Source organism: Arachis ipaensis, chromosome B9 (genome assembly GCF_059453495.1).
Source record: "Arachis ipaensis isolate K30076 ecotype BB chromosome B9, ASM5945349v1, whole genome shotgun sequence".
NCBI lineage: Eukaryota > Viridiplantae > Streptophyta > Magnoliopsida > Fabales > Fabaceae > Arachis > Arachis ipaensis.
Window position 1 is genome coordinate 41511520 of NC_142444.1, and position 72089 is coordinate 41583608.

The 72089-nt window shown below is 37.8% G+C and overlaps 2 protein-coding genes, 1 long non-coding RNA gene and 2 other non-coding genes across 5 annotated transcripts; all 5 read right to left on the reverse strand.

Moving 5' to 3' along the window:
- Positions 1 to 32502: 32502 nt before the first annotated feature.
- LOC148544424 (small nucleolar RNA R71) lies at positions 32503 to 32610 on the reverse strand. Its single transcript, XR_015901653.1, has one exon. It is a non-coding gene; the product is annotated as a small nucleolar RNA R71 (small nucleolar RNA).
- A 5141-nt stretch (positions 32611 to 37751) lies between these two features.
- LOC110266632 (uncharacterized) lies at positions 37752 to 51432 on the reverse strand. The gene is made up of 6 exons (XR_015900054.1): positions 50997 to 51432; positions 49527 to 49585; positions 49151 to 49241; positions 48419 to 48499; positions 46834 to 46994; positions 37752 to 38022 (listed from the first exon to the last, which is right to left on the reverse strand). It is a non-coding gene; the product is annotated as an uncharacterized LOC110266632 (long non-coding RNA).
- On the reverse strand, positions 38467 to 42169 carry LOC148544425 (uncharacterized). Its single transcript, XM_088497945.1, has 6 exons — positions 41650 to 42169; positions 40665 to 40912; positions 40383 to 40586; positions 39182 to 39274; positions 38993 to 39100; positions 38467 to 38907 (listed from the first exon to the last, which is right to left on the reverse strand). The coding sequence occupies exons 1-6, from the start codon at positions 42152 to 42154 to the stop codon at positions 38467 to 38469; spliced, it is 1599 nt and encodes a 532-aa protein (XP_088354071.1). The 5' UTR covers positions 42155 to 42169.
- LOC148544426 (uncharacterized) lies at positions 42672 to 46081 on the reverse strand. The gene is made up of 2 exons (XM_088497948.1): positions 43533 to 46081; positions 42672 to 43479 (listed from the first exon to the last, which is right to left on the reverse strand). The coding sequence occupies exons 1-2, from the start codon at positions 46073 to 46075 to the stop codon at positions 42672 to 42674; spliced, it is 3351 nt and encodes a 1116-aa protein (XP_088354074.1). The 5' UTR covers positions 46076 to 46081.
- A 14283-nt stretch (positions 51433 to 65715) lies between the features above and the next one.
- LOC148544427 (small nucleolar RNA R71) lies at positions 65716 to 65823 on the reverse strand. The gene has a single exon (XR_015900484.1). It is a non-coding gene; the product is annotated as a small nucleolar RNA R71 (small nucleolar RNA).
- Positions 65824 to 72089: the final 6266 nt, after the last annotated feature.

Genomic DNA, 72089 nt, shown 5'->3' on the forward strand with positions numbered 1-72089 from the left:
ACAAAATTGGACTCCTTCTGGATGTCCTCCCTCACCAGTTCTTCAGCTACTCCTTCATCTTTAAGCCGATCCTTTCTTTCTTGTTTCGTGTCAATAGCATTATTGGGAACATGTCGCTCTCGGATTGATGCATCCATACAGGATATAAGGGCTTGGAGAGTAGAGGTGAGACCAGTGAAAGTAGAGGCAAGTGTGGTTTGAAGCTCTAATTGCCTTTGGCGGATGACATTAAGGATGTTGCTATCCAGTAGAGGTTGAGGTGGATAGGAGGATTCATTATTTTGGAAAAATGGTTCATAATAGGAAGGTGGTTCTTCTTGGTAAGGGTATGGAGATGGTGAATATTGGGGTGGTGGTTCTTGGGAGTAATTGTGTTGGAATGGGGGTGGGTCTATGTATGGTTCATATGATGGCTGGAATGGTGGATAAGGGTTAGGGTCATATGGAGGTGAATGGTTGTAGGTGGCTTGTGAGTATGGTGGTTCAAAGTTATGTTGAGGAGGGGGTTCATAAGTATATTGTGGTGGGTGTTGATTGTCACGAGGAGGTCCACCATAACTATTGTCTTGGTAAGCATTATAGAATGGTTGTTGATAATACCTTGGAGGTGGTTGTTGCCAAAAGGGTTGATCAAATCCTTGTGGCTCCTCCCATCTTTGATTGTTCCATTCTTGATCCAAGCTTTCATTGTAATTTCCTCTTCATGCAATATGATTGTAACCAAACTCATAGCCAAAGGGGTGAGAACTCATAGTAGCAAATAAAAATAAAAACTAATAAAAATAAGTAGCTAAGTCCTAAAACTAGCAAAGACTAACAAACAAGCAAAAAGCAAATATTTACAATAACCAACAATAAGGCACACGTTTGTGATTCCCCGGCAACGGCACCATTTTGACGAACGGGTTTCTGCTGGTAAAGAATTTCACAAATAAGTTCTCGTTGCCAGTATAGTTTCTAAACTAACAAAGAATCCTTTCGTACAAAAATTTGTTTGTGACTAAAGCAAACCCAATAAAAAAAATAACCGAAGTATTTAAACCTCGGGTCATCTCTCAAGGAATTATAGGGAACTATGATTTATTATTGGTTATGGAAAAGTTATTGATGGGTGTAAATTAAGAATTCACACACCAAAACTCATCGGCAAGTGTACCGGGTCGCATTAAGTAGTAAAACTCACTTAGAGTGAGGTCAATCCCACAAGGATTGATGGATCAAGTAATTTTAGTGACTGATTAGTCTAGTCAAGCTAACATTGAAGAATTGGGTGAAAAGTGACCAATAGAATGTAAATTGCAGAAAAAAGAAAGTGCAGAAAGTAAATAAGCAGTGAAGCTTAAATGACAAGGAAAGTAAATTGCAGAGAATGTGAAGAGCAGAATGTAGATTTGAACAGAAGCTTAAATTGGCAGAAGTTTAAAGAACAAGGAATGTAAATTGCAATAAATGTAAATCAGCAAAATGTAGATTGGACAGAATCTTAAATGGCAAGAAAGGTAAATTGCATCAAATGTAAAGGGGGCTGGGTGCTGGAAAGTAAAGGAGGCAATAGATCAATCAATCAGAACAATTGCATAAAATGTAAATGTGCAGGAAAGTAAATCAAGCTCAATGGAAACAAAATTTTGAAAGTGAAGAAGAACAGAATTGCAGGTAAGGAGATTGCATAAAGCTGAATTGATTTCAATTGTAACAGAAATATAAAATTGCAAAAAAGGAAAAGAAAGCTAAGCTCTCTACCAGAGCCTTCTACCCTACTCCTAATGCTCTCTAGCAGAGCTAGCCTTTTTTAATGAAATGGAATTGATGCCTTTATATAGGCTTTACAAAATTAAAATGAAATTGAAATTAAAATAAATTACAATTAAATGAAATTCCTATTCTAACTATCTCTGGTGCCTTTGAGTGATGGTAATGGGCTTTGCTTGCTTTGGATTTGAAGAAGAGTGGATCCGGATGGCTTGGTTTAAGTGGCATGGGTCTGGTTGGCTTTGGTTCAAGTTGGTTGGAGGCATGGGTCAAGGTTGCTTTTTGGTTTGAATTGGGTTGGAGCCATGCTCCAGTGGAGCGCTCAGTTAAGTTAGTGAACTGAGCGTTCACTCCCTTGTCCTAGGCTCGTGCCAAGCTTCACTCATAGCGCTCAGTTAAGTTAGTGAACTGAGCCATACATATGCCTTGTGTGCACTTCTCTTTTCTTCATTTGTTGGCCACAAAAAAGTGAAAACATTTAACGTATCACTCCTTAGATTTGAGCGCTGGCCTTGTAGTTGAGTGCATCCACATAGCGCTCAGTTGGAGCATTTAACGTAGCGCTATACTTGGAGTGAGGTTCCCTCTTCGAACCACGGTGAGTTCATTTTGGAGCCAACAATTTGTGAAGCATTGTGCTTAGTAAACTAAGTTCACGTAGTGCCCTTTCTTTCATTCCTCTTGTTCCCCATTTCGAGCCTTGGGTGCCCCAATTTGAGTGCTTTGCGTTGCTTTTCTTGGTGACCCCCTCTTCGAACCATGGTGAGTTCATATTTGGTTAGTTTTTGGGCTTTAAAACTGCCTATCACTTGTGCTTCAATTTCATGCCAAATATAGATTGCTATATATTGTTGGAAATCTCTGAACGTCAGCTTTCCAACGCAACTAGAAGCACATCAATTGGACATCTGTAGCTCAAGTTATGGCCCTTTGAAGGAGGCATGGTCATGCTGTCACAAGGATAGAAAAAAACCCGAAAAAGTTAACTATTTTAACTTAGCACTCTCTTCAAATTGGGCGCTGGTGCCCTGTTTGAGCGCTACTTGGTCATGGGCACGCTTTTAAAAGCGTGGCCTAAGGCCTCAAAGTGTTCTCTAACTTCAAAGAGTGCCCCAAAACTCTTTTTTTCTCCTTTTTACCTTATTTTGTGCTTTTTTGCTTCTTTTTCTTCTTATTTCCTACAAAGTTTATCAAATCAAAAGATCAAAGAAATATACCATTTAAACACAAAAGAATGCAATATTTGAGCACTAATTATCAATTTCTTGTATGAAAAAGCATAGAAAAATATGACATGATGACATGTCATCACAACACCAAACTTAAACCTTGCTTGTCCCCAAGTAAGAAAAGAATCATGGAATAAAGATTGACAGTCCAAGGTAAGAAGAATAGCAACTCAATGTTCATGGTTAGCTAGTATTCTATGCATGCTACAATCACAAAAGAAATGTAAATGATTGATGCTTCTATCTAGCTCAATTTATGAAATCTTTTCCTAATACTTCTTCCTTGAAGCAAGCTTTTGATTCTCTTATTAGCTTCTCCTTTTAGGTGCTTTGCCCTATGAGTTGATAACAAAACTACGACTTCTAAATGCTTTGTTTTCAAGTATTACCACTTGATACATAAGCACCACAAGCATTTAATTAGAGAACTTCTTTAAGCTCATTTGTTTCTTTTCTTAACTCTCTAATCATTGATGCTCAGAGCCTTGAGCTTTGAGGGAGTGCATTTGCACTTGAGCCTAGCCTTGACTTCTAAGTGTTTTGTTTTCAAGCTTTTTGCTTGATACATAAACACCACAAGTACTTAACAAAGGAATTGTCATTGGTACTCAGAGCCTTCAGCTTTCTCATTCTTTCCCTTTTGCTTTTCTTGCTGTAACTGTATTTGCTTTTTCAAGGTTTTCATGATTTCAAAAGATTTCACAAAATGTCTTAGATGAAAACTTCAATTAAATAAAATCCAATGTAATTGAGCAGCAATTAACCATACTAGCCTTCCAATACTTGTATGCACATGCTAAATTCTTCTTTAATTCCTTGTTTGTTTAAGATCATGATGCTTTATTGCTTTTGAATTCACAAAGCTCAAGTTGGTAGTCATAATGTCACAGCAACATGTTGCAGGTCAAAATTCAGGCTATGCTTATTCATACACACATGTAAACAGAGAAGATAAAGACAATAATGCAATTTAAAGTGCTGGAAACAAATGAGAGGAAAAGGAACTTTACAACCTTGTAATTCATCTTCTCTATTGTTGTTATTTTTCTCTTATTCCCCCCTTTCCCTTGCCAAACTCAGAATGCTTGCTCATCCTCAAGCAACAATGAGAATAATGGCTATGGGGCTAAGATGGATCATGAATGTCTTACACAATGAAATGTTAGCAGTACATGTGTTGCAAGCAAGCAAAATTTAAAGATAACAATCAAGGTACAAGGGATAGAGACATTGTGATTGCAAAATTAAGAAGGTGTGCATGATACATTGCATAAAGAATGAGTGGCACACCAAACTTAGTGTGACACTTTCACTTGGAGTTAATGCAAGTATCCAGTAAAGATTGGAAGAAAATTTTATTGCATAGCAACACCAAATTTAGAATGCAATCATATGTCAATTTATTTGAATTAAAACTAAGCAAATGAAACTGTTATTTGTTAAATACAATCACCAAGCCAAGAATCTGTCATGAATAAGGATCTCTTGGTGATGTATTAACAAAAACAGTTAATAAACGGAAGCATTAAAAATAAGTACATGACTAAAACAAAGAAAAAACTAAAATTGTCCAACTAAGAAGAAAAATAACACTGCAAAGGGCCTTATGATTATGCAGACAAGTGGTGTTGCTGAATGAATTGCATAGAAAAATAAATGGCACACCAAACTTAGAATCTTAGTGTGACACTTCCATGTAGAATCGATGTAATCATTCAAAGAGATTGTGATGCCAGGGCATTTTGGCCAGTTTCACTGACCTTTTCTTTACTATTTTTAAGGTAGTTTCATGCATTTTCTTAGGAAATAAGCTAGTTTTGGGTAGATATTCATTTACATCTTGATTCAAGCATACATTGTGCACTTTACATGATTTCATGAGAATTTTGCATGAATTATATGATAAATTGGATGATGCATGATCCCATGATTAAGAGCAAGACTTTGATGCACTTTGTTTAATTGATTTCAGGCCAAAAGAAGAAGAGAAGAGCCACGTTAGTAGCTACGTTAGTTACACTAACGTGGGCACTAACGTGGAAGGAAGGAAAGCCACAACGTTAGTGAGAAAAGTTAGTGGCATTAACTTTGAAGAAAGGAAATGGAGCCAACGTTAGTGACACTTAACATTATCAATAACGTTGGACCAAGCTCATAAGTGGGCACGTTAGTTGCCACGTTAACTTAGTTAACGTGGCCTCTAATGTTAAGAAGAAAGGGGGAAAGCCAACGTTAGTGACATTCAACATTGTCACTAACGTTGGCCCAAGTTACAACAAAGCCACGTTAACTCCCACGTTAACTTAGTTAACGTGGAAGCTAATGTGGAGAAAGGTGGTGATCGACAACGTTAGTGACACCAAACATTCTCACTAACGTTGGAGTGAACTCACAAGCCCCAAATAAGCCACGTTAACTCCCACGTTAACTTAGTTAACGTGGTAGTTAACGTGGGCAAAAGTCCCACCTGGCAGCCTGACCATGCCTTCTTCAAACAAGAATAACTTGAGCCACAAAACTTCAAATGAGGTGATTCTAGTGGCATTGGAAAGTAGGATTCCAGAGCTTTCCAAGAATATATGGCACTACATGGTTGACACTAAATTTGAGAGAGAAAACCTACCCCGAAAGTGCAATGATGAACATGGTATCAACCTGTATTAAGGCCAACTGACCTCTTCACCTTCCAAGAAGTATAACTCGAGTTGTAGAGCTCCAAATGATGCACTTCCAAAGGCATTGGAAAGTAGACATCCAAAGCATTCCAAGGATATATAATAGTATAGGGTGGACACTAAGTTTGAGCTTCAGAAACGGGAAATCGCTAGCATTATTGGCAATCAACATTTCCAGTAACGTTGGCATATATGCCAGCGACCATGTCCACTTCAAAGGAGCATAACTTGAGCTACAGAGGTCCAATTGAGGTGATTCCAGTTGCGTTAGAAAGCTGACATTCAGAGCTTTCCAACGATATATAATACTTTATAGTGGGCATGAAATTTGAGCACAAACAAGAGGTATATTTTAAGCCCTAAAAATACCAACTGGGCAGCAAGTACAACGTTAGCCACAATAACTTTAGCACTAACGCCACACTTGCAGCGTTAGTGTGGCTAACTTTAGCACTAACTTTAGCACCTGGACCTCAACTTAACTCACATCTCTCTCAAGCCCACTTCAAAGCTCAAGCAAGCAAGCCCACAATTGTCAACCAATCAAGGCAACAAGAAGCATCTAGAATAGGAATTTTCATTTAATTGTAATCTGCTTTTAATTTTATTTTGTAATTTAGGAGAGCCTATATAAAGGCCTTAGTTTTTACATTGAATTCATCTGAAGCTGGATACTGGGGAAGTCTGGAAATTGGGGAATTGAGGGATGGAAGAGGGGTCTTCGAACTCCCTTCCCTCACACACTTTTCCTTTTCTTTCTTTGTACTTCTCATTTATGAATTTTGAAGTTTTATTTTCAGTTTCAATCTTCATCTCTACTTTTCTGCACTTTCTTTCTTTTCTATTTTTGTAGAGCAATGATCAACTAACTCTTTACATTGGGTTAGAGAGCTCTATTGTGATTCAATGGATTGAGTGTAGTTCTTATTCTTCTTCTTCTTTCTTTTCTCTTGATTTTACTTGAAAGCTTTCGATCTTCATCCAATTGGATAGTTATCTTGGAAAAGGAGCTATTCAGACTTGGATATCTTTTGAACCTTGAAAGAGGAATGAAGAGATCAAGCTAGAAATGCTTTCTCATGCTGGACCAAATTGGGTTTGGATGGATATGTGACTATAATCCTCTCAATACCTGGTTTGGGAAATGCATGTGGTATAATCAGTGACCACACTTCATCTCTTCTCATGAGCAATTGACCAAGGAATTGGCTATTGATCAAGATTTGAGAGATTGAATTGCAAGAAATTATAATTCAATCAATTAAGATTGCCAAGGAGATCAATGAGTGCATTGATTGAGGAAGAGATGAAAATGAACTTGATCCGGAGGATTGCAATATCTCTTGATCCCAATGTTCATTTTATTTTTAGTTCTTACATTTACTTTTCTTGCCATTTTACTTTTCTGCACTTTATTGCTTTCTTTACTTTTCTGTCAATTTACATTTCCTTGTTGCTCATCATCCAAATCTGAATCGTCTAACTAGGATAATCAATTAACCATTGATTGCTTAATCCGTTAATCTCTGTGGGATTCGACCTCACTCTATTGTGAGTTTTACTTGACGACAATTCGGTACACTTGCCGAAGGGAAATTTGTTGAGAGACAAGTTTTCCGTGCATCAAGTTTATGGCGCCGTTGCCGGGGATTAATTGTGATTAACAAACTACCGGTTGATTGATTTACTAGATTAGACACTTTTCTTTTGTCTTTGTTTTCTTTTATTTCTTTATTTTCTTTTGCTAACTAACTGTTTGAGATATTGCCTCACTGGAAATTTCCTCATCTGTGACAATGGAGATTCCAATTTTTTTGGTGATTATTGTTTGAGACAGAGCTTTCTGCAGGAAAGAAAGAAGCATCCATCATATTCTAGTCAATCAAATTTCATGGGAAACTCTCCACCACCACATAATGATTCACTTTACTATGCTCATGGTGGGTGGAAGTATCAAGAACATGAAATGGGGTGCTTCCCAGGGTCACAAAATGGTCCATATTTTGATGACTTTGATCACTACTCAAGTTGTGGCTGGGAAGATCAAAGTCAAAGAGATTTCACTCATTCATACCCCATTCATCAAGAGCCATCACCTTTCAATTATACAACCTCACCTCCAAGTTTCACATGCCTAAATCCTTCATCATTTGAGTATGCCTCAACACAAAAGTCTATCCAAAATCCATACAATTCATTTCACCATCCACAAAACTCAATCCACTACCCACAAGAGTCATACCACTTTCAGAACACACAACCACAAAACAACCAATTCCATTCACAAACTAACCCCGCCCAACCATTACAACCTACCCAACCACCTTTAGATAGACTTGCTAGGATGGAACTCTTCATGGAAGAGCTCAAAAGAAGTAGAGAAGAAGAGAGACTCGTTAGGATAGACCTCCTCCTTGAAGAAATAATAAAGACAAATGAAGAGAAGAAAATAGCAAGAAGGGACCATGAAGAAAAATTGAGACAGAATGCACAACTCTATTCTGAAGAACAATTCATTGAAGAGCTGAGAGCACAAAGAGAGACCACTTCACTCTCTCCAGAAACAGAGGAGTTCATTCAAAGGTCAAGAAAAAGGGAGGAAGTCAATCAAGGGAGCCCACACTCCAATGAAACAGAGAGTTGCATAGAGGGTGAGTTCATTGAACCACCAATTCAAGAAGTTCTTGATGAAGAGGATGCTCTGACCATCATACAATACCAAAGTCCTGAAATCAAGGTGGTAAAGGCAATCAACATGAACACTAACAAAAGGATGGTGACCAAGAAAAGAAGGACAATATTCATGAAGAAGAAAAGGTCAACCAAAAGCCATCCCACCCCTACCCCAACAAGCAAGTTTACTCAAGCTAACAACAGAAGAAGGCTTGCTAGGGAGAGGCACTCAAAACAAGGGGCATTAACTGGCTCCTCTTTCCTCTTGAGGACATTCCTCTTAACAAACTGGAAGAAGAGGAAGAAAGTCGTGAACAACTTGTCAAGCTAATAACATTAAAAGAGCGCTTGTTGGGAGGCAACCCAACCGTAGGTAACATTTTCTTGCTTTGCTTAGTTTACTTTCAATAATTTGGCATATAATTGCACTCTAAGTTTGGTGTTGCCATGCAACAATCTTATTTCCAATCTTCACTGGGTACTTGCAACAGTCTAAATTGACAGTGGCACACTAAGTTTGGTGTTGCCACTTAACTTTCAAGCAAAGTACCATGCCAACACCACTTATTAATGCAATCACATTGTCTCTGTTCTACTTCTTGTGCTTTTGTTGTGATCCATAATTTTGCTTGCTAAAACACATGCATACTCACACTTTATTTTAAGACATTCATGATCCATCATAAACCCCATCACCACTGTTTCGCTTGTTGCTTGAGGATAAGCAATCATTCTAAGTTTGGTGTGGGAAGGGGAAGAATAGGAGGAAAAGGACAACAATGATGAAGATAAACTACAAGGTGGTAAAGTTCCTTTCTCCTCTTACTTATTTCCAGCACTTTAATTTGCACGATTGTCTTCTATGCTCTTTGTATGTATGTGTGCTTTCTCCTTGTGAATAAGCATGTCAATGCTGTATTTTTAAACTTTTTATTGATTAAGGCTGTGTTTTCTAGTCTGAATGTCATTACTGCATCCTTACTTTGCTTACTAGTATGCTTGTCCCTTGAATCAAATGAAAAGAGAATGAGTGTTTTTAAAGACCAGAGTAGAGTTCATACTATAGAGTAAGTTCATGAGTTTATGGTGTGGTCATAAGTTAGCTAAGTTGGTTCAACCAGAAGGTGGGAGGACAACTATCTATCATGAATACTGTGCTTGAGAAACACCCCATGAAACTAGCTAAATAAGAAGATCCTAATAAGAAAAAGGGAAAGAACAATAAAGGTTGAAAAATAAAAGAAAAAGAGTAAGCAATAAGGCTAGGCACCAATGGTTTTAATCTTGAGGCATGTGTCTGTGGTGCTCCTGTGTGAGGGATCTACTTGGATGAATAAGCTCTTAGGGGTGCCTTATCACTTGGTAACTTGGGTTAACTAACTCGGGATTATCAGCTGAAAGTCCACTATCAAGAGTAACCCTCAATATAGAGCATTTAATAACCCAAAGAGGTGCTGGACACCAAGGTCTCAAGAAAAAAAATAAATAAACTATGTGCCTGTGGTGTGTATGTATGGGGGAGAGACTTGAGCAAGTAAGTCCTTAGGGGTGCTTCAACACCTAGCACCTTGAACCAACTGGTTCGGGAGTGTTGGCTGAAAGCTTATTTTAAAAAGTTGCCCCCTTACAGAGCACTTAGCTTAAGAACAAAAATAAGCCCTAAAATGACAACAAAAGGATCAATGAATAAAAGTCTCATGGGATGCAATCAAAGTGAGTGTTTTATGACATGATAAAGGTCTGAAAGCCAGGAATGAACCTAAGTTGCTATGCATGAAACCACCATAAAACTAGGGACATGACTTCCACAAGAATGACTCATTTCTCTTGGCATTCCATTCATCATTCTCTTGTTCCAGTACTTGCTTAGGGACAAGCAAGCTTTAAGTTTGGTGTTGTGATGCCAGGGCATTTTGGCCAGTTTTACTGACCTTTTCTTTACTGTTTTTAAGGTAGTTTCATGCATTTTCTTAGAAAATAAGCTAGTTTTGGATAGATATTCACTTACATCTTGATTCAATCATACATTGTGCACTTAACATGATTTCATGAGAATTTTGCATGAATTATATGATAAATTGGATGATGCATGATCCCATGATTAAGAGCAAGACTTTGATGCACTTTGTTTGATTGATTTCAGGCCAAAAGAAGAAGAGAAGAGCCACGTTAGTAGCTACATTAGTTACACTAACGTGGGCACTAACGTGGAAGGAAGGAAAGCAACAACGTTAGTGAGAAAAGTTAGTGGCATTAACTTTGAAGAAAGGAAATGGAGCCAACGTTAGTGACACTTAACATTATAACTAACGTTGGACCAAGATCATAAGTGGGCACGTTAGTTGCCACGTTAACTTAGTTAACGTGGCCTCTAACGTTAAGAAGAAAGGGGGAAAGCCAACGTTAGTGACATTCAACATTGTCACTAACGTTGGCCCAAGTTACAACAAAGCCACGTTAACTCCCACGTTAACTTAGTTAACGTGAAAGCTAACGTGGAGAAAGGTGGTGATCGACAATGTTAGTGACACCAAACATTCTCACTAACGTTGGAGTGAACTCACAAGCCCCCAATAAGCCATGTTAACTCCCACGTTAACTTAGTTATCGTGGTAGTTAACGTGGGCAAAAGTCCCACCTGGCAGCCTGACCATGCCTTCTTCAAACAAGAATAACTTGAGCCACAAAAATCCAAATGAGGTGATTTCAGTGGCATTGGAAAGTAGGATTCCAGAGATTTCCAAGCATATATGGCACTACATGGTTGACACTAAATTTGAGAGAGAAAACCTGCCCCGAAAGTGCAATGATGAACATGGTATCAACCTGTATTAAGGCCAACTGACCTCTTCACCTTCCAAGTAGTATAACTCGAGTTGTAGAGCTCCAAATGATGCGCTTCCAAAGGCATTGGAAAGTAGATATCCAGGGCTTTCCAACGATAGTATGGGGTGGACACTAAGTTTGAGCTTCAGAAATGGGAAATCGGTAGCGTTATTGGCAATCAACATTTCTAGTAATGTTGGCATATATGCCAGCGACCATGTCCACTTCAAAGGAGCATAACTTGAGTTACAGAGATCCAATTGAGGTGATTCTAGTTGCGTTAGAAAGCTGACATTCAGAGCTTTCCAACGATATATAATACTCTATAGTGGGCATGAAATTTGAGCACAAACGAGAGGCATTTTTTAAGCCCCAAAAATACCAACTGGGCAGCAAGTGCAACGTTAGCCACAATAACTTTAGCACTAACGCCACACTTGCAGCGTTAGTGTGGCTAACTTTAGCACTAACTTTAGCACCTGGACTTCAATTTAACTCACTTCTCTCTCAAGCCCACTTCAAAGCTCAAGCAAGCAAGCCCACAATTGTCAACCAATCAAGGCCACAAGAAGCATCTAGAATAGGAATTTTCATTTAATTGTAATCTGCTTTTAATTTCATTTTGTAATTTAGGAGAGCCTATATAAAGGCCTTAGTTTTTACATTGAATTCATCTGAAGCTGGATACTGGGGAAGTCTGGAAATTGGGGAATTGAGGGATGGAAGAGGGGTCTTCGGACTCCCTTCCCTCACACACTTTTCCTTTTCTTTCTTTGTACTTCTCATTTATGAATTTTGAAGTTTTATTTTCAGTTTCAATCTTCATCTTTACTTTTCTGCACTTTCTTTCTTTTCTATTTTTGTAGAGCAATGATCAACTAACTCTTTACATTGGGTTAGAGAGCTCTATTGTGATTCAATGGATTAAGTGTAGTTCTTATTCTTCTTCTTCTTTCTTTTCTCTTGCTTTTACTTGAAAGCTTTCGATCTTCATCCAATTGGATAGTTATCTTGGAAAAGGAGCTATTCAGACTTGGATCTCTTTTGAACCTTGAAAGAGGAATGAAGAGATCAAGCTAGAAATGCTTTCTCATGCTGGACCAAATTGGATTTGGATGGATATGTGACTATAATCCTCTCAATACTTGGTTTGGGAAATGCATGTGGTATAATCAGTGACCACACTTCATCTCTTCTCATGAGCAATTGACCAAGGAATTGGCTATTGATCAAGATTTGAGAGATTGAATTGCAAGAAATTGTAATTCAATCAATTAAGATTGCCAAGGAGATCAATGAGTGCATTGATTGAGGAAGAGATGAAAATGAACTTGATCCAGAGGATTGCAATATCTCTTGATCCCAATGTTCATTTTATTTTTAGTTCTTACATTTACTTTTCTTGCCATTTTACTTTTCTGCACTTTATTGCTTTCTTTACTTTTCTGTCAATTTACATTTCCTTGTTGCTCATCATCCAAATCTGAATCGTCTAACTAGGATAATCAATTAACCATTGATTGCTTAATCCGTTAATCTCTGTGGGATTCGACCTCACTCTATTGTGAGTTTTACTTGACGACAATTCGGTACACTTGCCGAAGGGAAATTTGTTGAGAGACAAGTTTTCCGTGCATCAGATTGAAAACAAATTGTTGCAGGGCAACACCTAACTTAGAATGTAACCATATGCCAATTTATTGAAATTTAAACAAAGCAAAGAGAGAAAATAAACCAAGCAAATGAAAGAAATGTTACGTACGGTTGACATATTCTTCACTTTCTTCCTCTTCTTCCAGTTTGTTAAGAGGAATGACCTCAAGGGGGCAGAAGTTTCAGCTATTGTCCCTTTCTTGGTCTCCTCTCAGCAAGCTTCCTTTTGTACATGGCTTGATTGAGCTTGCTTGCTGGATCAGGGGTATGATTGGTTCTCTTGTTAGTTGTTTTCACTCCTTTGAATTCAAGACTTGGTTGCTATGTGTTTATTGGAATTTTATCTTCATCCAGAGCCTTTTGAATTGGTGGCTCAATGAGCTCTTCCTTCATGTACTTCTCTGCCTCACTTGAGTGTGAATTTTCTTGACTGACTTCCTCACTTCTTGTTCTTCCACTTCCTCCTTTTTATCCACCAATTGATCTTCACCTTCCTTGCTTAGAAATTTTTTGTTTCTTCTTGCTTGCTCCAAATTTTCATTCATCTTATTGTAGAGGGTTTCTTGCCTTTTCCAAGATTGTTCTTGTCTTTCAAAGAATTCTCTGGACTTTTGAAGGAGATCCTCTGAAGGTTGAGAGTAATTTTGTGCACATGAACGTGTTGTAGTGAAGTTGCTTTGAAGGTTATAGAGTGAATTTTGTGAGTTGTGGAATGAATTTTGTAGTTGGTGAGATGAGTTGTATGGATCTTGGAGGAAACTGTGTATTGAGGCATAATCAAGAGATGATGTCTCTTGTTGAGTGTCATATGGAGCACCAGAATTCCCTTCCCAGCCATAGTTAGTGTTAGCATCATAACAATATGAGTCACTTTGTGGCTCTGGGAGATGTTCATACTCTTTCAATTCTTGGTGATACTCCCAACCACCATGAGGATAATGATATGAATCATTTTGTGGTGGTGGTTGGTATCCCATATGATTTTATTGCTCATCTTGTGTCTCTGAAGCAAATCTCCATGGATTGGAGTGCTCAAAATTTGTATTTTCTTGGTGATATTCCCAGCCACCATTAGAGATTGGTGATGGTGGGTAATATCCCATAAAATTTGCTTGATCATAAGATGAGTTAAACTCCATTTGAGTTTTGTAAAACACACAACCAGTGAAAACTGAAATTACTCATATCAGAGATGAGAATTACTTAGTGAGGCAAAAACATAAACACCTTGGTTTTAACTTAAAACAGAGAACAAAACAAAGAAAATGCTTAATCTAGACTTCTCACCCACTTAATCATTGTTGATCTAAATCAATCCCCAGCAACGACGCCAAAAACTTGATGTGTGTAAATTAAGAATTCAAACACCAAAACTCACCGGCAAGTGTACCGGGTCGCATCAAGTAGTAAAACTCACTTAGAGTGAGGTCGATCCCACAGGGATTGATGGATCAAGCAATTTTAGTGAGTATTTAGTCTAGTCAAGCTAACATTGAAGAATTGGGTGAAAAGTGACCAACAGAATGTAAATTGCAGAAAATAGAAAGTGCAGAAAGTAAATGAGCAGTGAAGCTTAAAAGACAAGGAAAGTAAATTGCAGAGAATGTGAAGAGCAGAATGTAGATTTGAACAAAAGCTTAAAGTGGTAGAAGCTTAAAGAACAAGGAATGTAAATTGCAATAAAGGTAAATCAGCAAAATGTAGATTGGACAGAATCTTAAATGGCAAGAAAGGTAAATTGCATCAAATGTAAAGGGGGCTAGGTGTTGGAAAGTAAGGAGGCAATAGATCAATCAATCAGAACAATTGCATAAAATGTAAATGTGCAGAAAAGTAAATCAAGCTCAATGGAAACGAAATTTTGAAAGTGAAGAAGAACAGAATTGCAGGAAAGGAGATTGCATAAAGCTGAATTGATTTCAATTGTAACAGAAATGTAAAATTGCAAAAAAGGAAAAGAAAGCTAAGCTCTCTACCAGAGCCTTCTACCCTACTTCTAATGCTCTCTAGCAGAGCCAGCCTTTTTTAATGAAATAAAATTGATGCCTTTATATAGGCTTTACAAAATTAAAATGAAATTGAAATTAAAAACAAATTACAATTAAATGAAATTCCTATTCTAACTATCTCTTGTGCCTTTGAGTGATGGTAATGGGCTTTGCTTGCTTTGGATTTGAAGAAGAGTGGATCCGGATGGCTTGGTTTAAGTGGCATGGGTCTGGTTGGCTTTGGTTCAAGTTGGTTGGAGGCATGGGTCAAGGTTGCTTTTTGGTTTGAATTGGGTTGGAGCCATGCTCCAGTGGAGCACTCAGTTAAGTTAGTGAACTAAGCGCTCACTCCCTTGTCCCAGGCTCGTGCCAAGCCTCACTCATAGCGCTCAGTTAAGTTAGTGAACTTAGCACTACATATGCCTTGTGTGCACTTCTCTTTTCTTCATTTGTTGGCATCGAAAAAGTGAAAGCATTTAACGTAGCGCTTCTTAGATTTGAGCGCTGGCCTTGTAGTTGAGTGCATCCACATAGCGCTCAGTTGCAGCATTTAACGTAGCGCTATACTTGGAGTGAGGTTCCCTCTTCGAACCACGGTGAGTTCATTTTGGAGCCAACAATTTGTGAAGCATAGCGCTCAGTGAACTAAGTTCACATAGCGCCCTTTCTTTCATTCCTCTTGTTCCCCATTTCGAGCCTTGGGTGCCCCAATTTGAGTGCTTTGCCTTGCTTTTATTGGTGACCCCCTCTTCGAACCATGGTGAGTTCATATTTGGTTGGTTTTTGGGCTTTAAAGGTGCCTATCACTTGTGCTTCAATTTCATGCCAAATATAGATTGCTATATATCATTAGAAAGCTCTGAACGTCATCTTTCCAATGCAACTAAAAGCACATCAATTGGACATCTGTAGCTCAAGTTATGGCCCTTTGAAGGAGGCATGGTCATGCTGTCACAAGGCTAGAAAAAAACCCGAAAAAGTTAACTATTTTAACTTAGCACTTTCTTCAAATTGGGCGCTGATGCCTTGTTTGAGCGCTACTTGGTCATGGGCACGCTTTTAAAAGTGTGGCCTAAGGCCTTAAAGTGTGCTCTAACTTCAAAGTGTTCCCCAAAACTCTTTTTTCTCCTTTTTAGCTTATTTTGTGCTTTTTTGCTTCTTTTTCTTCTTATTTCCTACAAAGTTTATCAAATCAAAAGATCAAGGAAATATACCATTTAAACACAAAAGAATGCAATATTTGAGCACTAATTATCAATTTCTTGTATGAAAAAGCATAGAAAAATATGACATGATGACATGTCATCAGTTATATCCTTGGGTTTTTGAGAGGTTGAATAAGGAATGTAAATGATGAGAAAATAAACTAATAACTAAATGAATTCTTGGCAAGATATGAGAATTGGACGTCCTATCCTAGTTATCCTTATCAATCGTGATGAGAATTGTTCATTGCTCCCACATGGTTAACCTCTAACTATGAAGGTAAGTCAAATGGATAAATCAATATGAATCCTTAAGTCCTAGTCAACGCCTAAGGAAAGACTAGAGTTAGTGGGATTCAAGTCAATTAACGACTTTTAATTATCAATCAACAAAGGAGTTTGATAACTCAAGCGTCTCCAATTACTCAATTCAAGCTAAGAATGTAAAAAGCTAAATTAAAATCATAAATATGAAATACCTCAAATTGCATTAAATAAAGAATTCAAATCTAACATGGAGTTCATAAACCAAATTGGGAAAATAAATAAACTAGAATGATAGGATAATTAAAAGTAGAAGAGAAACTGAATTAAAGGAACATTGAACCTGGAATTGAGAAGAAATAAACCTAAACTAAGAGAAATCCTAAAACCTAGAGAGAGGAGAGAGCCTCTCTCTCTAGAAAACTACATCTAAAACCTAAATTGTTGTGAATTGATGAATGGATTCCGTTCTCCAATGATTCTCCCATTTTGTAGCCTCTATTCTGTGTTCTCGGGCTTGGAATTGGGCTAAGAAGGAGCCCAGAAATCGCCCCCAGTGCTTTCTGTAACTTTCTGCACGTGGCGCATGTCACGCGTACGCGTCAGTCACGCGTGCATGTCATTTGGCAAATTTCTTTGTTACGCGTACGCGTCGGTCACGCGTACCCGTCGCTCGTCTTCTGCGCGAGGCACACGTACGCGTCTCCCATGCGTGCGCGTCATTGCCCGTTTCTCAAATACTTCATTTTTCACATTCCTTCCACTTTTGCATGTTTCCTTTCCATCCTCTAAGCCATTCCTGCCCTATAAAGCCTGAAAACACTCAACACATAGATCACGGCATCGAATGGTAATAAAAGATAATTAAAATTAACAGTTTAAAGGCCTAGGAAACATGTTTTCAATTATATCACAGAATAAGGAAGGAATTGTAAAACCATGCAAATTATATGAATAAGTGATCAAAGAGTTGATAAAAACCACTCAAATTAGCACAAGATAAACCATAAAATAGTGGTTTGTCAGTGCTTGAGGAACAAGCAACTTCCAATAACTTTGCAGGAATTCAATCAATCTCTTGGAAGAATTATGCACCATCATCCAAGGAGACAAAGAAGGATACAAAAGACATATGGATGATGATGACAAGGAAGAAACAAGAAGACACCAAGAGGTTGTATTGTTACTTAGCTATTTTTGGTTTGTAATGCTTTAATTGGAAATATGATTGTATCCTGTTTTCATGAACCTTTACATTCTGTTCGTTTTTCTTTATTGTCATTTTGGGCTGTTAGTCTAAGTGTCTGCTTCATTTTCATCATGCTTGAATTGTATGATGTGTCCTTGAGCTCAATAAAAGAGATTATGAGAATTTGTTATGAAAGACAAGAGTGAAATCCTATGTGCAGAATAAAATCCTAGTGTTGTGGTGGTATTTGCTAGCTAAGTTAGTTCATCAATAAGGTACAAGGCTAAGATATCTCTTGAATTATGAGGTTGAAGTGCATTCTATGAGACTTAAATGGATTAATAAAGATCCTAAAAAGAGAAAAAGAGAATGAAAAAGAAAGAAAAAAGCAGCAACTAAAGCTAGGCACCAATAGTTTGAACCTTAAGGCATGTGTCTGTGGTGTTTTTGTGCAAGGATTTGCTTGGGTAAGTAAGTTCTTAGGAGTGCTTCATCACTTGACAACTTGGGTTAACTAACCCGGGATTGTCAACTAAAAGTCCACTATCAAGAGCAACCTTGTCACAAAACATTTACCAACCCAAAAAGGTGCCGGACACCAAGGTCTAAGGAATGAATAACAAACCATGTGCCTGTGGTGTGTATGTATTGAGAAGAGACTTGGGTGATTAAGTCCTTAGGGGTGTTTCAACACCCAGCACCTTGAACCAATTGGTTTGGGAGTGTTGGCTGAAAGCCTATCTTAAAGAGTTGTCTCAACATAAAATACTTAGCTACAGAAAGTAATAAGCTCTAAAGAAGGAAAGAAAACAAAAATAGAGAAGTTAAGGATCAAGAATAAGAGTCTCATAGAAGGCAATAGAGTGAGAATGCAAGAGCATATGAGAGCCTAGAAACCAGCAAAAACATGAACCTAAATTGCCATGCATGAAACTCCATGAACCAAGGATTTGAATTCTTTGAACAAAGACTTGTATCTCTTGTATTTTCATTTCTTCGTCCTCATGTTCTATCACTTGCTTAAGGACAAGCAAGATTTAAGTTTGGTGTTGTGATGCCAGGGCATCTTGACTAGTTTCACAAGCCATTTTTAGTTTGTTTTAGGGTAGTTTCATGCATTTCTTAGGCAATAAGTAAGTAATTGGATGAGAATTTCATGCATGCCTTGATTCAATCAAATATTGTTAATTTTGTGCATTTTCATGAGATTTATGCTAGATTTATTGTTTGTTATGAATGATGTAAAATCTTGTGAATTTAGCAAAGCTTTGATACATGTGTTTGGTTGATGATAGGTAAAAAGAAGCAGAGGAAGAGCAAGGAAAGGGGGGAAGGTAACATTCTGCAAGAATCTGGTGCCAATGTTGGAGGGAACGTTACCTCCAACGTTTTTCAATATAGTTTACTTTCTGGAAATTGGAAAAACTAGCTGCGACGCGCACGCGTAGGCGACGCGTACGCGTGAGCGTGGAAATTCTATCCATGCGTACGCGTGGGTGACGCGCACGCGTAGAAAGGTCAACGTTGGAGGGAATGTTACCAAGCCAATGCTGAGTCCAACGTTTGCGATAAGTATTCAAAAACTGGAGTTGGGAATTTTCCAGTGACGCGTATGCATCATATGCATTTTTCTCCAACCTCGGACAAGTGTAGGTGACGCGTACGCGTGAAATGACAAAAATCGACCATTCACGCGTACGGCGTGACCAGGAGAACGTTGGTACCCCAACGTTGAGTCAAACGTTGATCAGAACACCCATAATCCATTTTTCCTAAGAGAATGTTTGACCCAACATTTACTTAAAAATGTTGACCCCAACGTTGATACCAGAACTATGAAATTGAGAATCTCTCTCCTCTACATCACCGAGATCCACTTTAATCTGCTTCAATCAAGGCCAAGGCCCACGTCCAAGTACTGGAAGATTCAATTGAAGATGAGAAGAAGAGTTGTTGAAGATTTAAAGGAGCTCTCGGGGAGGCCCTTAGGGGGGCTCTGGGAGTTCAGCATCCTACTAGTAATTTTCTCTGCACTTTTCTTTTAGTTTTATGAACTTTCTTTTCTTTTCTTTTTCTGTTTGAGCTTTTTTGGCAGACTGGGATCTAGATCTAGAATTAGACTCTGCAATAATTTCTTTTATGCTTTCTGCACTTCTCTGTATATTTCTTTCAGTTTAATTTGAATTGAGCTATGAACAACTAAACCCATCTTCATTGGGTTAGAGAGCTTTGTTGTAATTCAATGGATCATTACTAGTTTTCATCCATCTTCTTCTTTCTTTTCTCTTGATTTTGCTAGAAACCTTTTGATCTTCATCCAATTGGGTAGTTGTCTTGGAAGAGAAGCTATCCATAATTGGATCTCCTCTGAACCTTGGAAGAGGAATGAGGAGATCATGCTAGAAATGCTTTCTCATGTTGGACCGGATTGGAGTTTGGATGGATATTGTAACATTTAATCCTAACAATACTTTGATTTGGGAATACATGTGGTATAATCAGTGACCATACTTCATCTATTTCCATGAGCAATTAAATCAAGGAATTGGGCAATTGTTCAAGCATAGAGAGATTGAATTGCCAAGGAATTGAAATTCAGTCACCTAAGATTGCCAAGGAGATCAATGAATGCATTGATTGAGGAAGAGATGAAAATGAACTTGATCCGGAGGATTATAACATCTCCTGACCCCAATGAGCTTTCCCACTTCTGATCTTACCCATTCTCTTAATTCTGCTGTTACATTGATGCTTAACAACCCCCATTCCCTTTTAATTTCTTGCAATTTAAGCTTTTGCACTTTAATTCCCTGTAATTTATCTTCTACAATTTAATTTCTGTTAATTACATTCAGTTATTTACATTTCTTGCTATTTAAGTTTCCTGCCATTTACCTTTTTTGCAACTCTCAATTCAAATTTGGATTAGTTCAACTAGAACACTCCTCCAATTAAAGTTGATCAACCAATCAATCCTTGTGGGATTCGACCTCACTCTACTGTGAGTTTTTACTTGACGACAATCTGGTGCACTTGCCGTTAAAGATTTATTGAGAGACAAGTTTTCGTGCATCAATCTCTAATTAGATCAACAAACTTTTGTAGTGGATAAGATCTTGAAACAGTAATGTAAAGTGTAAATGGATGCTTATGAATGATTAAAGAGATAAACAATGAATGGAGACATTAAGATTTCGGAGATATTTAATTTTCAAAAAAGGAAACGTTCATGTTTATTTACTTTGATTCATGCAAGATAAATTCACGACAAATTATATATAATCAAACTCCAATTCCTTGGAAATTAAATTTCTTTTTATCTTATTTAATCATCAATTCCTTAGTTAATTAATTAGAAAAAAGAGGTTAAGCATAATTTTGATTTAAAGTCATACAACCTTTCAAAAGCTATCCCTAGTCAGTTTGAAAAATTATGAGAATGAGCTTCAAGCTAATCCCAATATTAAATTTCCCAAGATAATAAAAAATCCAAGACAGAGTTAGAATATTTCTAATAATTCTAATCAATGAGAATAAGAACGAAAATCAATTCTTGAAAACAGTATCAATGCATTAATCAAAATAAAATAAATAATCAAATTACCAATCCATGAAATCAAACAGAGCTCCTAACCTTAACAAAAGAGAATTAGTAACTCATGATAAACAGAAAGTTAAACTAATCCTCAATGAACCATTGCTCCCTTATTTATATTCTAAATCCTAACCTAACTTTTGAACTTAAACTAATCCTAATCCTATCTTCTTGAAGAATAAGATAACTAAAACAACTCAAATTTAAACTAAAACTAACTTTTATCTTTCTAGAAAAAGCTAACTTGATGCGCGAAAATCTGTATCACTACAAATTTCCCTCGGCAAATATACCGAATTGTCGTCAAGTAAAAACTCACAATAGAGTGAGGTCGAATCCCACAGGGATTGATTGGTTGAGTAACTTTAATTAGAGGAATATTCTAGTTGAACTAAGCTAAGTTGGGTTGAGAATTGCAAAAATTTAAATGGCGGGAAAAATAAATAACAAGAAATGTAAATAACTGAAAGTAAATGGCATAATGTAAAGTGTAGAAAGTGAATTGCAAAAACTTAAATGGGAATGGGGATGATTGAGCATAAATGTAAACAGTCAGAAATTAAAGAATGGGAAAGATCAGAAGTGGGAGAACTCATTGGGCTTAGGAGATGTTGCATTCTCCGGATCAAGTTCATTTTCATCTATTCCTCAATCCATGCATTCATTGATCTCTTGGCAATCTTAGCTGATTAAATCCCAATTCCTTGGAAATTTAATCTCTCTAAGCTTGAACAATTGCCCAATTCCTTGATCTAATTGCTCATGAAAAGAGATGAAGTACGATTACTGATTATACCACATGTTTTTCTAGATCAAAGTATTGGTAGGATTATATGTCACCATATCCATCCAACCCTCAACCCAGTCCAACATGAGAAAGCATTTCTAGCATGATTTCCTCATTCCTCTTCCAAGGTTCAGAGGAAATCCAAGTATGGGTAACTTCTCTTCTGAGACAATTACTCAATTGGATGAAGATCGAAAGCTTTCTAGCAAATCAAGAGAATGGAAAGAAGAAGAAGAATAAAAACTACAATTGATCCATTGAATTAAAACAGAGCTCTCTAACCTAATGAAGAGGGGTTTAGTTGTTCATAGCTCTGGAAATGGAAAATGAAAATGAAAAGTGCATTCAAAATAAACTGAATTACAGAGAAAGTAAAATTGCAGAGTGTTTACAATCCTGGATCCCCAGGTGCCAATCCTATTCTAGTTCAAAACTACTCCTATATATACTACTTCTCTGACCCTCAGTTGAGTTTGCAAGTTTTTGGATGTGGGCCCTTGGCCTCAATGGAAGTAGTTAACTAACTCATTGGGCTTTGCTCAACTTGCTGGCGGGGTTGAGGTTGGGCAGCACTTCACGTTAGTCCCCACATTAGCGGCATTAACGTGGCCACTAATGTGGGCTTTCTTGTCTTTTCAAAAGTTAGTGGAACTAACTTTTGCAATCACTTTTCATGCAACTTCCATCTCCACGTTACTGGTTTACGTTAGTGGCACTAACGTGAGTCTTCTAGCCTTCGAACAAGTTAGTGGCACTAACTTTTGCACTAACTTTTCATCCTTGGCTTCGAACAAGTTAGTGCCACCAACTTTTGCACTAACTTTTTATTGTGCCCCTTTCTTCCACATTAGTGGCACTAACGTGGGTCTCTCTTGCTTCGAACAAGCTAATGGGACCAACTTTGCACCCACTTTTGAAGCTGCCCCTCTCTTCTACGTTAGTGCCCAAGTTAGTGGCACTAATGTGGGTCTCCTTCCCCTTCGCTGAAGTTAGTGGCGTTCACTTTTACACTAACTTTCCAAGCCTTCCTCTCTTCCACGTTAGTGCTCATGTTAGTGGCATTAACGTGCCACTAACGTGGGCTTCTGCTTCTTGCTACCTGAAATCAAACAAGCAAGGTGCATCAAAGTTTTGCTTTAATCATGAGATGATGCAGCATTCATTATTTCACTCAATTCTTGCATCATTCTCATGCAAAATGTATAGAATTCACAATGTTTGTTTGAATCAAGGTATGAATGCATATTCAACCAAATACTTGCTTATTATCTAAGAAAATGCATGAAACTACCCCAAAACATACTAAAAATAGCTAGTAAAACTAGCCAAGATGCCCTGGCATCACAACACCAAACTTAAATCTTGCTTGTCCTCAAGCAAGTAATAGAACATAAGAAGAATGAATGAGAATACAAGAAGTACCAGTCCTTATTCAGAGAATTCAAATCCTTGGTTCATGGGGTTTCATGCATAGCAACTTAAATTCATGTTCTTGCTGGTTTCTAGGCTATAACATGCTCTTGAACACTCACTCTATTACCTTCTGTGAGACCTTTTATTCTTTTATCCTTATCTTAGCTTTGTTTTTGTTTTCTTTCCATCCTTAGAGCTTCTTGCTTTATTAGCTAAGTACTATGTGTTGAGGCAACTCTTTATGGTAAGCTTTTAGTCAATACTCCCAAACCAGTTGGTTCAAGGTACTAGGTGTTAAGACACCCCTAAGGACTTACTCACTCAAGTCTCTCCTCAGCACACACACACCACAGGCACATGGTTTGTTATTCATTCCTGAGACCTTGGTATCCAGTACCTCTTTGGGTTGCTAAATGTTTTGTGACAAGGCTGCTCTTGATAGTGGACTTTCAGTTGATAATCCCGGGTAGTTAATCCAAGTTATCAAGTGATAAAACACTCCTAAAAACTTACTCATCCAAGCAGATCTTTGCACAAAAACATCACAAACACATGCCTTAAGGTTCAAACTATTGGTGCGTAGCTTTATTTCTTGTTTTTTTCTTTCCTTTTCTTCTATTTTTTCCTTTTTAGGATCTTTATTATTCATCTAAGTTTCATAGAGTGCATTCAATCTTATAAGTCAAGAGATATCTTAGCCTTGTACCTTATTGATGGACCAACTTAGCTAGCAAACACTACCACATATACTAGGACTTTATTGTACAACATTGGATTTTACTCTTATTTTTCATAACATTTTCTTTTATTGAGCTCAAGAATACAACATTCAATCACAAGCATTGGTGCAGTGGCATAAGCAACTAGGCTAGCAAGCAAAAGATAAACTAAAAGAAAAGAAACTAAATGCAAATGACTTAAAGATTAAAGGGACATTGATTCACATCAATACAAGTATACTGTCAATTGTCATTTTTGATCAAGAAACAGTACAACCTCCTATTTCTTCTTTGTCATCACCTCCCTTGGCTTTTGTTTTTTTCCTTTTTCATCTGGGTGATGATGCAAATGCCTTCTAAAGGTTTGACTGCTTCCCCTGCAAAAGTAGTGAAAGTTGCTTGCTTCCCGAGCACTTGAGTGGTTAGTATTCATGTGCTTGTAAGCTTCTGAACTTATTTTGGTGTGTGAACACCAAACTTAGTTCTTTTGCTTACCTCCTTGTGCAATGAGTTATATGCAGAGTGTCATAATGTGCCTTTAATCTTTTTGGAAACATATATTAAACTAATTTCGAGGGTCAAATTGCTCCTGTGTTTGCCTGGAAGTAGGGATGTCGTATGATAACTGAAGGATTATAGTGTGTTCATGTGAACTTCATGGTAGAACACCAAACTTATTATCACACATTCATCCTTGAATCATTACTTTATCAGATCATCACTTTTAGTGTGAAACACCAAACTTAATTCCTTGCAATGCCCAGGAGGTTACTTGACCCTTTATTAACAAAGAAAAGAATAATAAATAAAGTTTACCTCTGGTTGGGTTGCCTCCCAACAAGCGCTCTTTTATCGTCACTAGCTTGATGATTATTTCATTAGTTTAGCTTGTACTTCATCTTGGGGTCTTCCCCCATATTGCCTAGATAGTGTTTGAGCTTTTGTCCATTCACAGTGAAGGTTCGCTGTGAGCTTTCTTCCATGATTTCTATATGTCCATAAGGTGAGACCTTGGTGACAAGAAAGGGTCTTGACCACCTTGACTTGAGCTTTCCAGCGAAGAGCTTTAGCTTGGAGTTGTATAGGAACACTCTCTGTCCTTCTTCAAAGCTCCTTAGTGCCAACTTGAGGTCATGTTTCTTCTTTGCCCTTTCCTTATAAATCTTGGCATTTTCACAGGCTTGGGATCTGAATTCTTCCAATTCTTGTAGTTGTAGGATCCTTCTTTCACCGGCAGTATTATTGTCAAAGTTCAGTAGCTTGAGAGCCCAAGATGATTTGTGTTCAAGCTCCAATAGTAGATGACAAGCCTTTCCATACACTAATTGATATGGGGACATCCCAATTGGTGTCTTGAAGGCTGTCCTATATGCCCAAAGAGCATTATCCAACTTCTTTGACTAGTCTTTTCTTGAAGTACCCACAGTCTTTTCGAGGATCCTTTTGAGCTCTCTGTTAGATATCTCTGTTTTCCCACTTGTTTGGGGGTGATAAGGTGTAGCAACCTTATGCTTCACTCCATATCTCAGGAGGAGAGTCTCTAATGGTCTGTTGCAAAAATAGCTTCCTCCATCACTGATAAGAGCTCTGGGAACCCCAAATCGGCTGAAGATGTTCTTCCTGAGAAAGTTCATCACTACTTTATTGTCATTTGTTAGAGTTACAATGGCCTCCACCTATTTGGATACATAATCCACTACCACCAAGATGTATTTATTTGAGTATGAGGTTGGAAATGGTCCCGTGAAATTAATCCCCCATACATCAAATAGTTTAAGTTCTAAGATGAAATGTTGTGGCAATTCATTTCTTTTGGGTAGGTTCCCTGCCCTTTGGCATTCATCACAGTTTTGTACCAGCTCTTTTGCATCCTTGAAAATAGTGGGCCAAAAGAATCCACACTGCAATACTTTGGCTGCAGTTCTTTCTCCTCCAAAGTGGCCTCCATAACAAGAAGCATGACAATTTCATAAGACTTCCTGTCCTTCTTCTTCTGAGATGCATCTTCTAAGTATTCCATCCAAGCATTTTTTGAAGAGGTATGGCTCATCCCAGATGAAATATTCAGCATCATTGATGAGCTTTCTCTTTTGCTGTTTGTTGATCTCCAAAAGGAACTCCCCGGTGGCCTTAAAATTTGCAATGTCAGCAAACCAGGGTGCCTTTTGAATCAACATCAATTATTTATCTGGAAAACATTCATTCACACATGGGTCGTGTGTGTTGCCTTCTTCACAAGGGACTCTTGATAAATGGTCTGCTACTTTGTTTTCTACTCCTTTCTTGTCTTTAATCTCAATGTTGAACTCCTACAGCAACAAGATCCACCTTATCAATCTTGGTTTTGATTCTTGCTTGGCAAGTAGGTATTTAGTGCTGCATGATCAGTAAAAACAATCACTTTAGAGCCAATGAGATATGATCTAAATTTATCAAATGCAAATACTATTGCCAGTAGTTCCTTTTCAGTTTTGGTGTAATTCCTTTGGGTGTCATTAAGGACCTTGCTGGCGTAGTATATAACATGCACTAAATTGTCTTTCCTCTGTCCTAACACTGCCCCTATAGCAAAATCTGATGCATCACACATCAGCTCGAAAGGTAAATCCCAGTTAGCTGGGGCAATGATAGGTGCTGAGGAAAGTTTTCTTTTCAGATTTTCAAAAGCCAGCCTGCATTCTTGATCAAACACAAAAGGTGTATCAGAGATAAGTAAGTTACTCAAAGGTTTGGCAATTTTTGAAATATCTCTAATGAACCTTCTGTAAAACCCAGCATGCCCCAAGAAGCTCCTAATTGCTTTGACATTACTAGGTGGAGGTAATTTCTCAATTACTTCCACTTTAGCTCTGTCCACCTCTATGTCTTTATTAGAGATTTTGTGGCCAAGGACTATCCCTTCCGTCACCATAAAATGGCATTTCTCCCAGTTTAAAACTAGGTTGGTCTTTTGGCATCTCTTTAGCACCAAGGCAAGGTGGTGTAAGCAATTAGGGAAAGAGTTACCGAACACTGAAAAGTCATCCATAAAGATTTCAATAAATTTTTCAATCATGTCTGAAAAGTAGCAGGTGCATTGCACAGTCCAAAGGGCATGCGCCTATAAGCAAAGACTCCATATGGGCAAGTAAAAGATGTTTTCTCTTGATCTCTTGGGTCAACCACTATCTGGTTGTAGCCTGAGTAGCCATCCAAGAAGTAGTAGTATGCATGTCCTGCAAGCCTTTCCAACATTTGGTCCATGAAGGAAAGTGGGAAGTGGTCCTTTCTTGTGGCCTCATTGAGCTTTCTGTAATCAATACACATTTTCCATCCCGTGACAATTCTTGTAGGAATGAGTTCATTTCTCTCATTAGGCACCACAGTGATGCCTCCTTTCTTGGGGACCACATGGACGGGACTCACCCAAGGGCTATCTGAAATTGGGTAGATCACCCCTGCTTGCCATAGCTTCATGACCTCCTTTTGTACCACTTCTTTCATGACTGGATTCAACCTTCTTTGGGGTTGAATGGAGGGCTTGGCATCATCTTCCAATAGGATCTTATGCATGCACATGGAGGGGCTTATTCCTTTTAAATCAGCAAAGGTCCATCCAATGGCATCCTGGTGCTTTTATAGCACTTTGATTAAGTCCTTCTCTTGTTCTTGACTTAGAGCAGAATTAATGATCACTGGGTAACTTTCATCACTTCCCAAGTATGCATACTTGAGAGTGGGAGGCAATGTTTTCAATTCAAGTTTGGGTGCTTCTTTCTCTTCCTTCTTTTTCTCTAATGTTCTTGGCATGAGTATCTCGGTTGATTGAACTGCTGCAGCCTCACTGTTTGATGTGGGATCTTCTCCTAATACCTCCTCAAAGTCCTCCTCTTCAATGGTTTCTTATACAAAGATCTCTACTGCATCCAACCTCATGCATTCTCCTAGTGACTCTCGTGGGTAACTCATGGCTTTGAACACATTGAATACCATTTTCTCATCATGTAGCCTAAGGGTAAGTTCTCCCTTTTGGACATCGATGATGGCTCCGGCTATTGCTAGAAACGGCCTTCCCAGAATGATTGAAGCCTTGGCTTCTTCCTCCATATCCAACACCACAAAGTCTGCTGGGAAGATGAATTCTCCCACTTTCACCAACAAATCTTCTATTACTCCATGGAGAAATTTGAATGATCGGTCTGCTAATTAAAGTTCCATTCTTGTTGGTTTGGCTTCCTCAATCTTCATTTGCTTCATCATTGCTAAAGACATCAGATTTATGCCAGCTCCCAAATCACATAAGGCTTTTTCCACTGTGATTTCTCCTATGATACAGGGGATTTGAAAGCTCCCAAGGTCCTTCAATTTCTGGGGTAGTTTGTGTTGAATGATGGCACCACATTCCTCAGTTAACACCACAGTTTCATCATTCCTCCAACTCCTTTTCTTGGTCATTAGTTCCTTCAAAAACTTGGCATAGAGTGGCATTTGCCCTAGTGCTTCAGCAAAGGGGATATTGATCTGGAGTCTCTTAAAAACTTCCAAGAATCTGGAGAATTGATTATCTGTCTCATTCTTCTTTAATCGTTGAGGGTAAGGTGCTTTTGAAACGTATGGCCTTAGGATTTCTTTTTCTTGGGATGGATCTGAGGCAGGTGCTTGTGTTTCTTCTTTGTCACTTAAGTTTTCATCTACTCCATTCTCTTGCCTTTCCCTTGAAGTCTCCTTCAGTTCCTTCCCATTCTTGAGTGTGATGGCCTCGCATTCCTCCCATGGGTTTGCCCTGGTGTCGCTACAAGGATGGTGGTAAGGGACTTGTTTGGATAGATATCTGATGAGCGGATAATTTATACCCTTTTTGGCATTATTTTTAGGTAGTTTTTAGTATGTTTTAGTTAGTTTTTATTATATTTTTATTAGTTTTTAAATAAAAATCACATTTCTGGACTTTACTATGAGTTTGTGTGTTTTTCTGTGATTTCAGGTATTTTCTGGCTAAAATTGAGGGACCTGAGCAAAAATCTAATTCAGAGGCTGAAAAAGAACTACAGATGGTGTTGTATTCTGACCTCCCTGCACTCGAAGTGAATTTTCTGGAGCAACAGAAGCCCAATTGGTGCGCTCTCAATTGTTTTAGAAAGTAGACATCTTGGGCTTTCCAGCAATATATATTAATTCATACTTTGCTCGAGATTTGATGGCCCAAACCGGCGTTCCAAGTCAGCATAAAAATTCTGGCGTCAAAACGCCAGAACTGGCATAAAAGCTGGAGTTAAACGCCCAAACTGGCACAAAAGCTGGCGTTTAACTCCAAGAAAAGTCTCTACATGTGAAAGCTTCAATGCTCAGCCCTAGCACACACCAAGTGGGCCCGGAAGAAGATTTCTGCATTAGTTACCTATTTCTGTAAACCCTAGGCTACTAGTTTTCTATAAATAGGAACTTTTGCTATTGTATTTTCATACTTTTCATATACTTTTGATCTTGGAATCTTTGATTAGTCTTATGCTATCTTAGACCTTTTTGGGGGCTGGCCATTCGGCTATGCCTAGACCTTTTGTTCTTATGTATTTTCAACGGTGGAGTTTCTACACACCATAGATTAAGGTGTGGAGCTCTGCTGTTCCTCATGAATTAATGCAAAGTACTATTGTTTTTCTATTCAACTCAAGCCTATTTCTTCTCCAAGATATTCATTCGCACTCAAGAACTTGATGAATGTGATGATTATGTGACACTCATCACCATTCTCACCTATGAACGCGTGCCTGACAACCACTTCCGTTCTACATGCAAACAAGCTTGAATGTGTATCTCTTGGGTTTCTAATCTAAGATTGGAACCTTCGTGGTATTGGCTAGAATTATTGGCAGCCATTCCTGAGATCCGGAAAGTCTAAACCTTGTCTGTGGTATTCTGAGTAGGATCTGGGAAGGGATGACTGTGACGAGCTTCAAACTCGCAAGTGTTGGGCATAGTAACAGACGCAAAAGGATCAATAGATCCTATTCCAACATGATCGAGAACTGACAGATGATTAGACGTGCGGTGACAGCGCATTTGGACCATTTTCACTGAGAGGACGGGAGGTAGCCATTGACAACGGTGATACCCAACATACAGCTTGCCATGGAAAGGAGTATGAATGATTGGATGAAGACAATAGGAAAGCAGAAGTTCAGGAGGAACAAAGCATCTTCATACGCTTATCTGAAATTCTCACCAATGAATTACATAAGTATCTCTATCTTATTTTATATTTTATTCATCTTTTAATTATCAATTCTCCATAACCATTTGAATCCGCCTGACTGAGATTTACAAGATGACCAGTGCACTTGCTGGTTAGCTATGTGGAATTGTGAAAAAGAGTTGAGATTACAATTGTGCGTACCAAGTTGTTGGTGCCATTGATGATCACAATTTTTTGCACCAAGTTTATGGCGCCGTTGCTGGGGATCGTTTGAGTTTGGACAACTGACGGTTCATCTTGTTGCTTAGATTAGGTAACTTTATTTTATTTTTATTCTTCAGAAATTTTAAGAATGAATTCTAGAGTTTCAGATGATGTTTTTATCATCACAAAAGCTGATTAATTCTCATCGATTTAGCTGTTGTATGTAATGTCCTGCTGAAGCTTGGCTAGCCATGTCTAATCTTTTTAGACTGAAGCTTTAGACTAACATTGCATGATTCTTGGAATTCTTATTAAGAATTTTCAAATCTTTATTTTCTTTTCCAAATAATTTTCAAAAAAATACAAAAAATTTTATAAAATCATAAAACCAAAAATAATCTATGTTTCCTATTTGAGTCTAGTGTCAATTTTTAAGTTTGGTGTCAATTTCATGTCTTTATTTTTCTTGCATTTTTCGAATATATGCATTATGTTCATCATTAATCTTAAAGTTGTTCTTGATGATTTCCTTGCTCTGATCTTTAAATTCTCTTGTTTTGTGTGTTTTGTTGTTTCTCATATGTATTCTAAATTTGTTAGTGTCTCTAATATGAAAATTTCTAAGTTTGGTGTCTTGCATACATTGTTTGTTTAATCTTAGTTTTTCATGATTAGTTGCAGTTTGATTGTTTCTCATCATTAAAAATTCAAAAAAAATTTCAAAATTATGTCTTTTCAAGTCAATAATATAGAGAATTAAAGATTCACAACATGTAGCAGAGGAATTACACAGAAAAAGCTGGGCGTTCAAAACGCCCAGTGAGGAAGGAAAACTGGCGTTTAAACGCCAGCCAGGGTACCTGGCTGGGCGTTGAACGCCAGGATGGCACAGAAGGGAAGCTTTTGTTTTTAATTCAAATCTTTTTCAAATTTTCATAATTTTTCAAAATCAAATCTTTTTCAAATCATATCTTTTCAATCATATCTTTTCAAAATCAAATCCTTTCCATTTTTTTTACTATTTTCGAAAATCCTTGCTAACAATTAGTGATTTGATTCAAAAATTTCTTCTTTGTTAAGAAAGGTTCAATAATTGAATGTTAGAATCATATCTTTCAAATTTCTTGTTAGCCAAGGCATTAATTTTAAAAATCAAATCTTTTTAAGTGTTTGTCAATCATATCTTTTTAAAACCAGATTTTCTCAATCATATCTTCTCAACCACATCTTTTTCAAAAATGATTTTCAAAAATATCTTTTGATTTCTAATTTCAAAATATTTTTCAAAATCACTTAATTACTTTCTCAATTTTAATTTTCGAAAATCATCAACAAAATTTTCAAAATTTCTTTTAATTATTTCAAATTATTTTTAATTTAAAATTTTTAGTTTTATTTAAAAATTTGTTTTCGAAAACTCTTCCCCCCTTCTCATATCCTTCTATTTAAAGGACTAACACTCTTCCTCAATGTGCAATTCGAACTTTCTCCTTCTTTATATGTTCGAATTCTTCTCCATCTATCTCATCCTTCTATTCTTATTTTCCTCTGAAATCTCAAGGAATCTTTATACTGTGACATAGAGGATTCCATACTTTCTTCTTCTCTCTTTCATATGAGCAGAAGCAAGGACAAAGGCATTCTTGTTGAGGCTGATCCTAAACCTGAAAGGACCTTGAAGAGAAAGCTAAGAGAAGCTAAAGCACAACTCTCTAGAGAGGACCTAACAGAAATTTTCAAACAAGAAGAAGCCATGGCAGCCGAAAACAACAACAATGCCAACAATGCAAGGAAGGTGCTTGGTGACTTTACTGCACCTACTCCCGACTTCTATGGGAGAAGCATCTCTATCCCTGCCATTGGAGCAAACAACTTTGAGCTGAAGCCTCAATTAGTTTCTCTAATGCAATAGAATTGCAAGTTTTATGGACTTCCATTGGAAGATCCTCATTAGTTCTTAGCTGAATTCTCGCAAATCTATGACACTGTCAAGACCAATGGGATTGACCCTGAGGTCTACAAACTTATGCTCTTCCCTTTTGCTGTAAGCGACAGAGCTAGGATATGGTTGGATTCACAACCTAAGGAAAGCCTGAACTCTTGGGAAAAGCTGGTCAGTGCTTTTCTAGCCAAATTTTTTCCACCTCAAAAATTGAGTAAGCTAAGAGTGGAGGTCCAGACCTTCATATAGAAGGAAGGTGAATCCCTCTATGAAGCTTGGGAAAGATACAAGCAATTGATCAGAAGGTGTCCTTCTAACATGCTTTCTGAATGGAGCATCATAGGTATCTTCTATGATGGTTTGTCTGAACTGTCCAAGATGTCATTGGACAGCTCTGTTGGAGGATCTCTTCATCTGAAGAAGACGCCTGTAGAAGCTCAGGAACTCATTGAGATGGTTGCAAATAACCAATTCATGTACACTTCTGAAAGGAATCCTGTGAGTAATGGGACAAATCAGAAGAAAGGAGTTCTTGAGATTGATGCTATGAATGCCATATTGGCTCAGAACAAAATATTGACTCAACAAGTTAATATGATTTCTCAGAGTCTGTTTGGAATGCAAGTTGCAACAGGCAGTACCAAAGAAGCTTCATCTGAAGAAGAAGCTTATGATCCTGAGAACCCAGCAATGGAAGAGGTGAATTACATGGGAGAACTCTATGGAAACACCTATAATCCTCCATGGAGAAATCATCCAAATCTCTCATGGAAGGATCAATAGAAGCCTCAACAAGGCTTTAACAGTAATAATGGTGGAAGAAATAGGTTCAGCAATAGCAAGCCTTTTCCATTATCTTCTCAGCAACAGACAGAGAATTCTAAGCAGAGCCACTCTGACTTAGCAACCATAGTCTCTGATTTAATTAAGACCACTCAAAGTTTCATGACTGAAACAAGGTCCTCCATTAGAAATTTGGAGGCACAGGTGGGTCAGCTGAGTAAGAAAGTTACTGAACTCCCTCCTAGTACTCTCCCAAGCAATATAGAAGAGAACCCAAAGAGAGAATGCAAGGCCATAAACATGTCCCACATGGCCGAATGCATAGAGGAGGGAAAGGCAGTGATTTCCACTGAGGAAGACCTCAATGGACGTCCACTAGCCTCCAAGAAGTTCCCTAATGAGGAACCATGGGAATCTAAGGCTCATATAGAGACCATAGAGATTCCACTGAACCTACTTCTGCCATTCATGAGCTCTAATGAGTATTCTTCCTCTGAAGAGGATGAAGATGTTACTGAAGAGTAAGTTGCTAAGTACCTTGGAGCAATCATGAAGCTAAATGCCAAGTTATTTGGTAATGAGACTTGGGAGGATGAACCCCCCTTGCTCACCAAAGAATTGGATGACTTGACCAGGCAGATATTACCTCAGAAGAGACAGGGTCCTAGAAAGTTCTCAATACCTTGTACCATAGGCACCATGACCTTTGAGAAGGCTCTGTGTGACCTGGGGTCAAGTATAAACCTCATGCCTCTCTCTGTAATGGAGAAGCTAGGGATCCTTGAGGTACAAGCTGCAAGAATCTCACTGGAGATGGCAGATAATTCAAGGAAACAGGCTTATGGACTTGTAGAGGATGTCTTGGTAAAGGTTGAAGGCCACTACATCCCTGCTGATTTCATAATCCTAGACATTGGGAAGTGTATGGATGAATCCATCATCCTTGGCAGACCCTTCCTAGCCACAGCAAAAGCTGTGATTGATGTTGACAGAGGAGAATTGATCCTTCAAGTGAATGAGGACTCCTTTGTGTTTAAAGCTCAAGGATCTCCCTCTGTAACCATGGAGAGGAAGTATGAAAAGCTTCTCTCAATGCAGAGTCAAATAGAGCCCCCAATTCAAATTCTAAGTTTGGTGTTGGGAGGCCATCATCATGCTCTAAGTATCAGTGAGGCTCCATGAGAGCCCACTGTCAAGCTATTGACGTTAAAGAAGCGCTTGTTGGGAGGCAACCCAATTTTATTTAATCATATCTATTTCTTTTTCATTGTTATTTTATGTTTTTTGTAGGTTGATGATCATGTGAAGTCACAAAAACAACTGAAAAAGCAAAAATAGAATGAAAAACAGTATTAAAAATAACACACCCTGGAGGAGAAGCTTACTGGCGTTTAAACGCCAGTAAAGGTAGCAGAATGGGCGTTAAACGCCCAGTCTGGGACCATTCTGGGCGTTTAACACCAGAAAGGGGCACAGAGCTGGCGTTTAACGCCAGAAAAGGGAGAAAAGCTGGCGTTTAAACGCCAGAAAGGGAAGATAATCTGGCGTTAAACGCCAGAAATGGGCAGCAACCTGGTGTTTAACGCCAGGATTGGCAATCAAAGAGGCATTTACACGCCAACATGGTGCAGGGATGAGAAATCTTTGACACCTCAGGATCTGTGGACCCCACAGGATCCCCACCTACCTCATCTCTCTCTCTCTTCTTCACACCCTTCAACAACTACCTCAATACCTCTTCCCCAAAAATCCCTCACCTATCAAATCCTACCCTCTTCTCCATAATCTCTTCACCAATCCACATCCATCCATCATAAAACCCCACCTACCTCACCATTCAAATTCAAACCACTTTCCCTCCCAAACCCACCCATACATGGCCGAACCCTACCCCTCTCTCCACTCCTATATAAACCCATCTTCACTCCTTCATTTTTATACACCATACACACTACTTACCCCACTTGGCCGGACCACAAAACCCCCTCCATCTCCTCCATTTTCTTCTTCTACTCTTTTCTTTCTTCTTTTGCTCGAGGACGAGCAAACCTTCTAAGTTTGGTGTGGTAAAAGCTAAAGCTTTTTATTTTTCCATAACCATTTATGGCACCTAAGGCCGGAGAAACCTCTAGAAATAGGAAAGGGAAGGAAAAAGCTTCCACTTCCGAGTCATGGGAGATGGAGAGATTCATCTCAAGGGTGCATCAAGATCACTTCTATGAAGTTGTGGCCTGGCTAGGGGATGGTTGGAGTTCATCCAACGCTCAATCATTCCCACTAGTAACCGGTCTGAAGTTACTATAGATCGGGCTATCATGATCCATATCATCATGATTAGAGAGGAAGTAGAAGTTCATGAGGTTATATCCCTAGAACTCTACAAGGTGGCGGATAAGTCCTCTACTTTGGCAAGGTTAGCCTTCCCTCATCTCATTTGTCACCTCTGTAATTCAGCTGGAATTGACATAGAGGAAGACATTCTCATTGATGAGGACAAGCCCATCACTAAGAAAAGGATGGAGCAAACAAGGGATCCCCACTCATGGACAAGAGCATGAGGAAATTCCTCATCATGAAATCCCTAAGATGCCTCAAGGGATGCATTTTCCTCCACAAAACTATTGGGAGCAAATCAACACCTCCCTAGGAAAATTAAGTTCAATTATGGGACAACTAAGGGTGGAGCACCAAGAGCATTCTATCCTCCTCCATGAAATTAGAGAAAACCAAAGAGTCATGAGGGAGGAGCAACAAAGGCAAGGAAGAGACATTGAGGAGCTCACGCACTCCATAAGATCTTCAAGAGGAAGAACAAGCCGCCATCACTAAGGTGGACCCGTTCTTTAATTTCCTTGTTCTTATTTTTCTGTTTTTTGAAAATTATGCTTTATGTTTTATTTATGTTTGTGTCTTATTACATGATCATTAGTGTCTTAGTGTCTATGCCTTAAAGCTATGAATGTCCTATGAATCCATCACCTTTCTTAAATGAAAAAATGTTTTCTGAAAAAGAAAAAGAAGTACATGAATTTCGAATTTTAAAACAGATTAATTATTTTGATGTGGTGGCAATACTTTTTGTTTTTCTGAATGAATGCTTGAACAGTGCATATTTTTGAATTTATTGTTCATGGATGTTAAAATTATTGGCTCTTGAAAGAATAATGGACAAGGAGAAATGTTATTGATAATCTGAAAAATCATAAAATTGATTCTTGAAGCAAGAAAAAGCAGTGAAAAGCTTGCAGAAAAAAATATATGCGAAAAAAAAAGAAAAAGCAAGCAGAAAAAGCCAATAGCCCTTTAAACCAAAAGGCAAGGGTAAAATAAAAAGGATCCAAGGCTTTGAGCATCAATGGATAGGAAGGCCCACAGGAATAAAATCCTGGCCTAAGCGGCTAAACCAAGCTGTCCCTAACCATGTGCTTGTGGCGTGAAGGTGTCAAGTGAAAAGCTTGAGACTGAGCGGTTAAAGTCATGGTCCAAAGCAAAAAGAGTGTGCTTAAGAGCTCTGGACACCTCTAATTGGGGACTCTAGCAAAGCTGAGTCACAATCTGAAAAGGTTCACCCAGTTATGTGTCTGTGACATTTATGTATCCGTTGATAATACTGGAAAACAAAATGCTTAGGGTCACGACCAAGACTCATAAAGTAACTGTGTTCAAGAATCAACATACTGAACTAGGAGAATCAATAACATTATCTGAATTCTGAGTTCCTATAGATGCCAATCATTCTGAACTTCAAAGGATAAAGTGAGATGCCAAAACTATTCAGAAGCAAAAAGCTAATAGCCCCGCTCATCTAATCAATACTGATCTTCATAGATGTTTTTAGAATTCATTGTATATTCTCTTCTTTTTATCCTATTTGATTTTTAGTTGCTTGGGGACAAGCAACAATTTAAGTTTGGTGTTGTAATGAGCAGATAATTTATACGCTTTTTGGCATTGTTTTTAGTATATTTTTAGTATGTTTTAGTTAGTTTTTATTATATTTTTATTAGTTTTTAAATAAAAATCACATTTATGGACTTTACTATCACTACAAGAAAAACACCCATTCAAGTACACTTGAAAAGTGTAGCCAAAAGTGAAAAAAAATGATGCCTTAGGCTACGGCTACGCTTTTTGGGCTACGGCTACGCTTTTTGGAGTGATTCCTATTCGGCCGTTGCCTATTCTCAAAGGCTACGCTTTTCTACACCAAGGGCTACGCTTTTGGCGTTTGGGAATAGGCTACGCTTTTCAAGTGATGCTGTTCAGGACCAAAGGCTACGCTTTTCAGCTTTCATTCTTCCAGAATAGGCTACGCTTTTCAATGCTACTGCATCACTTGTAAAGCGTAGCCCCATTGTATACCATAGCTACTTTTTATAAGCGTAGCCTTAGGTCCCTCTTTTTTTTTTTTTTGGCATACTATAGCTACTGTATATAAGCGTAGCCTTAGGTCTCGTTTTTTTTTTTTTCTGTATACTATAGCTACTGTATATAAGCGTAGCCTTAGGTGTCATTTTTTTTTCTATACTATAGCTACTGTACATATAAGTGTAGCCTTTGGTCTTTTTTTTCTTCTGTATATATATATAATTATCTAATAATTATTAATACAACATAATAGTTAATATGATTACATGTATAAATGAATTGAATATTACAAAATAAAAATAAAAACATAATTATACTAAATAATTTCTTTATATAATAAAAATTGTCTCAAACCAAAATATATTTATAACATTGATCCAAAAGTACTAGAATGAAATTAACTGTAAAAATTCATACAACTCAAATTAAAGTAAGCATAGCCATATCAAAACCATAATATCACTTGGCCAATAAAGGTATCTTCTAATAAAAATCATTAGTCAACCATACATGTAAAGATCCTAAATAGCACTCTATCTTAGCCAAAAAACCACAATAATAGTCAGCTTACTCCTCATTGTTATCCTGCATAATTATATAGATAAGTAGTTAAAAAAATATTCATAATGACATTCGTAATTATAAAAATTAAATGGAACAAGTAGTCATAGTAAGCCAAGAAAGCATATATACTAAAAAAGTAACATGGTCACGGCAGAAGAGGTGAATTCAAGAAATTATGTATTATCTTGTTTTATTCAAACTATGAAAATCTACTGGTGTTTCTTCCTTCCATTTCCTTTAACACAATCCTGATATGTCCCTATAGCATTTTTCATGCACTAATTAACTAGACTTTCACACGTAAATTAGATATAGGGACAAATTCATATGTACCAAGTGCACAAAATCAAAGATACAACCACCAGAATTACACAAACAAATTTCAGCCATAGAAATACAACTTTAGTGTTAATAAAGCCAACAAACATTTTCAGCCATAGCAATTAATCTAAATGCAAGTAAAAACTATGGAATAAGGAATAGATAAGGACATACCACATCTAAGTTCGGAAAATGTATTGATCCATGGCCGCTATTCGCATCAATAGGAGATTGTTGGGCGTCTTGTAATAAAGCTTCTAGTTCTTCTGGCCTCATTCCAGGTTCCGATCGCTGCAGTAATAACTTGATCATATTTCGCAACCCATGAATCTCTTCGTCTTGTTTTTGCTGTTTGGCCTCTTGTTTTTGCTGTTGGGCCTCCATGTGTCCAAGTTTATCCTTCAGACTGGATACTTCCTCTTTGTGCTGATTCTTGATTTCATTAATTTCAACATATTTTTTTAAATCAGTCTTTGTCACGGATCTTCCATACAACCTTATCCGACCTGGTTGTTCTTTCCCAAATAAGGCCTCAAATGCTTCCTCTTCTGTTTCACCAGCAGCTTGGCGGTGTTGGAAGTCTTCCTGCATAGAAGAAACATTTAAAATTGAGTTAGTTACGGTATCTTAAATTTGAAATGTAATTATGAATGATTTAATGAACTCTTACAACAGCCATTTGTGTTTCCTCATCCACTTCTTTCCTCTTCCGACTTGTTCGGGTAGCAATGAACATCTCAAACCTTTTTGGTTCCTCCTTTGTTTCCTTTGTTGCTCGCTGCAAAATAAGATCATACTTCGATATCTTCCTTCAATTTATGCAAATATAAATTCTAATAAATATAAATATACTATTTACCATAGCCACTCGTATTCTTCCGAAATTGATAGGCCCCATGCGATGTGGAAACTTCACATTTTCCTTGTGTTGCTTGTTCCTTTGACTTATTGACTGGAAGTGAATAAAAAGTTAGCATAAAGTTACTAAAACGTGCAGCATAATGAGTTAGGAAAATCTACTAGCAAAACTGCATTATTAAGCTAAATCACTGAACAATACCCAAAAGCAAGCAAAAAAGATCTATTTATAATACATTGGAGCACCTGTTCAGTTTTTTCACAACTGTAAAAATTCAGACTTCACATGATCAAATAAATTTTATAACCGAAAAAATCCATTCACATTTTTCATGATTTCCACTTCCTTCTTAGCTTTATACTTCCATTTTAGTATTCCAATTGCAAAAGGCAATGACATCTCGTGTAATTACATGCTTACCCAAACCCCTCATCATTCAATCAATTAATTCCAGTGACCTATAAGTCAATCCAGTAAAAGCTAAATTCAGATGTGATTTTCATGAGAAAATATATTGTTCAAATTAAATTAAAAAAATAACTTGGCAGAAAGTGTTATATCACATTGAAAAATAGAACTTGATAGATGACTATACAAAGGTTTTCAACCACAACTATTTACATAAGCAACCAAAACCTATGGGTTATTCAATTTTTTCAAGTAGTCCACACCACAATTAGTGTTATATCAGTTGCATCCTATGCAGAACTGTATCAAATTTAGAACTGTTTCCAGATTGAAAGCTTAAAGAATCAGGGTTGAGTTTGACAATTCGAGTTTAGCTAAGGTCCATGAATTTAGATGAACAGTCGAGTTTTACACGAAACTCAAGACTCAAGAGCATATATGTTCATAGATACAGTGAACAAAATTTATACATAATTTCTTAACATATTAAAGTAACAAAGACTCAAATTTTATATATAACTTCAGTGGGAAGGGAAAGAAAGAAAGAAAGAGGAAAAAAATCAATCTCAAACTTGAAAAATGAAGTATGAAACAGAATAGAACCCCACTTCCAAATCAGAAGACATCAGATGCAGAAAAATTACAAAAGTAATTACAAGGGGAAAAGCTATTCTGCAATAAGAGATTATGTGTAAGAACTAAAAAGCTAGCTACTCAGATCCTTCATTTGCCAAATTGCTCTTTCAATAGTCAAATAGTTTCACATGAAAAGTCGACATATATAGTCTTTTACCTGGATTAGAGGATGACTCCAATAATAGATCAGTTTTATGAAACCACTTTCTGGTACTTGTGGGGGTCTATTCTTCACCATATCTTCAATATTATCATAGGGAATGAAGTGCTTTTGCTTAATCTTTCCTTTGAACCGCTTCCAAGCATCTCGAATCGCTTGTATTACCCACTTTTCTCCACTGTCTGGGAGGAGAAACTTGGTCTGCATGATTATAGGTAATTGTTATATGCTCTTGTGCTGAATAAAAAAACTGAAATCAATAATTATCAAGTGTCTTACGTTAACATAGTCCCACATGAACTTCTTAGCTTTAGGAGGAACATCATGCCAACTAGTGTACAAAAGACTAACGAATCTTTTATTTCTACCAATAGTGCCAACAAAACTAGTTAAATTAGAAACACTTTGGTCGGTTGGTCCTACGGGCTGTCCAAGATCAAAAGTGATTTCTTCTCGCTGTTCCATAGTCCTTGCATAAATCTCCTTGCAAGTTGTTTTTCCACGGGTTTTCTTCTTCTTTGGCTCTCCTAGTTTCATTCATTGGTCAACATCAGATTATGCTTAATTAACTCGAGCTCAACAAGAATATAAAGCAAACAAGTACAGAAATATAAAAATTATAAAAAATATAAATCTGACCTTTGTAGTTGATACCATGAAGTGGACAAATTTTAGCTATTACAGAAATCAACTTTAGCACACAACTTTTAAGTTTATTCCACATCATGGACTTCACTGAATTTTAAAATACGCATAAAAAGATGATTATTATTGTTATTACGGAGCTGTAGGATAATAGATTATTATTCTGTGTCATAATAGAAGAAATAAGTATAAAGTACCTTCAAGCATGATGGGCAAGTCACTTTCAAGCATGATATATATGATTATAGTAATTACATAACTTACACGTATAGAGATAGAGATATTCATGTTGCTAATTAAAGCTTCCAGATTTAGAAATTACATACTCCACATGCATTGGCAGATAGAGATATTCATGTTGCTAATTAAAGCTTCCATATTTAGAAATTTCACATAATAATAATTCACCTCAAAAGTAATTAAGATAAGTGCTTTTTGCTTCAAACATGTGTCATATCAGAATCTAAGTAAACTAATGGTAGTAGGGATCAATCATAAAGTGTTCACACATTGCAAGTAGTCGCAGCTTCAAACAACTAGATTTATCAGTCCAGTTTTTCTATAAGTTTTTTTAAAAAAATAAATAGTTATCGTCAATAAAAACAGAGCAAAACAGTACCTTCTTCATCATCAATGTCCTCCATCACATGTTGATAATAGTCTTTATCAAGTGCCATGCTTTCTTCCCCGTCCTCACTTAGTTCAGTGCTTGGTCCTTCAATTTCCACATCTATTCCATTTTCCTTTAAGAATTCGTCAATTGTTGTAGCCTTTACTCCTGGAATCCTTTTACCCTTTGTTGATATTTCTTGCTCCAACATTGCACTTTCATTTTGTGGGGTAGTTTCAGGAGAAGGCAAAGTTGTGTCATCTTGCCCTGTTTGAGTCTCTTCATCTGTGAGTTGAACATTCTGCTGCTGCCCTTTGTTGATTGTGAGTTGAGTAGAACTTGGACAACTCCGCTCTTGGCTTAGACTTGTTGAGACGCCCTTGTTCATTTTACGAATTGCTTCAAGCTTCCTTGTAAGTTCATCTGCCTCCATGTTTGTAGGCTTAGACTTCTTCAAGCCTTGTGTTGATTTTCCACCCTGCACTCCATTTTTTACTTTCTCAGCAGTAGGCATAGTCAATAGCTCCTTTCTCTTTTTATTTTCTGGCTGTTGCGGTGGAATGTTTGGCTGTACTTCCAAGGTTGTAGGCGTGGAGTTAGTCCTATGACTAATAGAGTCGAATGTGCTTTGCAGATGACTAAAATCCAACTTCTTTGACGTGGATTTCTTCTGTCCTTTGGTTGCACGCATTTCCAATTGACTTTCAGGTTCATCCACCCGTCGCTCAGCTTTCTCCTTGTCATTAGCAACTGCAGCTTCCATTTCATATTTCTTGCGTTCAGACACAATCCTTTGTCTCTTAGCCTCGAATTGTCTAAGCAAATTCTTACTTGATGTAGCTTTAAGATCAATAAATTCCTTATTCCTAGACAAATAAATTAGTTAAGTAGAGTCAATATACCCATCAAAATCAATATGAGAAAAGTGTAAGAGACTGAAAAATTAACAAAAAAAATAAGTATTACTTACAAATAAAAATGTGAAGAAGAAAACTTAAGTATACATATGTACATATTAAGCAATAAATTGCTTAGGATGACCAATCAGAATCAGAATCTCCAATGAAATCTGCCTCATATTCTTGGGCAGAAGTCACTTGGGGAACCGTTTCAATAACCGTGGGTCGTAAATCAGTCCTCTCCAGAATAAGTTCACCATCATCAGCTGGTATGGCAGGGCTCGTTATACGCTCGTGTTGTTCACTATAGTGTGTTTGACGGGCCTCAGACTCAGATTCGTCGCTTGTTTTAAATAAGTCTCTTGGGACAGTTTCCATAACATAATGTTTGTTATGTTCATATGGATCTTGCACATAAAAACACTGATGCGCTTGAGATGCTAGTATAAAAGGTTCATCCTGGAAGCATTTCTTATGGAAGTGAACAAATGTAAGACCATACTTATCTCTCCCAGCATCGTACCACTCACACCGAAATAAGACAACCTTAAAACGCCCATAATAGTCTAACTCTACTATCTCAAACAACCTGCCATAATAAGCTACATTGTCTTGGATTGGACTTTGATCTTTAGCACTTGCAAAGCTTGAAGTTAAAGCAGTTAATGTGACACCACTGTTTTGTGTTTTTCTCCTTGCCTCACGTTCCACCGTGTGAAACCTGTATCCATTAATTACATATCCAGAAAATCTTCTTGCAACTGAGCTTGGACCTCGAGATAATTCTTTTAGCCAGAAAGGCACATTTGCATCCCTCGCACGAGTTTCAAACCACTGCGCGAACGTTTTGTTGTGAACTTTTGCTTTTCTCCATTTTGTTCCCCGCTGATTGTTAACCTCTTCCTCATGCTCTCTATAATTAGTAATAGTTAGGTTTGATCTAAAAAATATGGGTGAACTTGATCGGAATTAAAAAAATTTTAATTAAGTTACCTAACATAATCTGCCACTTCTTCACAATTGTGTAATACATACACATGGGCTTGAGTAGAAGATCTGTCATCTAAATTAATTGGTTCTCCATTTCCCACGCCTAACAAACGACCTTTGTTAGAAAACAACTTCGATGGCACAACTTCGTCTTCGTTAGGATCATCATCATTCCGAGGCCGCTTATTAAGTCTTGTTTGCACACCTCCATGCAAGTATCTTGAGCAGAAAGTTAAGCACTCCTCAGCCAGATATGCCTCTGCAATAGAACCTTCGGGCCGACTTCTGTTGCGAACATATGACTTTAATGTACACATGTACCTTTCCGGAGGATACATCCAACGAAACTGCACCGGACCTCCCAATCTCACCTCATTTGCTAAATGAATGGGAAGATGAACCATTATGTCGAAAAAACTAGGGGGAAAGATCCTCTCAAGCTGGCATAATGTTTCCACAATCTCTAACTCAAGTAAACCTATCTCTTCTAGTGTGATGAACTTTTTGCACAAGCGACGAAAAAAGGAACTTAGTCGAATCAACGGAATGGCTACATGATCAGGAAGGATGCTTTTAATCAGTATTGGTAGTAAATAGTGAAGCATAAAGTGAGCATCGTGGGTCTTATATCCAGAAACTTTTCTTTCTCCTAGATGTACACAGCGTGATATATTCGAAGCACTGCCATCAGGTAGCTTTGTTGTCTTCAAAACACCACAAAAAACCGACTTCTCTGCAGCAGTCATAGAAAAGCATGCCTTTGCCAACTTTGTTCTCTTGCCATTATTCACCTCCTTTGGTTGAAGATTTTTCCAGATACCCATTTCTTTTAAGTCATATCTAGCATTCAAATGATCCTTTGTCTTGCCTGGGATATCCAAGAGAGTTCCAATTACACTGTCAAGTATATTCTTCTCTATGTGCATGACATCTAAGTTGTGACGCAGTGGGTTCTTGTGCCAGTAGGGCAATTCAAAGAAAATTGATCTTTTTTTCCAATTCCATGGGAAACTACTTGATGTACTTTGCTTCTTTCCAAAGACATTCTCAGCATTTTGTAGCATCTCAAAAATTTCGGGTCCTTCTATAACAGGTGGAGGGGGTCTTAATTCCTGCTTCCCATTAAAAGACCTTGTATTGGTTCTCCATGGATGATCCATGGGTAAAAAGACACGATGGTCCATATAAACTGTCTTCCGACTGTGTTTTAGTTGTAAGCTACTAGTATTTTTGTTGCAACAAGGGCAAGCCAACTTTTCCTTTGTACTCCACCCAGACAACATAGCATAAGCAGGAAAATCGTTGATTGTCCACAAAAGAGCTGCCCGCATGAGAAAGGTCTCATTCTTTGACGCATCATAGGTTTCGACCCCTTTTTTCCACAACAACTTCAAGTCTTCTATCAAAGGTTGTAGAAACACATCAATGTCTTTACCAGGTGATTGTGGCCCAGGAATAAGCAAAGATAGCATACAATATTCGGGTTTCATGCACATCCACGGAGGCAAATTGTATACCATCAGCATCACGGGCCACGTGCTCCATGAAATGTTCATGCTACGAAATGGGTTGAACCCATCACTTGACAAGCCTAGTCTAATATTGCGAGATTCTTTAGCAAATTCTTCATCCATTTCATCAAGGTTCTTCCATGCCAAGCCATCAGCAGGATGCTTTAACGTCCCATCTTTTACGCGCTCCTCATCATGCCACCTCAGACTAGCTGCCGTTTTTGAGCACATAAATAATCTCTGAAGTCTTGGAATTATAGGAAAGTATCTCAGAGTCTTTGCAGGAATAAGACGACCTTTCTTGTCAGGTTGGTTCTCGCTATTATCACTGGAATTTTCAGTATATCGAGAAGTTCCACACACACGACAGTGTTTTTCATCCTTTAGTTCTTTTCTATACAGGAGGCAATCATTAGGACAAGCATCAATTTTTTTATAATCCAGACCTAAATCTCTTATCATAGACTTTGTCTTATGGAAAGATGAAGGTATGTTAATGTCAGGCATTGCCTCTTTCAATAGCTCAAGAAGTGAAGTGAATGAGGCATTGCTCCAACCGTGCAAACACTTTAACAAGTACAGACGGATGGTAAAAGATAATGTAGAAAATTTCTTGCAACCCGGGTATAACTCTTGACTTGCCCCATCTATTAAATTGTAAAACTTTTTAGCCTCTTCATTTTGACCTACAGTAACACCCTCAGCATGAGATACATCTCCAAATGCATCATTAAGCAGTCCTTCGATGTCATCGCGTGCACCTTCTTCATCATCCGTGTCATCGTCAACTGCCATCGGGATTGCCCATTCGCCATGATTAATCCATGTTCTATATCCCTTAACAAATCCGTCGGCTACTAAATGGTCAAATACCACATCTCTTCTATACCAATTAATGTTACAACACCTCTTACAAGGACATTGAATTTGTCGTCCGTCTGGTTCTCCCTCAGAGTATGCAAAGTCTAAAAAACTAATAACACCATTGATATACTCTTCGCTATACCTCGGTAGATCCATCCAATGCTTTGGCATATCACAAAACCTAATCGATAATTATTAAATTTTTTAGGCGAAAAATTTATAAGGGGTTGCAAAGTGAAGATTAGAAGAATAGAGGAGGCAGGGTGTTATTCGCTACAAAGGGAAATAGTTCCTAGTCTTAGAAGTAATTCTCTAGAAACCCATTGAGGTAAAACAAATAAAGAGAAACATAGAATTTATAGTACAAATATAATAAGTTAAATTGCAACTTCAAAACTAACAAATCAAAAGAATTAAAGTATGCATTGTACCTTGCCATGACACGATCAACGTTTTGACAAAATCTTCTTGGAAGACCTTAACCAAAAACTTTCGCCTTCAACCTTAACCACGAATAACTGTAAAAATTACAAACAAAAAAAATTGTAATTGCCATATCCAACCATTTAACCACGAATTTAGCACAATCATCATTTAGCAAGCAAGAATTAAATTGATATAATCAAACAGATTTGGGACCCAGCAGCAGTAGTAGCAATTAAACCATTTAGATAAATAACCTTCTATGTGTGGTTTTTATTCACAAACAGTTAGGGAGAAAGGTCTTTTTAACCAATGATAAATTAATAATGCATAATAGTTCTCTTAATGTAACCAATATCATGGATTATATCTGTGGTGCAAGTTGAGCATCCAAACAAAATGAGTGTCTCGAGTAAAAAAAGAAAAAGAGGTTGCTGAGTTTCACGAACTAGTTTAAGCATGTTATATCAATATTATATATATACATAGCTCATGATATTCATAACTAGTGTACCCTTGTTTGGCTATTCCATAATGGGAATGGCTCTTTCGGAAAATAGAGCACCCAAGGTCTCTGTTTTGCTCTCTTTCGTGGCTCTGTTCTTCAGCTCCAGTGGAGTTGGGGCACAGAATTCTCCAGTGTTCGCCTGCAATGTGGCCAAGAACCCTGCATTGGATTTAGAGTATGTCTATTTAATTTGTTTTAGATGTCATCAATAAGTGTAATCAATAACTTATTAATCGACCTATCTAGCTCCTTTGTTAAAAGTTAAATTTTTATAGATATTAAGGGTAGCAAAGAAGAGGTCTATTTAGATGTCTATTTTTATATCTATTTGACACAGAATTTTGTCAAATAGTTCCTTGTTTCCTTCAAACAAGTATTTCAGATAAAGGGAAGCAAAGAAGAGGTGGAAATGCTAGCCGACCAATTCATGAATTGAATTTGGCCGTAATAAAGTAGGTGTAAAGTCAAAATGTGCCAAATTCAGTTCACAATTGGAAATTGATACCATAAAGATTTTAGAAAAATTTGACAGCATTCCGGTAGTAAATTGAGCGTTCCCAAATTAAAACAGCAGCAAACAACAATTCATATGAATTTAGAGAAATTCAAACAGATACAGCGAACAGTAAATTCATATGATTCAGATAACATTAAGCTAGAGTAGCAGAGCAGCAATATACAGCTCATATGAGTTCAAAACACTTCAGACAAAGCAGCAACTATAATTTCATATGAGCTGATATGCATATTCAAATAGGGGCAGCAAGCGCAGTCAAACAAATTAACTTTCCTATGAACCCATATACACTTAAACTCACAAAAACCATATACATAGCTTCATAGGAATTCAAAAAGTGAGCTAAAATTTAGCAAGAGCAAAAATACAGCACTACGATAGCAGAAAGGGATAAAAATAATGGACTCAATCAATATTTCTTTATTGAATTCAACCTGCAATGATCATTTCTAAACAACAACTATTATGCTTGCAGTAGCATTAATTCAATGAATTACTCATAACTGACTCCAACCATGAAGTGCAAATAGGAATAAAGCTTCAGCAGCAATCACAGTTTAAACTCACACATTGAGCATATATCACATTCAGAAATTGATGTAACTGGTACAAGAATGCAGCAGCATTAATAGCACAAACTCAAAAATTCATCAAAGTTAAATTTATCTACAAAAACTTTCAAAACAAAAAGTGTTTCAATATTAAACACATAACACATTAAATCATTCACCTATTCAAGAAATCAACTTCAGTCTCAGAAGAATATTACCATAAGAATCAGCAACTGAGAGAAAAATTGTAGTTTTACTCAAAAGGGGTATAAGTAACTACAATGTCCCCATTTTTATAGATGACTACCTAGATTTCTACAATGGAGATGTCAAACAATCAGATTTCTGTCAATTAGATAGTTAAATTTTTTCTGTCAATTAATTATAAATTATTTTCTTGAAATTATTTTTAACTTTAAATTTTAAATTTTTAAATTTAAGCTTTAAATCTTAATTTAAAAAAGATAAAATTAAAAATAAATGATTTTTTTATATTTTTTAAAATGAAAACGTACCTTTGTGGGTGCTGGGTGAAGAGAAATTCTTGCTCTTGTTATAACTCCAAATTGTCCTAAGCCTCCAAGAACCGTGTGAAACTAATTAAGTCATTCAACAGATAACGGCAATCTAATTAAGTAAAAATACAAAATATTATTGTGTAAAACTATTTTAATCATGGTTATTATTATTATGAATTATAAATTTTAATCATGCTTACCCAAAAATAAATCTCGGTGATTTCCCATCATCATGATTCATGAATGATGAAAGTAATACCCTTGTGTCCTTTTTTTTTTGTATTCTATTGGTTCTTTATTGGGCTAAAACTTGGATCTAGTAATAAACTTAGCCCATATTTAGATTGGGCAACTTCTAGCCTATTAAAAAAGTTTCTGAATGGCCAACTATTGTACCAAAAATAAAGGTTTTGAAAAATGCATACCAAAAACAGGTGCTTAACCAAAAAAAAGTGATTTTAATTTGTCTTATTTTGTGGAATATTTCTCAAAGGTCATAATAAACTGACTTCTATGAAGCTTCACCCCTTAGCACAACAATAAGGTCAATAATAAGTTAACAACATTTAAAGATTTAATGTAATGTAATGTGTGTCTATAATTACTCATTTCACATGGTGCCAAAACTATATTTTATCAGACATACAGTCAAAGTATAGCTGCAAACAGAGCTCGGTTTGTTCCTAGATATGCGAGCTTGCATTTGCACAAAGCAGAATTCATACAAACCTTATGGTTACAAGTGGAACGGGATAAGGAATGTTCTACATCCCAGATGACAAGTTTTTTATCCAATCCCCCAATTGCAGCCCAGGAATCACTATCACAATTCAATGGAACAAGTTACTTTATGGTTCTATGACGAGTGACAACATCAACCAGCACATCAAATATTTTATAAGATGGAATTATGTCAAAAAAACTGCTTTACTCAGAAACCAAGTCAAGCCACTTTGCTTTGGTTCACGTTATTATTTAATGATCACAGGTTTTATTTTATATGTTAACAGTAATTTTCTGTCTAGAGTAAGGTATTGTTCTCTAAAGTAATTCCAATCATGCAGCAAAGCACAAACACAGGCCATGAAAGGTTAATAGTACATACCTTGGTGAAAAGCCAACACATTCAATGGACCCTGAATGAGAAATCGGGGTATTAATAACCTGTCAACCACAATACTCATGCTTCTTAGAGAGCTTGCAGAAAACTGAATTTAAATGCTTAAACTCATTAAACAAAGAATTAAAAATTAAGAATTAAGAAAAAAATGCAGTGGCAGAGACAAACAGAACAATGGATAAGTATTGAAAGTGTTTGGGTTTGAGTCATACACAATTACCCATATACCTAGTTTCTTATTATGCTTAACTTAAACTTGAATTTTTGAGCATCACGTCAATGATCAATTCAATCATGCATAGTATGGTATCTAACTAAAGATGATCAATTCGATCTATGATTTGTTTGCTTATTATGCCTTAACTTTGTAAACTAACTACCAGAGTTGGCCTTGGATTATTGATATCCTAGCACGTTATATAAAGTTATTAAATCTTTTTTATTTTATTTTTTCAAAAACAAAAATCTGTAATAATGAAATGAGAGGTCTAATCACATCAAAATCTAGAAAGGCTCCCAATAATTGATGAAGAAAGGGGCTCCATGACTTCCTAACGCTAGAAATGACCCCTGCCATTGGATCAAGAGGAAGGGTAATTATTGGGTCAAAAGGGATTTTTTTGCAGAGTTAATTGTGATATATATGTCAGTTAACTACATCAATTATTGCTTCATACTGAAAACAAATTAAAATGGTAAAGTGGTTGCACTTTGAATCAAGTATTGAGTCAGAAAGACTTTAGCCAAAACAAGCAAAAAGAATAAATAAAAGCACTCCTCAAAATCCTGACAATAATTGATTAACATATAGTCACACATAAAGAGAGAAGGAGGTAACTTCAATACTTCATCCTAATCCTTTTTACAAAACCCAAAGTATAACTAATCCATTACAAGCACCAAGCTCATTTGTGTTAGGGAAAAACAAAAACAATTCTTATTGCTTAGTTAGCAACAAAACGAATTTTGAAAGGACAAGGACCATGCAGATAATTCAGAGACAGTGCTACTCTTTCATCAAATGAATATGCAAAACGAATTTTGAAAGATATGTCGTCTGCAGAGCAAAGTGATCTATTTGCTATTGTTACATTTAAACGTGAATTTTGTTTAGAGTCGGCACCCACCAGGAAAGCAATATGATACAATTCATTGGTGAATTGCTGCCAACTTATTCATTGAGAAAACAGAAACGGAAGCTAAAAACAGAGAAGGAGAAGCCAACTTATTCATTGAGAAATCACAGAAAAAAAAACTTATTAACGCTGCATTTGGATTCAGCCTCAGAAATAAACCCTAAAATACCACACATCTTCATCAACAACAGCATGCATGTTATCAAATTACAGTTCATAAATTCATATTTCACAGATTAAAACCCCCAAATTAAAACCCCTAAAATAGGAACCCTAAGCCTCTGATCAATTTCAGAAGCAAATAGAAATCAATACATACCTATCCAATGATGTGAGCACAGCGAAGATGAGAAGCACGCAGATGACGATGGCGAGAGCGGGGCAGCGACGATGGTGAGAGCGGCTCAGCGACAATGGTAAGGGTGGCAGAACGATGATCAGTGCAAGCGATGCCGAGGAGTGTCAGTCAGTAGTGGGGAGTGAGGGGTGAGTGGGGAGTGGGAGGCGACGACAGTCAATGGCGAGAGTTACATGGTTTCTTCTTGTAGGGCAACGATGGCGAGGGCTTCTACTGCGCGATGAAGGTGATGAAGGTGATGAGTGAGCTTTCAGGAAAAAGTGAGACTGAGTGTTTACAAAAGGGGGACGCGATGAAGGTGATGAAGGTGATGAGTGAGCTTTCAGCAAAAAGTGAGACTGAGGGTTTACGAAAGGGGGACGCGATGAAGGTGATTGAGTGACATTTGGAGGGAATTGAATTTTACTCAGCAAAAATTTTACTAAGTGTGTGATGAGTTTGCTTTCAGGAAAAAAGGAAAAATTTTCACTAAGTGTCAAATTCTTTATTCTAGATACATTAGGCATCACTTTTTAAGTGTACCCAAAACTTAAAAAATAGGCTACCCTTTAAAAGCGTCTCCTTTGATACGAAAAGTGAACCTATAGATATCAACCTATGGCTACGCTTTATAAGTGATTTCTATAATACCTAAGGCTACGCTTTTTAAATGATGCCGCATTTGTGTATCCTTTTCTCTTATAAAAAGGCAACACGGGGAAAAGCGTAGCCTATTCTATGAATAGGCTACGCTTTTCAAATGTAGCCTAAAAAAAGTGTGGCTGAATGGGTATTTTTCTTGTAGTGTATGAGTTTATGTGTTTTTTTGTGATTTCAGGTATTTTCTGGCTGAAATTGAGGGACCTGAGCAAAAATATGATTCAGAGGCTGAAAAAGAACTGTAGATGGTGTTGGATTCTGACCTCCCTGCACTCGAAGTGGATTTTTGGGAGCCATAGAAGCCTAATCGACACACGCTCAATTGTGTTAGAAAATAGACATCCTGGGCTTTCCAAAAATATATAATAGTCTATACTTTGCCTGAGATTTGATGGCCCAAACCGGCGTTCCAATCAGCATAAAAATTCTGGCGTCAAAACGCCAGAACTGGCATAAAAGCTGGAGTTAAACGCCCAAACTGGCACAAAAGCTGGCGTTTAACTCCAAGAAAAGTCTCTACATATGAAAGCTTCAATGCTCAGCCCAAGCACACACCAAGTAGGCCTGGAAGAAGATTTCTACATCAATTACCTATTTCTGTAAAACCTAGGCTACTAGTTTTCTATAAATAGGACCTTTTGCTATTGTATTTTTATACTTTTCATATACTTTTGATCTTGGAATCTTTGATTAGTCTTATGCTATCTTAGACCTTTTTGGGGGCTGGCCATTCGGCCATGCCTAGACCTTTTGTTCCTATGTATTTTCAACGGTGGAGTTTCTACACACCATAGATTAAGGTGTGGAGCTCTGCTGTTCCTCATGAATTAATGCAAAGTACTATTTTTTTTCTATTCAACTCAAGCCTATTTCTTCTCCAAGATATTCATTCGCACTCAAGAACATGATGAATGTGATGATTATGTGATACTCATCACCATTCTCACCTATGAATGCGTGCCTAACAACCACTTCCATTCTACATGCAAACAAGCTTGAATGTGTATCTCTTGGGTTTCTGATGAGCGGATATTTTATACGCTTTTTGGGGTTAATTTCATATAGTTTTTAGTGTGTTTTAGTTAGTTTTTAGTTTATTTTCAGTAGTTTCTAGGCAAAATTCATATTTCTGGACTTTACTATGCGTTTGTGTGTTTTTCTGTGATTTTAGGTATTTTCTGGCTGAAATTGAGGGAGCTGAGCAAAAATCTGATTCAGGCTGAAAAAGGACTGCTGATGCTGTTGGATTCTGACCTCCCTGCATTCAAAGTGGATTTTCTAGAGTTACAGAACTCCAAATGGCGCGCTTCTAATTGCGTTGGAAAGTAGACATCCAGGGCTTTCCAGCAATATATAATAGTCCATACTTTGCTCAAGGATAGACGACGTAAACTGGCGTTCAACGCCAGTTCTATGTTGCAGTCTGGCGTCCAGCGCCAGAAACAAGTTACAAGTTGGAGTTCAACGCCAGAAACAGGTTACAACCTGGCGTTGAATGCCCAAAACAGCCCAGGCACGTGAGAAGCTTAAGTCTCAGCCCCAGCACACACCAAGTGGGCCCCAGAAGTGGATTTCTGCGCTATCTATCATAGTTTACTCATTTTCTGTAAACCTAGGTTACTAGTTTAGTATTTAAACAACTTTTAGAGGTTTATTTTGCATCTCATGACATTTTAGATCTGAACTTTGTACCTCTTGATGGCATGAGTCTCTAAACTCCATTGTTGGGGGTGAGGAGCTCTGCTGTGTCTTGATGAATTAATGCAAGCATTTCTGTTTTCCATTTACACATGCGTGTTCCTATCTAAGATATCCATTCGCACTTCAATATGAATGTGATGAACGTGACAATCATCATCATTCCTCCACGAACGCGTGCCTGACAACCACTTATGTTCCACCGTAAAATGAATGAATATCTCTTAGATCTCTTAATCAGAATCTTCGTGGTATAAGCTATATTGATGGCAGCATTCAAGAGAATCCGGATAGTCTAAACCTTGTCTGTGGTATTCTGAGTAGGATTCAGGGATTGAATGACTGTGACGAGCTTCAAACTCGCAAGTGCTGGGCATAGTGACAGACGCAAAAGGATAGTAAATCCTATTCTGGTACAATTGAGAACCTGCAGATGATTAGCCGTGCGGTGACAGTGCATCTGGACCCTTTTCACTGGAGGGATGGATGGTAGCCATTGACAACGGTGATCCACCAACACACAGCTTGCCATAGGAGGACGTGCGTGCGTGAATCAGAAAACAGAGGAAAGTAGAATTTCAGAAGACAAAGCATCTCCAAAACTCCAACATATTCTCCATCATTGCATACAAGTATAATTTGTGTTCTACCCTTTTATTCCTTGCAATCAAATTTGATAAGTGAATTATTTTATTGTTTTCCTGACTAAGAGTTACAAGATAACCATAGATTGCTTCAAGCCAACAATCTCCGTGGGATCGACCCTTACTCACGTAAGGTATTACTTGGACGACCCAGTGTACTTGCTGGTTAGTTGTGCGAATTTGTGAAGAACTGTGATTTCCAATTTCGTGCACCAAGTTTTTGGCACCGTTGCTGGGGATTGTTTGAGTTTGGTCAATTGACGGTTTATTTTGTTGCTTAGATTAGGAAAAATTTTTCTTTTTGGTTTAGAGTCTTTTATTATTTATACCTTGTTAAAACACTTTAAACTTATAGCTCAATTAGCTAGAGCGTGGTGCTTATGTTCTTAGTAATTGGCTAGCCTATTTTTAAAAATCTTTTTCAAAAATAATTTTTCTTTGAATAAATCTTGTGCCAAACTTTAAGTTTGGTGTTTTCTTGCTGATTTTTCTTTGTTTTTCGAAAATTTAGTTTGGTTTTCTAAAAATTTTAAGTTTGGTGTTCTTTCTTCATGTTCTTGTGCTCTTGTGAGTCTTCAAAGTGTTCTTGAGTTTCCTTGTGTCTTGATCTTAAAATTTTTAAGTTTGGTGTTCCTTGGTGTTTTCCCTCCAAAATTTTCGAAAACAAGGAGCATTAGATCTAAAAATTTTAAATCTTGTACTATCTTATTGTTTTTCTCTCTCCTCTTTAAATCCAAAAATATCTTTTCTCTCTATTTTAAAGCAAATTTTCGAAATTTACCTTTAAAATTCAGATTTTTATTTCAAAATTTAAAACCTTTTTCAAAAATCATCATATCCTTTTCAAAACTTCCTAACCACTTTCTCTTTCCTCATTTTTTTCGAAGATCTTCACCTATTTTTACTTATTTTATTTTAATTTATTTTGTTTTCGAAATAAATAAATAATTAAATAAATAAAAATATTTTCTTCTATTTTACATCATCTCCCTTTCTTCATCATGGACCTAAGCGGAAACGAACAGTCCAGGAGGACTCTGGGGTCATATGCTAACCCCTCTACTGCTTCATATGGGAGTAGTATCTGCATACCCTCCATTGGAGTCAGTAGCTTTGAGTTAAATCCTCAGCTCATTATCATGGTGCAGCAAAGTTGCCAGTATTCCGGTCTTCCACAGGAAGAACCTACAGAATTTCTGGCACAGTTTTTACAGATTGCTGACACAGTACATGATAAGGAAGTAGATCAGGATGTCTACAGATTATTACTATTTCCATTTGCTGCAAAAGACCAAGCTAAAAGGTGGTTAAATAACCAACCTAAGGCTAGCATAAGGACATGGAAACAGCTGACAGAAAAATTCCTGAACCAATACTTTCCTCCAAAACGGATGACACAGCTAAGGCTGGACATCCAAGGCTTTAAACAAGGAGATAATGAATCTCTTTATGATGCCTGGGAGAGATACAGAGAGATGCTACGAAAATGCCCCTCTGAAATATTTTCAGAGTGGGTTCAGTTAGACATCTTCTACTATGGGCTTACAGAAAGAGCTCAGATGTCTCTAGATTACTCAGCTGGTGGATCTATCCACATGAGAAAGAAAATTGAAGAAGCTCAAGAGCTCATTGATACAGTTGCCAGAAATCAGCATCTGTACCTAAGCAGTGACCCTTCCATGAAAGAAGAGGTTAAAACAGTAACTGCTAATCTCAGTCCTGTAAAACAAGCTGCTGAATTCAATCAGCAACTAGACTTTCTAACAAAGCAATTAGCCGAATTCAAGGATAGACTACAAGAGACAAGGATGGCTAACATAAATATGGAAGAACAATTGAAGCAAACAAAGCAGCAGCTGTTAAAACAAATAACAGAAGAATGCCAAGCAGTTCAATTAAGAAGTGGGAAGACATTAAATACCCCACCTCAAGGCAGCAAGAAGCCAAGAAATGAGCAAACCACCCAAAATCCACCTGAGGATAGTAAGAGCCCAGGGAAAAATGATTCTGGCACTAAAATGCCAGAAATTGGGTGGAAGGCTGGCGCTGAATGCCCAGACCATGCTCAGGACTGGCGTTCAACGCCAGAAACAAGCAAGGATCTGGCATTGAACGCCCAAAAGAAGAACAGTTCTGGCGTTCAGTCGCCAGGAACAGATGAGGAGCTAGCGTCTAACGTCACTCCAGCTTCTAACTCTGGCACTCAATTGCCAGTGAGGGATCAGACACACACAAGTGCTAATGACAACCCATCTAAAAAGGCTTCTTCAACCACTTTTGTAGGAAATAAACCTACAGCAACTAAGGTTGAGGAATATAAAGCCAAGATACCTTATCCTCAAAAACTCCGCCAAGAGGAGCAGGATAAGCAATTTGCTCGCTTTGCAGATTATCTCAGGACTCTTGAAATAAAGATTCCATTTGCAGAGGCACTTGAGCAAATACCTTCTTATGCCAAGTTCATGAAAGAAATCTTGAGTCATAAGAAGGAATGGAGAGAAACTGAAAGAGTTCTCCTCACTGAAGAATGCAGTGCAGTCATTCTGAAAAGCTTAAAGACCCTGGGAGTTTTCTGATACCATGCACATTAGAAGGTAATTGCACTAAGATAGCTTTATGTGATCTTGGGGCAAGCATCAACATAATACTTGCATCCACTATCAGAAAGCTTGGTTTAACTGAAGAAGTTAAACCAACCCAGATATGTCTCCAACTTGCGGATGGCTCCATTAAATACCCATCAGGCGTGATTGAAGACATGATTGTCAGAGTTGGGCCATTTGCCTTTCCCACTGACTTTGTAGTGCTGGAAATGGAGGAGCACAAGAGTGCTACTCTCATTCTAGGAAGACCCTTCCTAGCAACTGGATGAACTCTCATTGATGTCCAACAGGGGGAAATAACCCTGAGAGTCAATGATGATGAGTTTAAGTTGAATGCTGTCAAAGCCATGCAGCATCCAGACATATCAAAAGACTGCATGAAAGTTGATCTTATTGACTCTTTGGTAGAAGAGATCAACATGGCTGTGAGTCTCGAATCAGAGTTGGAAGACATCTTTAAAGATGTTCAACCTGATTTGGAGGATTCAGAGGAAATGAAAGAGCCTCTGAAATTTCCTCTGGAAGAGGAAAAACCTCCTAAACCCGAGCTCAAACCATTACCACCATCCCTGAAATATGCATTTCTGGGAGAAGGTGACACTTTTCCAGTGATCATAAGCTCTGCTTTAAATCCACAGGAAGAGGAAGCACTTATTCAAGTGCTAAGGACACACAAGACAGCTCTTGGGTGGTCCATAGGTGACCTTAAGGGCATAAGCCCAGCTAGATGCATGCACAAAATCTTATTGGAGGATAATGCTAAACCAGTGGTTCAACCACAGAGGCGGCTAAATCCAGCCATGACAAGCTTCTGCATGTCATTTATTATGCTAGCCGTGTTTTGAATTATGCCCAGAAAAATTACACAACCACAGAAAAAGAATTGCTTGCAGTGGTTTATGCCATTGACAAGTTTAGGTCATACTTAGTAGGATCAAAAGTGATTGTGTGATGCACGGAAAACTTTTCTCTCAACAAATCTCCCTTCGGCAAGTGTACCGAATTTGTCGTCAAGTAAAAACTCACAATAGAGTGAGGTCGAATCTCACAGGGATTGATTGATCAAGCAACTTTAATTAGAAGAATGTTCTATTTGAGCGAATCCAGAATTTGGGTTGAGAGTTGCAGAAAATAAAATGGCGGGAATGTAAATAACAGAAAAGTAAATGCTAGAATTAAAGGACTGGAAGTAAATGACTGAAAATAAATTACAGAATTGTAAATGGGAATGGGGGATTTGATCATAAAAGTAAATGGCAGAAATGAAAGAGAATGGGTAAGATCAGAGATGGGGAGTTCATTGGGCTTAGGAGACGTTGCAATTCTCCGGATCAAGTTCATTTTCTTCTCTTCCTCAATCAATGCACTCATTGATCTCCTTGGCAATCTTAAGTGATTGGATTACAATTTCTTGCAATTCAATCTCTCAAATCTTGATCAATAGCCAATTCCTTGGTCAATTGCTCATGAGAAGAGATGAAGTATGGTCACTGATTATACCACACGCATTTCCCAAATCAAGTGTTGAGAGGGTTATAGTCACATACCCATCCAAACCCAATTTGGTCCAGCATGAGAAAGCATTTCTAGCTTGATCTCTTCATTCCTCTTTCAAGGTTCAAAAGAGATCCAAGTTTGAATAGCTACTCTTCCAAGATAACTACTCAATTGGATGAAGATCGAAAGCTTTAAAGTAAAATCAAGAGGAAAGATAGAAGAAGAATAATGAAAATTAGTATTGATCCATCAAATTACAATAGAGCTCCCTAACCCAATGAAAGGGGTTTAGTTGTTCATAGCTTTTGAAAATGAAAACAAAGATGGAGAATACATCATAAAACTAGAATTGCAAAGAAAGTAAAATACAGAGAGTAGTTCTCCTTTTCCAGCCTCCAGAACTCCCTTCTCAATTCAAAGCTACTCCTATATATACTATTCTTCTCAGCTTCTAGTGTGATTCTTCAAGTCTTGGGCCTTTGGATCTTGAGTTTGAAGCAGTTCCTTTCTTTATTTGGGCTTGGCTTTACTTGCAGAGAGAAAGTGCGAATTGGGCGGAGACTTTAGTTCAGGACGTTAGGGGTGTTAATATTTAGTGAGAATATAAGTTCGAGAACGTTAGTGACACTTAACATTGTCACTAACGTTCCAATGCACCCCTTTGCCTCACGTTAAAACCCACGTTAACTAGGTTAACGTGGCTTTTAACGTTGCCTTGTTAACCTTCGAGAACGTTAGTGACACTCAATATTGTCACCAACGTTCCAATGTGCCCCTTCTTGCTTCACGTTAAAGCCCACGTTAACTAGGTTAACGTGGCTTCTAACGTGGCCTTTGCCATCCTTTGAGAATGTTAGTGACATTCAACATTGTCACTAACGTTCCAATGTGCCCCTAGGTCTCACGTTAGAGTCCACGTTAACTAGGTTAACGTGGCTTCTAACGTGGCCATCCTTAGCCATCCCAATGTTAGTGACAATGTTGAGTGTCACTAACGTTGGCTCATCCTTCATTCCTCATCGTTAGCTTCCACATTAACCAAGTTAACGTGGAAGTTAACGTGACTCTTGGGGGTTGTGTGGTTGCTTCAACGTTAGTGACAATGTTGAGTGTCACTAACGTTGTCAAAAACTCTTCATCCCTTACGTTAGCTCCCACGTTAACCAACGTGGTACTTTGCACCATAGGCCAACGTTAGTGACAATGTTGAGTGTCACTAACGTTGGCTTCTCTTCCCCCCTTAACGTTAGAGGCCACGTTAACTAGGTTAACGTGGCTTCTAACGTGGCCACTTATGAGTAATTGCCAACGTTAGTGACAATGTTAAGTGTCACTAACGTTGGCTCAACTTCTCTTCTCCATGTTAGAGTTCACGTTAACTTAGTTAACGTGACTCTTTAACGTGGGCATTGATGGCTTTCTGAGAGTGTTATTGACAATCACTTTTCTCATTAACCTTGCAAGTTACCTCCCCTTTTCTTGCTTCCTTTTGGTCCTGAAATCAAGCAATAAATTGCATCAAAGCTCTAGTCCAAGTCATGAGTAATGCAACATAATATTTGTCACTAAACTTATGCAAAATCCTCATGAAATTATGTAAAATTCACAATGTATGCTTGAATCAAGGCATAAGTGAATATCTACCCAAAACTAGCTTATTTCCAAAAGAAATGCATGAAACTAACCTAAAAACAGTAAAGAAAAGGTCAGTGAAACTGGCCAAGATGCCCTGGCATCACAGCACCAAACTTAAAGCTTGCTTGTCCCTAAGCAAGTACTGGAACAAGAGAATGATGAATGGAATATCTAGAGGAATGAGTCTTTCTTGTGGAAGTTATGTTACTGATTTTATGGTGGTTTCATGCAGAGCAACTTAGGTTCATTCCATTACTGGCTTTCAGACCTTTATCATGTCCTAAAACACCCACTTTGTTTATATCCCATGAGACCTTTATTCATTGATCCTTTTATTATTATTTCAAGGGTTGTTTGTGTTATTTAGGCTAAGTGCTCTGTAAGGGGGCAACTCTTTAAGATAAGCTTTCAGCCAACACTCCCGAACCAGTTGGTTCAAGGTGCTAGGTGTTGAGACACCCCTAAGGACTTACTCCCTCAAGCCTATCCCCCATACATACACACTACAGGCATTTAGTTTATTTATTTTCTTTTCTTGAGACCTTGGTGTCCAGCACCTCTTTGGGTTACTAAGTGTTCTGTAGTGAAGGTTACTCTTGATAGTGGACTTTCAGCTGATAATCCCGAGTTAGTTAACCCAAGTTACCAAGTGATAAGGCACCCCTAAGAGCTTATTCATCCAAGTAGATCCCTCACACAGGAGCACCACAGACACTTGCCTCAAGATTAAAACCATTGATGCCTAGCCTTATTGCTTACTCTTTTTCTTTTGTTTTTCACTTCCATTGTTCTTTCCCTTTTCTCTTCTTAGGATCTTGTTATTAATTTAGTCTCATGAGTGTATCCAAAGCAAAGTATTCAGGCCAGATAATTGTCATCCCAGCCTTGTGGTTGAACCAACTTAGCTAACTTATGACTACCCCAAAGATTCATGAATGCACTTCCACAATATGAACTCCACTCTGGTCTTTTAAAAACATAATCATTCTCTTTTTATTTGATTTAAAGGGACAAGCATACAAGTAAGTTAAGTAATGGTGCAGTAACATAAAGACCAGCACACAGAAACCTCTTCAACACATAAAAAAAAAAAATAGAATTCAAGAAGGTTTAAACTAACATGGAAGCAAGTTCTATTTCATACAAGATCTTCCTTATTTAAAGCATAGAAAAAGATGGACCAAAGAAGGAACTCCACCACCTTTTACTCTCGTGGATGTCCATGCTCTCCTTCTTGATTGCTTTCTTTGTGTCCTCTTGCATTCCTTCTCATCCGTGCCAATTTTGCTTGCTTCCAATCCTCAAATGCCTTTCTTACTGATTCATGACTCTCTTCCACCCTTTGTCTTTCCTCTCGTGCTAATTCATCCTTCATTTCTTCATACTGGGCTATTCCTGGATGCAATATTGGTAGCTGTCCTACTAAGTAGCCGAGCCTGGCTTGAGTGTTTATGTGATGTCCTGTCTCGCTCATGTAAACTCCTTCTGCGAATGCCCTTTGCTCGTCCAATAATTCTGCCTGTTCTATTTGTCTTCGATGCATCTCATGTATGTGTGCCCCTTGATGTTCTTGGATGTTGATCAGCCTCTGGATGGATTCTTGTTGCTCATTTTGCCTTTGTTCCATCCTGTGAAACGTTTCATTCCATTGTCGTCCTTGACTCAGTTGCTGATCCATCATTTGCTTTTGCCAATCCCCTTGTTGAGTCATCCACCTTGAGAGTCACTCCTCTTGCTGCCCCATCATCTGTAGTTGAAGTTCTATCTGTGCTCCTTGGCTCTCCAAATATTGTCTAGACAAGTGATGAGCGGATAATTTATACGCTTTTTGACATTGTTTTTAGTATATTTTTAGTAGGATCTAGTTACTTTTAGGGATGTTTTCACTAGTTTTTATGTTAAATTTACATTTCTGGACTTTACTATGAGTTTGTGTGTTTTGCTGTGATTTCAGGTATTTTCTGGCTGAAATTGAGGGACTTGAGCAGAAATCAGATTCAGAGGTTGAAGAAGGACTGCTGATGCTGTTGGATTCTGACCTCCCTTCACTCAAAGTGGATTTTCGGGAGCTACAAAACTCGAAATGGCGCACTTCCAATTGCGTTGGAAAGTAGACATCCAGGGCTTTCCAGCAATGTATAATAGTCCATACTTTGGCCAAGAATAGATGACGTAAACTGGCATTCAACGCCAGCTTTCTACCCAAATCTGGCGTCCAGCGCCAGAAAAGGAGCCAAAACCAGAGTTGAACGCCCAAACTGGCACAAATACTGGCGTTCAACTCCAAGAAGAACCTCTACACGTGCAACACTCAAGCTCAGCCCAAACACACACCAAGTGGGCCCCGGAAGTGGATTTATGCATCAATTACTTACTCGTGTAAACCCTAGTAGCTAGTTTATTATAAATAGGACCTTTTACTAGTCTTTTTGACCATCCTGGATCCTGGATTGTATTTTGATCCTGTGATCACGTTTTGGGGGCTGGCCATCTCGGCCATGCCTGGACCTCTCACTTATGTATTTTCAACGGTAGAGTTTCTACACTCCATAGATTAAGGTGTGGAGCTCTGCTGTTCCTCAAAGATTAATGCAAAGTACTTCTGTTTTCTATTCAATTCATCTTATTTCATTTCTAAGATATCCATTCGCACCCAAGAACATGATGAAGGTGATGATTATGTGTGACGCTTATCACCATTCTCCCCTATGAACACGTGCCTAACAAACACTTCCGTTCTACATGAAATAAGCTAGAATGAGTATCTCTTAGATCTCCTAACCAGAATCTTCGTGGCGTAAGCTAGAATGATGGCGGCATTCAAGAGAATCCGGAAAGTCTAAACCTTGTCTGTGGTATTCCGAGTAGGATTCAATGATTGAATGACTGTGACGAGCTTCAAACTCGCGATTGCTGGGCGTTAGTGACAGACGCAAAAGGAGGGTGAATCCTATTCCAGCATGATCGAGAACTGACAGATGAATAGCCGTGCCGTGACAGGGTGCGTGAGCATATTATTCACTGAGAGGAGGGGATGTAGCCACTGACAACGGTGATGCCCTTGCATAAAGCCAGCCATAGAAAGGAGTAAGACTGATTGGATGAAGATAGCAGGAAAGCAGAGGTTTAGAGGAACGAAAGCATCTCAATTCGCTTATCTGAAATTCCTACCAATGAATTACATAAGTATTTCTATCCCTATTTTATTATATTAAATTTGAAAACACCATTATCAATTTATATCTGCCTAACTGAGATTTGCAAGGTGACCATAGCTTGCTTCATACCAACAATATCCGTGGGATTCGACCCTTACTCACGTAAGGTATTACTTGGACGACCCAGTGCACTTGCTGGTTAGTTGTATCGAAGTTGTGAACCATGGTATTGGCGCCATGTTCTTGGCGCCATTGCCAGGGAAAGAAAGAGCCATGAATTTTACAGAATTAAAGTGTAATCACGATTACGCATACCAAGTTGCTCACGTTGCCAGGGATTGTTCGAGCCTGGACATCACAATTTCGTGCACCAAGTTTTTGGCGCCGTTGCCGGGGATTGTTCGAGTTTGGACAACTGACGGTTCATCTTGTTGCTCAGATTAGGTAATTTTCTTTTTGTTTTGTTTTCAAAAAATTTTCAAAAATCTTTCAAAAATTTCTCATCTGTTTTTGAAAAAAAAAAATGTTTTCAAAAAAAAATATATTTTTCTTCAGAATTTTTAAGAATGAATTCTAGTGTTTCATGAAGCATGTTGAAGCCTGGCTGGCTGTTAAGCCATGTCTAATTCCTTTGGGAATGAGTATGTCAGGCGTGTCATGTCTGAATTACATGCTGAAGCTTGGCTGGCCATTGGCCATGTCTAGTGTTTTGGACCGGAGCTTTCATTGAAAGCTTGGCTGGCTCATGAGCCATGTCTAATTCCTGGACTGAAGCTTTAGACTAAGAATGCAAGATTCCTGGAATTCATGTTAAAAATTTTGGAATCCTTATTTTTTCTTTTTCATATAATTTTTGAAAAAAATCCAAAAAAATTAGAAAATCATAAAAATCAAAAATATTTTTCTGTTTCTTGTTTGAGTCATGAGTCATGTCATAAGTTTGGTGTCACTTGCATATGCATCTTGCATTTTTCGAAAATTTCATGCATTCATAGTGTTCTTCATGATCTTCAAGTTGTTCTTGGTAAGTCTTCTTGTTTGATCTTGATGATTTTTTGTTTTGTGTTGTATGGTGTTTTTCATATGCATTCTTGAATTATTAGTGTGTAAGCATTAAAGAATTCTAAGTTTGGTGTCTTGCATGATTTCTTTGCATTAAAAATTTTTCAAAATTGTGTCTATGATGTTCATCTTGATCTTCATAGTGTTCCTGGTGTTTATCTTGACATTCATAGCATTCTTGCATGCATTCATTGTTTTGATCCATAACTTTCATGCATTGCATCATTTTTCTTGTTTTTCTCTCTCATCATAAAAATTCAAAAAACAAAAAAATATCTTTCCCTTTTTCTCTCATCAAATTCGAAAATTTGAGTTGACTTTTTCAAAAATTTTTAAAATCAAGTTGTTTCTTATGAGTCAAATCAAATTTTCAATTTGAAAATCTTATCTTTTTCAAAATCTTTTCAAAAATCAAATCTTTTTCAAACTTCTTAGTTATTTTCGAAAATTCAAAAAAAAATATTTTTCAAAAATATTTTTCTTAATTTTATATCATAATTTTCGAAAATAACAATAACAATTAATGTTTTGATTCAAAAATTTCAAGTTTGTTACTTACTTGTTAAGAAAGATTCAAACTTTAAGTTCTAGAATCATATCTTGTGATTTCTTATGAATCAAGTCATTAATTGTGATTTTAAAAATCAAATCTTTTTCAAAACTAATTTCTATCATATCTTTTCAAAAATATCTTCTCATCTTATCTTTTTCAAAAATCTAATTTCAAAATATCTTTTCTAACCTCCAATCTTCTTATCTTTTCAAAATTTGTTTCAACTAACTAACTAACTTTTTGTTTGTTTCTTAACTTTTTCAAAACTACCTAACTAACTCTCTCTCTCTAATTTTCGAAAATATCTTCCCTCTTTTTCAAAAATTTCTTTTTAATTAACTAATTATTCTTATTTTTATTTTTAATTTTAAAAATTTTTGAAAAATACTAACATTTTTCAAAAACCATTTTCGAAAATCACTAACTCTTTTTCAAAAAAATTTTTCGAAAATTTTCCTTCTCTCATTTTATTCTATTTATTTATTCATCTACTAACATCTCATCTCACATCTCAACCCTCCTCACAGTTGTGTTTCTTCCATTATATTAAATTCTTTGTCTCCCCCTCTTCTTCTACTCACACAGGGATCCCTATACTGTGGTATAAAGGATCCATATTATTATTATTATTTTTTTCTGTGCCCTCTTCTTTGTCATATGAGTAGGAACAAGGATAAGAACATTCTTGTGGAAGCAGATCCAGAACCTGAAAGGACTCTGAAAAGAAAACTAAGAGAAGCTAAAATACAACAATCCAGAGATAACCTTTCAGAAATTTTCGAACAGGAAGAGGAGATGGCAGCCGAAAATAATAATAATGTAAGGAAGATGCTTGGTGACTTTACTGCACCAAATTCCAATTTACATGGAAGAAGCATCTCCATTCCTGCCATTGGAGCAAACAACTTTGAGCTGAAACCTCAGTTAGTTTCTCTGATGCAGCAGAACTGCAAGTTTCATGGACTTCCATCTGAAGATCCTTTTCAGTTCTTAACTGAATTCTTGCAGAAATGTGATACTGTTAAGACTAATGGAGTAGATCCTGAAGTCTACAGGCTCATGCTTTTCCCTTTTGCTGTAAGAGACAGAGCCAGATTATGGTTGGATTCTCAACCCAAAGACAGCCTGAACTCTTGGGATAAGCTGGTCACGGCTTTCTTAGCCAAGTACTTTCCTCCTCAAAAGCTGAGCAAGCTTAGAGCTGATGTTCAAACCTTCAGACAGAAAGAAGGTGAATCCCTCTATGAAGCTTGGGAAAGATACAAATAGTTGACCAAAAAGTGTCCTTCTGACATGCTTTCAGAATGGACCATCCTGGATATATTCTATGATGGTTTATCTGAGCTATCAAAGATGTCACTGGAGACTTCTGCAGGTGGATCCATTCACCTAAAGAAAACGCCTGCAGAAGCTCAAGAACTCATTGACATGGTTGCTAATAACCAGTTCATGTACACTTCTGAAAGGAATCCTGTGAGTAATGGGACGCCTATGAAGAAGGGAGTTCTTGAGGTTGATACTCTGAATGCCATATTGGCTCAGAATAAAATATTGACTGAGAAAGTCAATATGATCTCTCAGAGTCTGCATGGAATGCAAGCTGCATCCAACAGTACTCAAGAGGCTTCTTATGAAGAAGAAGCTTATGATCCTGAGAACCCTGCAATAGCAGAGGTGAATTACTTAGGTGAACCTTATGGAAACACCTATAACTCATCATGGAGAAATCATCCAAATTTCTCATGGAAGGATCAAAAGCCTCAACAAGGCTTTAATAATGGTAGAAGAAACAGGTTTAGCAACAGCAAGCCTTTTCCATCATCCACTCAGCAACAGACAGAGAACTCTGAACAAAATACTTCTAATTTAGCAAATTTAGTCTCTGATCTATCTAAGGCCACTATAAGTTTCATGAATGAAACAAGATCTTCCATTAGAAATTTGGAAGCACAAGTGGTCCAGCTGAGTAAAAGGATCACTGAAATCCCTCCCAGTACTCTCCCAAGCAATACAGAAGAGAACCCAAAAGGAGAGTGCAAGGCCATTGACATAAGCACCATGGCCGAACCTACAAGGGGAGTGGAGAATGTAAATCCCAAGGAGGAAGACCTCTTGGGACGTCCAGTGGTCAATAAGGAGCTTCCCTCTGAGGAACCAAAGGACTCTGAGGCTCATCTAGAGACCATAGAGATTCCATTGAACCTCCTTATGCCCTTCATGAGCTCTGATGAGTATTCCTCTTCTGAAGAGAATGAGGATGTTACTGAAGAGCAAACTGCCAAGTTTCTTGGTGCAATCATGAAGCTGAATGCCAAATTATTTGGCATTGATACTTGGGAAGTTGAACCTCCCTTGTTCATCAATGAACTAAGTGATCTGGATCAACTGACATTACCTCAGAAGAGACAGGATCCTAGAAAGTTCATAATACCCTGTACCATAGGCACCATGATCTTTAAGGCTCTATGTGACCTTGGTTCAGGAATAAACCTCATGCCCCTCTCTGTAATAGAGAAACTGGGAATCTATGGGGTGCAAGCTGCTAAAATCTCATTAGAGATGGCAAACAGTTCAAGAAAACAGGCTTATGGACAAGTAGAGGACGTGTTAGTAAAGGTTGAAGGCCTTTACATCCCTGCTGATTTCATAGTCCTGGATACTGGAAAGGAAGAGGATGAATCCATCATCCTAGGAAGACCTTTCCTAGCCACAGCAAGAGCTCTGATTGATGTTGACAGAGGTGAAATAGTCCTTCAATGGAATGAGGACTCCCTTGTGTTTAAAACTCAAGGATCTCCCTCTGCAACCATGGAAAGGAAGCAGAAAAAGCTTCTCTCAAAGTAGAGTCAACCAGAGCCCCCACAGTCAAACTCTAAGTTTGGTGTTGGGAGGCCACAACCAAACTCTAAGTTTGGTGTTGAACTCCCATATCCAAACTCTAAGTTTGGTGTTGGAGAGTTTCAACAATGCTCTGAACATCTGTGAGGCTCCATGAGAGCCCACTGTCAAGCTATTGACATTAAAGAAGCGCTTGTTGGGAGGCAACCCAATTTTTATTTATCTAACTATATTTTTCTTAGTTATATGTCTTTGTAGGTTCATGATCATGTGGAGTCACAAAATAAATATAAAAATTGAAAACGGAATCAAAAACAGCAGAAGAAAAATCACACCCTGGAGGAGCATCTGTCTGGCGTTCAGCGCCAGAACAGAGCATGGTTCTGGCGCTGAACGCCCAAAATGGGCAGCTTCTGGGCGCTGAACACCAGAACAGGCATGGTTCTGGCGTTCAACGCTAGAAATGGCACACAAATGGGCGTTGAACGCCCAAAATGGCCACCAACCTGGCGCTGAACGCCCAGAGTTGTGTGCAAGGGCATTTTACATGCCTAAATTGGTGCAGGGATGTAAATGCCTTGACGCCTTAGGATCTGTGGACCCCACAGGATCCCCACCTACCTCATCATCTCTCTTTCCATTCATGATCATCCCTTCTGTTTTCTATTTACCACTCACATCCATACACCCACTACCTTCAAAATTCAACATCTCTCTCCCACCCAATCCCACCCATATGGCCGAATACACACACCCATCCATCTCCTCCATATCTTCTTCTTCTTCTATTCTTTCTTCTTTTGCTCGAGGGCGAGCAACATTCTAAGTTTGGTGTGGTAAAAGCATAGCTTTTTTGTTTTTTTTCCATAACCATTGATGGCACCTAAGGCCAGAGAAACCTCTAGAAAGAGGAAAGGGAAGACAAAAGCTTCCATCAAGGGTCTATAGCTCAGTGGTAGAATATTTGACTGCAAATCAAGAGATCCCTGAGATACCTCAGGGGATACATTTTCTTCCACACAATTATTGGAAGCAACTAAGGGTGGAACATCAAGAGCACTCCATCATCCTTCATGAAATCAGAGAAGATCTAAAAGCAATGAAGGAGGAGCAACAAAGGCAAGGAAGAGACACAGAAAAGCTCAAGGACATCATTTGTTCCTCAAGAAGGAAACGCCACCATCACTAAGGTGGATTCATTCCTTGTTCTTATTTCTTCTGTTTTTTTGTTTTCTATGTTAAGTGCTTATCCATGTTTGTGTCTTCATTATATGACCATTAGTAGTTAGTAACTTTGTCTTAAAGTTATGAATGTCCTATGAATCCATCACTCTCTTAAATGAAAAAGGTTTTAATTCAAAAGAACAAGAAGTACATGAGTTTCGAATTTATCCTTGAACTTAGCTTAATTATATTGATGTGGTGACAATGCTTCTTGTTTTCTGAATGTATGCTTGAACAGTGCATATGTCTTTTGAAGTTGTTTTTTAAGAATGTTAAATATGTTGGCTCTTGAAAGAATGATGACTAGGAGACATGTTATTTGATAATCTGAAAAATCATAAAAATGATTCTTGAAGTAAGAAAAAGCAGCAAAGAACAAAGCTTGCAGAAAAAAAAATAGGCGAAAAAAAAATAGAAAGAAAAAGAAAAAGCAAGCAGAAAAAGCCAAAAGCTCTTAAAACCAAGAGGCAAGAGCAAAAAGCCAATAACCCTTAAAACCAAAAGGCAAGGGCAATTAAAAAGAATCCCAAGGCATTGAGCATCAGTGGATAGGAGGGCCTAAAGGAATAAAATCCTGGTCTAAGCGGCTAAACCAAGCTGTCCCTAACCATGTGCTTGTGGCGTGTAGGTGTCAAGTGAAAACTTGAGACTGAGCGGTTAAAGTCAAGGTCCAAAGCAAAAAAAAAGAGTGTGCTTAAGAACCCTGGACACCTCTAATTGGGGACTTTAGCAAAGCTGAGTCACAATCTGAAAAGGTTCACCCAATTATGTGTCTTTGGCATTTATGTATTCGGTGGTAATACTGGAAAACAAAGTGCTTAGGGCCACGGCCAAGACTCATAAAACAGCTGTGTTCAAGAATCATCATACTGAACTAGGAGAATCAATAACACTATCTGAACTCTGAGTTCCTATAGATGCCAATCATTCTGAACCTCAATGGATAAAGTGAGATGCCAAAACTATTCAAGAGGCAAAAAGTTATAAGTCCCGCTCATCTGATTGGAGCTATGTTTCATTGATAGTTTGGAATTTATAGTATACTCTCTTCTTTTTATCCTATTTGATTTTTAGTTGCTTGGGGACAAGCAACAATTTAAGTTTGGTGTTGTGATGAGCGGATAATTTTAAACGCTTTTTGACATTGTTTTTAGTATATTTTTAGTAGGATCTAGTTACTTTTAGGGATGTTTTCACTAGTTTTTATGTTAAATTCACATTTCTGGACTTTACTATGAGTTTGTGTGTTTTTTTGTGATTTCAGGTATTTTCTGGCTGAAATTGAGGGACTTGAGCAGAAATCAGATTCAGAGGTTGAAGAAGGACTGCTGATGCTGTTGGATTCTGACCTCCCTGCACTCAAAGTGGATTTTCTGGAGCTACAGAACTCGAAATGGTGCGCTTTTAATTGCGTTGGAAAGTAGACATCCAGGGCTTTCCAGCAATGTATAATAGTCCATACGTTGGCCAAGAATAAACGACGTAAACTGGCGTTCAACGCCAGCTTTCTACCCAAATTTGGCGTCCAGCGCCAGAAAAGGAGCCAAAACCAGAGTTGAACGCCCAAACTGGCACAAATACTGGCGTTCAACTCCAAGAAGGACCTCTACACGTGCAACACTCAAGCTCAGCCTAAACACACACCAAGTGGGCCCCGGAAGTGGATTTATGCATCAATTACTTACTCATGTAAACCCTAGTAGCTAGTTTATTATAAATAGGACCTTTTACTAGTCTTTTTGACCATCCTGGATCCTGGATTGTATTTTGATCCTGTGATCACGTTTTGGGGGCTGGCCATCTTGGCCATGCCTGGACCTCTGACTTATGTATTTTCAACGGTAGAGTTTCTACACTCCATAGATTAAGGTGTGGAGCTCTGCTGTTCCTCAAAGATTAATGCAAAGTACTTCTGTTTTCTATTCAATTCATCTTATTTCGTTTCTAAGATATCCATTCGCACCCAAGAACGTGATGAAGGTGATGATTATGTGTGACGCTTATCACCATTCTCCCCTATGAACACGTGCCTGACAAACATTTCCGTTCTACATGAAATAAGCTAGAATGAGTATCTCTTAGATCTCCTAACCAGAATCTTCGTGGCGTAAGCTAGAATGATGGCGGCATTCAAGAGAATCCAGAAAGTCTAAACCTTGTCTGTGGTATTCCGAGTAGGATTCAATGATTGAATGACTGTGACGAGCTTTAAACTCGCGATTGCTGGGCGTTAGTGACAGACGCAAAAGGAGGGTGAATCCTATTCCAGCATGATCGAGAACCGACAGATGAATAGCCGTGCCGTGACAGGGTGCGTGAGCATATTATTGACTGAGAGGAGGGGATGTAGCCACTGACAACGGTGATGCCCTTGCATAAAGCCAGCCATAGAAAAGAGTAAGACTGATTGGATGAAGATAGCAGGAAAGCAGAGGTTCAGAGGAACGAAAGCATCTCCATTCGCTTATCTGAAATTCCTACCAATGAATTACATAAGTATTTCTATCCCTATTTTATTATATTAAATTCGAAAACACCATTATCAATTTATATCTGCATAACTGAGATTTGCAAGGTGACCATAGCTTGCTTCATACCAACAATCTCCGTGGGATTCGACCCTTACTCAAGTAAGGTATTACTTGGACAACCCGGTGCACTTGCTGGTTAGTTGTATCGAAGTTGTGAACCATGGTATTGGCGCCATGTTCTTGGCGCCATTGCCAGGGAAAGAAAGAGCCATGAATTTTACAGAATTAAAGTGTAATCACGATTACGCATACCAAGTTGCTCACGTTGCCAGGGATTGTTCGAGCCTGGACATCACAATTTCGTGTACCAACAAGCTATCAATGGCTTCTTGCAATTGGTGCATGTTCAAGGTCTGTTGTGCTTGACCCTTTAAGACTTGTCCTTCCACTACTTGAGGGGTTGTCTTCTTCCTTTGCTTCCGCTGAGGTAGGGGGGATGCAATGGCATTCATCCTTCGTACAGTTATTGGAATGCCTTCCTTTATCCACACGGGGTCCTCATCTTCGAAAACCACCCCAGCTTTCTTGCAAATTCGGTAAATAGTGCTTGGGTAACCTATCGTTCCTCTTGAGTTGCTTTTCTCCGCCATCTTTCTAATGCCTTCAGCTATGAGTTCATGGACCTTGGTCTCTCCTCCCTTCAGTTTGGTTGTCCAATCTATCCCTTTTCATGCTTCTTTCCCTTTCCTATAAAGATTTGAAATAAGAAAATTAATATCATAAAAAAATTTAAACTCTAAATAAAATGAAAGAAAGGATTTGATTGTTTATTTATGAATTCCAACTAACTAACTAACTATTGGTGGGTCCTTATATGCATTTTGGTGGCACCATGAGGTGACACCAAACTTAGTTTGGATCACTGTGATGGAGGTTTTGTGTTCAAAGCTCCCAAGACTAGCATGCATCTTGGTTTGCTTTGAACACCAAACTTGTTCCTCACTATATTCTGCATAAGAAGATTTTCACCAA

What these genes read in the sequence shown, in the direction of transcription:
- LOC148544426 (XM_088497948.1), bottom strand. Translation starts at nt 46,075, where the DNA reads ATGCCAAAGCATTGGATGGATCTACCGAGGTATAGCGAAGAGTATATC. An exon ending in GAAGTGGCAGATTATGTTAG is followed by an intron (nt 43,480 to 43,532) that starts GTAACTTAATTA and finishes CATATTTTTTAG; the next exon opens with ATCAAACCTAACTATTACTA.
- LOC148544425 (XM_088497945.1), bottom strand. Translation starts at nt 42,154, where the DNA reads ATGCCTACTGCTGAGAAAGTAAAAAATGGAGTGCAGGGTGGAAAATCA. An exon ending in TCATGTGGGACTATGTTAAC is followed by an intron (nt 40,587 to 40,664) that starts GTAAGACACTTG and finishes ATAATCATGCAG; the next exon opens with ACCAAGTTTCTCCTCCCAGA. An exon ending in GGAGTCATCCTCTAATCCAG is followed by an intron (nt 39,275 to 40,382) that starts GTAAAAGACTAT and finishes ATTCACTTCCAG; the next exon opens with TCAATAAGTCAAAGGAACAA.